Raw genomic sequence first — 67,386 nt, 5'->3', positions numbered from 1 at the left:
CCCCTTTCCCTCCTGCCCCTGGCCAGGCAGCGTGCGCGGTGGGTGCCCACGGCCGGCTCTGGGGAGAGGCCTGATGGTAGAGACCGCACCATGGCTGACCACAAGCCACCCCCTACCCTGTGACCGTCGGCTCTCACCGTAGAATTCGGCTTTGAAGTTCAGTTTGAAAGCTTTTACAGTGGCAAGCTGGAAGGAAAACCCGCCGTCTACAGAGATAATGTGTGTACCGTGGGCCCTCTGACCCCACGTTCCAGGACCCCAGCGCCAGGGCCCTGGGCAGTGTCTTCCCAGGTGCCCGGGGTTGGGGGCACAAGGGACCCTCATGTTCCAGATGACACCGGAGGCGGGTGCCAGCTGCCCCCACAGCACCCAGGCGGCACTGCGGCCCCAACCCGCCCTAGCCACGTCTCTCTGGCCGTCCCTGGCTGGGTCTGACTCAGCGGTCACTCAAAGGGCACCACCCAGACAGAGTAAGGCCAAAGACCTCTGCCTTGCCTGGGAGTGGGCTTTCCTGTCCACTGACTTGGGGAGACTCTGGCTGGCCCACACAGCCACCAGACACCCCCAGGTCCCCAGAGGCAGCAGGTACACCAGAGCACCCACGACGTGCAGCATGGATGGGAACAGACCCCAGCCCCCTTCCAGACGAGCAAGCCGAGACAGAGAGGCCACGCACGGCCCAGGTGCACAGCCAGGGTGCAGAGACGGCAGAGGAACCTGAGCTCATGACCCTGCTCCTTGTCACACACCCAGCCCTGCAGCCAAGGACAGGCAGGCGAGGGACAAAGCTCGGGTTTAGAGACTGGAAAGGGGGATCATCTCTCAGCCCTGCCTCGGGGTGACCACAGGGCCCAGGGGCCATGGGCGCCTTCCTGAGGTGCAGCTGCTCTACCCACACAGTGGGGCTGATGATGCCTCGACGTGCTGTGAGCCCAAGGGGGTGCGGGTGCACAAGGGCAGCTCCTGCTGCACCCTGAATCCTGCTCCTCACACGCGATGGCAGCTCAAGGCCTCCTCCCCGCCCCCCCGTCTGCTGTGGCGCTCAAGGACACCACCCCGTGGAAAATGTAAGGAGCCCACCAGGCCTCCTCAGGGCAAGTAGTCTTCAGTTCGACTAGCTGGGTGATGCATCCTCAGAGGCCCGGCGTTCTGCCTTCACCGCTGGTCTTGAGTTCGAACAATGCCCGTCTCAGCAGGTCTCCAGACCCGGAATCCCGTCCCCGGGGAGCTCAGGGCCCTGGGGGCCGGGCTGGGAGGTGGCGGGAGGGGTGCCCTCCAGGTGCCCGGGAGCACGGGCCGGGGTCAGCGGGCTGGCTTTGTGCTGCCCGGCAGACGTCTGCGAACTCTCGGGAGAGCTGAGGACAATGAGAACGTGGTTCACAAAGGCAGAGCTTCTTCTCTTCGCAAAGTGGGGTTCAAACCCTGAGCTGTGGTGCTGGCCTGGCCCCCGAGGTGGGCGCAGCCCTCCCAGGACGCTACCGCTCGATCTGTGAAACGGGAACAAGAACCCCTGCCGCCACCGTGCTGACCCCCGAGTGGAGTCCTGACTGCCCAGACCGCCAGGCCCTGTGCGGGTGCACGGTCCCTGCAGGCCTCCTGGCCCCGGTGCAGCAGCGTCTTGGCCCAGCCCCGGGCTCCCACCCACACTGCTGATGCTGGGGGTTGGCTAGTCTCTGTGGGGGACTGTCCGGGCATTGCAGCAAGCCCAGTAGCATCCCGGCCTCCACCCACTGCATGCTGGTGGTGCTCTGCTCACCGACTGTGACAACCACCTGCATCCAGGTGTGGCCAACTGTCTCCTTCTCCAGACAGGGCACCTCAAATGCAGCCCTGTCTAGGTCAGCTCTTTGTGTCTCCACACAGCACAGGCCCAACACCTGCTGAGAACTCAGCCAGCAGCATCTGCTGAGAACTCAGCCAGTGTTTCCTGATGGATGGATGATGGGTGGATGGATGGATGGATGGATGGATGATGGATGGATGGATGGATGGATGATAGATAGATGGATAGATGGATGAATGATGGATGGATGGATGATGGATAGATGGGTGGATGGATGAATGATGGATGGATGGATGATGGATAGATGGGTGGATGGATGGGTGGATAGATGGATGGATGATGGATGGATGGATGGATGGATGATGGATAGATGGATAGATGGATGAATGATGGATGGATGGATGATGGATAGATGGGTGGATGGATGAATGATGGATGGATGGATGATGGATAGATGGGTGGATGGATGGGTGGATAGATGGATGGATGATGGATGGATGGATGGATGATGGATAGATGGATAGATGGATGAATGATGATGGATGGATGATGGATAGATGGATAGATGGATGGATGGATGGATGGATGGATGATGGATAGATGGGTGGATGGATGGGTGGATAGATGGATGGATGATGGATGGATGGATGGATGGATGGATGGATGATGGATGGATGGATGGATGATGGATGATGGATGGATGGATGAATGGATGATGGATGGGTGGATAGATGGACGGATGATGGATGGATGGATGGATGGATGGGTGGATGATGGATAGATGGGTGGATGGGTGGATAGATGGATGGATGATGGATGGATGGATGGATGGATGGATGGTGGATAGATGGGTGGATGGATGGGTGGATAGATGGATGGATGATGGATGGATGGATGGATGGATGGATGGATGATGGATAGATGGGTGGATGGATGGGTGGATAGATGGATGGATAATGGATGGATGGATGGATGATGGATAGATGGGTGGATGGATGGGTAGATGGATGGATGGTGGATGGATGATGGATGATGGATGATGGATGATGGATGATGGATGATGGATGGATGGTGGATGGATAGATGATGGATGGATGGATGGATGGATGGATGATGGATAGATGGTGGATGGATGGATGGATGGATGGGTAGATGGATGGATGGATGGGTGGATAGATGGATGGATGGATAGATGATGGATGGATGGATGGATGGATGGATGATGGATAGATGGTGGATGGATGGATGGATGGATGGGTAGATGGATGGATGGATGGGTGGATAGATGGATGGATGGATGGATGGATGGGTGGATGGGTGGATAGATGGATGGATGAATGAATGAATGAACGGACTATGAGATGTGAACCCCAGCAGCACACTTCGTGGCTACAGGTAGGGTGTTCCACGTGTGGAAGGCCCACTGTGTGCCCAGTGCTGTGCAGCGCACTTTGGTGGCCACCTTCATGCAGGATTCTAGAAAATTCTGTCAGCCACCTGGCCCTGGGTGGGTCCCCGATGACCCAACGTCCTCCTGAGCTGGACAGTTACCACCAGATCCCAGGGCTCCTCCCCTCATCCCTCCACCCTAGGGCCGCAGGCAGGCACAGGGCAGGGGGCCTGGGGTGCACACAGCTGTCTCCTCGCTCTTCGGGAGCGAACAACAACGTACAGAAACGTCGTCGTGAAAGTGAGCGTGCGCTTCGAGTGGGGGACAGAAGACAAATCACACATTCTGACGGTCAAGTGAACCCCACAAACCTATCAGATGTGAAAAGCAGCATCACGTCTTCATTAATCCACCGCCCAGGCCATCCCCAGGACACTTGCGCCTGCTCGTGTCGGCTGCACACCTGCAGCACCTCGGTGTGACGAGGGGTGTACGTTTGTAGAGGGAATGGCGCAGCCTTTCCTCCTGCATAGCTGGTCGCATGTTTTCTTACCTACAGTGCGAATCCGCAGGCCGTGGCCCCGGCCCACGCGGGGACTGGCCGCAGCACGGAGGACATGTCTGGTGCCCTAGACACGGCTGCCCGTTTACATGGAGAAATGAGGCATGGGCACGTTCAGAAAGGTGTGCAGGGCACTGGGCAGGTCGCCTTTCTGATGGGCGTCGGTGAGCGCTGCGTCCTCAGCTCACGGCCACGATGGCCCTGGCCCGCGAGTTCACGTCCTGCCCATCCGCCACCCGCAGCTGGCAGGGCTGGGCACTGCAGGGCGTGCTCACCCCACCGCCATCGGCTCTGCTCCTTCGGGTCACGGTGCCAAAGGCGAGGCCGGTCGGGGGAGACCGCCAAGGGCAGGCTGGTTTGAATAATTCCAGCAGGCTCTGGGGCACAGGGCTGTCCCTCGTTGTCTGGCACCTGGCCCTGGGGGGACACTGGCTGGAGAAACATCGGTGTGGTGCGTGAGAGATGACAACAAGACGTGTGATCACGGCGACAGACGCAGAAGGAACATTCCGTCAAGCTCGGTTTCTGCTCCTCAGAAGACGGCCGAGCTGCTTAGGAAGAGAAGGGAACACCGTTGATCTGATAAGAGCCTCGACCAGAAACCTCGGACAGGAATCCGAGTTAATGGGGACGTGTTGAAAGAGCCCCCTCCAAGGTCGCCAGGACACAGGGCGCCCACTGGCAGCTCCTCTGTTCAAAGCCAGCCTGGCGGTGGCTGGGAGCCCGGCAGTAAAAAACAGTGTCTCATTCACAGACGGCACAGACGCGAGGGCCTGGGGCACCTCCAGGACGACTACGGGACGGACAGGGAGTCGAGCAAAGCTGTTGGGCTCAGAATCTATGCGCAACAGTCGACTTTAATTCTATATGTTAGCAACCATGTTGGAAAAATAAGCTTTCATACATAGACGTTATTGACAACATCTAAAGTCTCGAAATTGTGCGAGGTCACGGCAGGAAAAGTCAGAAAACTTTATCGGAGATGCCGAAGAGGCCTGAACAAGGGGGAGCCCCGTCCGTGGGTTGGAACGCTGCGGCGTCTCCCCACGTGTGTTCATTGCTTCCAGGCTGATTTACAGAATCAGAGAAACTTCTATCCAAATCCCAACCAAGTGAGTGCTAATTCCAAGATGTGGACGGGAACGCAGCTTCTACTCAGCCCCTGGAGGCTGCGCCCGGGGCTGGGGCGGATCAGAGAATAAAACCCGCCCCCGCGGCCTTGCACGGCGCTGCCTGGTCAGGCCGGGAGACACGCAGCGACGAGCAGAATGGGGATGTCCCTCCCAGCTAGCAGAAGGGGACAGATGCTGGCAGCGCAGGTGAGGGCGGGGTCCTGGGGGCAGCCGGAGGGCAGAGCACAGAATTAGCTCGTGGCCAGCATGGGCTGCATCGGAGGTGACATTTCAAGACAACAGAACAGCTGAGACACCGAGTGATGAAAGGTAGAGGACGTCCCGACCGGATGTCAGGGCACATGTGACCCTTCATAATTAAGACAGTTCAGGGGAAAGTAATTAACAAGTGGAACAGAACAGAGAGCCCAGACACTGACCCTCGTCTGCAAGGACTCTGGATTTGAGACAAAGGTGGCCTGGCCCGGCCGTGGGGAAGGAACAGACTTTTCAGTAAATGGTGCTGGACAGCAGGCCACTGTGAGAGGGGAATGTGACCTTGTGCTCCAGCCTCCAGGATCGGTTTCGGCGAGACCCGAGAGTCCAACGTGGAGCAGAGCCAGGCGTGCGAGGAGACAGCAAGGAGAGTATGTTCATCATCCGGAAGAGGGAAAGGGACAGAGACTGGCTGTTCCCCGCTGCGCGCGGCCCCACAGCTGCGCCAGCGCCCAGCGCGAGCTCGGTGGATGAACCAACCTCTGGCTTTTTGGCAAATACCATAGAAACCGACCTTAGAAATGGGCGGGGTGGGAGACGAGATGAAGAGATGAAGGACAACCATGGGGCAGCCCCATGTCTTGGGGAGGATCAGCCGACACGGGTTCAAGTCAGACTCTGCCAGGGTCTAGCTGTGTGACCTTGGACACAGGACCTCTGCTCTCTAAACCTTCACTTACTTCCTCCTGTGTCAGTGGGGACATCGCCCCGCCCTCCTGGGATGCTTGCAGCAGAAAGCCAGGCACCCACCCACCCCGGTAGCTCAGCAATTCTCAACCCCACCTGCCCGCTGTCCTGTTGCTAAGTCCTGGGAAGTGGCGAGGCCTTCCTGAGTCACGTATTTGTGCTCTTGTCATCAGAAACAGGGTCACTCAAGTCATCAGTGAGAAAGGGGCGTTTTCCCCAAGTCCAACAGCCTGTTGGGGCGGGGCCTCGGGAACTGGGCTCCTTCATTCATCGGTCTCAGATGGGGGTGCAGCGCCAGGGGGCGCCAAGCACGTGGTCCACACAGAGACCTGGCCCTGCAGGAGCTGGGCCCACCTCACTGCCCCTCTGCCTGCGTGTGCCCGGCCGTGCGGCTCAGTGGGCTGAGCATCGCCCTGTGGACTGAGAGGTCCCAGTTCGATTCCCGGTCAGGGCACGTGCCCGGTGGCGGCTGGATCCCCAGTGGGGGCCGTGCAGGGGGTGGCCGATCCATGTTTCTCTCTCACATCAATGTTTCTTACTCTCACTCCCTTCCACTCTCTCTCAAAAAAAAAAAAAAAAAAGTACGTAAGTGCAGGTCCCTCTGGAGGAGGCTGGAGCACGGAGGAGGATGAACTCGTATAAAACGTCAACTTTTTTTAAAGTGTGTTTTCAGTACGTGCTGTTCTGCGCCGAGTTTCAGCCTGGTGGAAGTGTCGTGTCGGCGCTGCTGAGGAGTTTATGACAGACACGTTCATCGTCCCGAGGTGCCGAGTGACGAGCACCTGAGTGAAGTGCTCTGGTCCGCCGGCGCGGGAGGCCCCAGGGAAAGCCGGAGCAGCGGAAGGCAGGGGAGGGGCCCCCACATTCACAACACAGCGGCACATCTGGGGGGAGAGGCTCTGAGTCAGCCCCCATCCTCTTGGGACCACGATGCCTGCGTCTGGAGCCAGGAAAGGTGGTGCAGAGCTGCCTGCTCTCCCCAGTTCCTCTCACTGGCCCGCAGGTCCCCCGACTCTCTCCTAGGCCTGTTCTAGATCTGAAGTGGGTGTGGACATGCACCACCCAATCCTTTGCCCCAGCGTCACCCAGGGCTCTGTGGCACCACAGTTTTGAGAAAAGGCAGCATATTCTAAAACCAGTCTGGAGACAAGGGAAGAATCATGCATCCATCCATCCATCCATCCATCATCCCTTCATCCATCCATCCACCTATCTATCCACCCACTCTTTGAACCATCCTTCCTTCCTTCCATCCATCATCAATCCATCCTTCATCCATCCATCCATCCGCCCACCCTTTTAACCATCCAGCCCTCCTTCCATCCATAGGCAACCAATGTTCTGATATCCAGTGTCACAGATTACGTTTGCTGACCTTGAACTTCAGAAAACGCAGTCATACGGGTGTTCTCTTTTGCTTCCGGTCAGCTTCTCGTAGTGATCAGACTTGTACGCGTTGTTGCATGTAGCAGGGGCTCATTGGTTTTGTTTTTTCTTTTTGCTGATCAGAGTTCCTTGAGCTGCACAGACTACAATTCGTTTATCCATTTTCCTGGTGATGGGCTTTCGGGTTGCTTCCGATCTTTATCTATTATGAACAAAGCTGCTAAAACCATTCTTGCACAGTCTTTTTCTAGATATATGTGTTAATTCCTCTTGGACAACTTGGGTTAAGTTGCTGGGTTTGTAGAGTTGAACCCATTGAATTGGGTCATGGAAGTTATTTGTTCAATTGTATAAGAAACCGACAAACAGTTTTGCAAAGTGGTTGACCACTTTCCAGTCCCAAAGGTATGAGGGTTTCAGTTGCTTCAGATTCTTCCGACATATGCCATCGCGGACCTATTTAATTTAGGCCATTGTCATGACCATGAAGTGGCGCTGAACACCCGGGATGACAGCGAGCATCCTTGCGTGCTTTGTCGTCTTAGGGCGAAGGTGCTCACCATCTCCACCGAGGACGATGTGAGCTGTGCATCTTGAGCGGATGCCTCTTATCAAACTGAGAAAGTGCTCTCTGTCGCGCCTTGGCTGAGTGACTGCTGCTGCCACACCCACGGAGACCGTGGTCGTCTTCTCCTTTATCCTCTTCATGGAATTACATTGATTCGTTTTCAAATGTGAAGCCTAAGTTATTTATATATTTACATCGTGCTGGATTCGATTTGCTCTTTTTTTTTTTTTTTTTTTTGGTACGTGCCTCTAGCGGAACTGAACCCGGGACTCTGGGCAGTAGGTGAGCGGAAGTAATAGGCATGGCTTTTCAGCCACCCCCTGGGAGCTCCTGCTCTGTCCCCTGGCCAGTGGGAGGCAAGCCTGGAAGATGGGCAGCCGGATCCCCAGGCATCTGGGGCATCTGCCTTTCAGGCTGGAACAAGGCTGAGAATAAACATCCGTCCTCCTGCCCTCGTGCATTTTGGAGTTTGCAATGGTGTCTAGCCTAACCAACTAGTAAACAGGATAAAGTGCATTCAGTACTGCCAGCCAAGCAGCTGGGAACTTGTCATCTGGCTAGAACGGAGTGACAGGGACTAAATTTACCTTTCCCCCGAAATAACTCAACAACTGGGCAAAACATATGAAACAATGGCTCTCAAGAGAGTGGATGTCAGACAGGAAGGGCGTGACAAAGACTAAGTGGAACTTGAAGCAAACGCAACCGATCAGGAGGGCCTGTGGAGGGCCTAGGGCTTATGGAAGTTCTTGTTCTCTATGTAATCGTGAGAACCCTACAGAGAGGACCCGACAGGAGGAACTCCATCTATAATCAAGCTCTGTGGGTCTAACTTCCTCTTCCCTTCTGTAAATTCCTCTCCACCTTGGCAGCAGGCCAGAGGAGTCTCTGCCAAGGCTGCGTGCACTGGGTTGCAACCTTTTCTTTTCCCCCTGAATAAATCTTTTTTGGTGACAAAACACTTAGTGTTATTTTTCAGTCAACAAACAGCAAATCAGTCCTTTTTTTTTAAATCCTCACCCAAGGATATTTTTGCATGTATCTTCAGATAGCACGGGACAGAGAGAGGGGGTGAGAGAGAGAAACAACGATATGAGAGAGACACATCGAGTGGGTGCCACCCACACGACCCCAACTGGGGTCAGGGACAAACTGCAACCGAGTTACATGCCCTTAGCAGGAACTGAGCCCAGGACTCTCTAGTCCACAGGCCAATGCTCTAACCGCTGAGCCAAACCGGCCAGGGCAGCAAGTCAGTCCTTGATCCCAGGCACCTTAAAGCCTTTCTGGAACAACACAGGGCACAATTTAAAAGTATCGCCCTGGCTGGTTTGGCTCGGCGGTCACAGCGTCAGCCCTTTGCCGCGGGTTTTATTCCCAGTCAAGGGCGCTACCTGGGTTGCGGGTTTGATCCCCTGGTCAGGGTTGTGCGTGAAGCAACCCATGAATATGTGTCTCTCTCACGTGGATGTTTCTCTCTCTCTCCCTTCCTTCCACTCTATCTAAAAAAATCAATGGGCCCTGGCCGGTTTGGCTCAGCGGTTAGAGCGTCCGCCTGCGGTCCCGAGAGACCCGGGTTCGGTTCCCGCTAAGGGCACGTACCTCGGTTGCAGTTTGTCCCCGGCCCTGGTTGGTCGTGCGGGTGGCAGCCACTCGATGTGTCCCTTTCACATCGATGTTTCCCTCTCTCTTCCTCTCTCTCCCTCCCACTCTGTGCAAAAAATGGAAAAATGTCCTCGGGTGAGGATAAAAAAATAAATAAATAAATAAAATTAAAAAATCAATGGAAAAAAATATCCTCGGGTGAGAATGAACAATTAAATAAACAAAACCTAATATTGATTCCTTCCGAGATGCCAGGGTTTTCCCCACCCCCTTCCTCTGTCCTCAGTGCCCCTCCACTTGGAAAGCCCCCTCCCGGGGACCACCCACCGCACTGGAGGCCTTTCCCTCAGCTGCACCCTGTCCCTCCCCGAAGCCCCCACTCAACCCTACGTCTCGGGCGCCTGTACCCCAAGCCACTGGAAGGCAGCCTCGGAGCCGCGCCCGCACCTGTGTCCCCCGCGCCAGGGCACGGCCAGCCCCGCACTGGGGGCTCCGTCGACTCCTGCCGACTCTCTGGAAGGCGCGGGTGGGAAGAAGTGACGCAGGCACAGGCCTCTAACCCAGAACAGGCGCGGGACAGTGTCGGTGTCGGGGCGCACGTGCTCCCCGGGGCACGGGGAAACTCCTGCGGGGACAGGCCTCCGCTTTCGTCCTCCGTCAAGTGAGGGGGCTCGGAGGCCCCGAGGCCCCTGCCAGCAGCGACGCGCACGCCCGAGTGCCAAGCAGGAGCCACCTTCCCGAACCCAAAAGGACACGATTCAACCTCAGACGACACCGGAACAGTCTCAGGGGAAGCCCCGGTCCCGTTTCTAGGGAGTGGAGAGGACAGGGGCCCGCGGGCCTCGGTTTCCGGGGTCTGGTGGCCCCGTCCTCTCCCCAGAAGCCGCGGGCAAGCCCTAGGCCGTCAGCTGCCCCGGGCGCCCGGCATCACGAGGCCGCGGCGTAGTTGCCTGGGAAACGCTCACGCGCCGCCGCACGTCTTCCTGGGCCTTGTAGTCCGCCGGCGGCTTCCGCCTGGGCCCGCCGCGCAGGAGGGACTACAACCCCCAGAAGGCAGCGCGGCAGGGCGGGGCGGGGCGGGGCCTTTGGCCGGCGCACAGCGGCTGCGCGGCCTGAGGAGGATGATGGCGTCGCGGAGGCGCGGACCCGGGTCGCGCGGGCTGCTGGCGCCGCCGCTGCTGCTGCTGCTGCTGCCGCCGCTGCTGCTCGGACCCTGGCCGGCGGCGGGCCACGGCGGCAAGTACTCGCGGGAGAAGAACGAGGCCGAGCGGCCGGCGAAGCGCGAGCCCGGGGCCGAGTTCCGCATGGAGAAGCTGAACCAGCTGTGGGAGAAGGCGCAGCGGGTGAGCGGCGGTCCCTCCGGGGCCGCTGGAGCTGCTCCGTCCGCCGGCGTCCAGCCCGCGTCCGGGCCTCAGCCCTCGGGGCCGGGCTCGCGGGCCGTCCGGTCCGCGCCGCCCTCCTGGCTCGGGGACGAGGCTGTGAGCGCCCAGTGCCTGCCCGGGGCGCTTGTCCCGCCGGGTCGGGGGCCCCTGTGCGCCGCCTGTGACCTCTCCCTTCTGTCGGGCACCGCACCCGTCTGCGCGCGGGGGTCTCACCTGCGCACCTGCAGGGGGCGGGGCCGGGGCGCGGGGAGGGGAGGGGAGGGGTGGGTGCCAGGAGGCCCCCGGGGCTCGCAGGTCCCCGCCCGGGCCGGCCACTCCGCCCGGGCTCCCTGAATTGTGCTTTGCACCCCGTCGCGGGGCCAGGGATCAGAGCTGCGGCTGGGTGAACACCGGGCCCCGGTGGGTTTTTCCATCGCTTGTCGAGATGTGACTGGCATGCAAAGGCCTGTGCATAGGTGACGGCACGTCTGGATGCATTTGAAATCGAGCGTCCCCTGTGGGGCCATCACCACCTCTGTGCCACTTGTTTCTGCCCAGCAGCCTCGCGCCGCGCATTGCCTGCCTCTCAGTCGTTAATGATTTATTCCAGTATTTAATGTTACACAGATTCTCCTTTGCGTTTGGCTTCTGTTAACTAGTTCTTTCCACAGGAACCGTTAACATTTAACTGTAATTTGAAGAGATACTAAAAGAATCCAGAGGGGGGGCAGGGGGGCAGCTGCTGGTCCCTCCTCAAGCCACAGAGGTCCTGCTGGGGCCCGGCTCCAGCTCAGACTCAGGCTGTCCTTAGCCACCCTCCACTCCAGGATTTGCCTGAGAATGCAGGTCCTCAGGGGAGGTGACTGGTCTGAGATCAGGTAGGTTTGGGAAACAGCTCAACAAAGCTGATAGGTTCCTTTGCTGCAGGACTTCTCAGAGCTTTTAATGTGCTGGCTGGTTTGGCTCAGCAGTTCGAGCGATGGCCCGTGGACTGAAGGGTCATAGGTTTGATTCCCAGTCAAGGGCATGTACTTGGGTTGCGGGTTCAATCCCCAGCCCTGTTCGTGCAGGAGGCCACCAATGGATGTGTCTCACATCGATGTTTCTAGGTCTCCCTCACTCCCCTACACTTTGTCTAAAAATCAATGGGAAAATATCCTTGGGGGAGAATTAACCAAATCTGTCTGTATGTGCTGATGTCACGGTGTGGTGTGCAGCCTTCCCCACCCACCTAGCTCCCCCGGAGCCCTGGCCTGACTGTCCGAGGCACATTCTGGGTCACACACATCTTGGCAGACCCACTTTACAAAGACAGTGCCACACTGGCCTGCAGCGCTGGGCGCCCGAGCCGCTGCGCACTGTCGGTTCTGACCAGCTGTTCTGTTGTGGGGACAGTAAACTTCAGAATCCCAGAGCAGGGTTCTTTTTCTGTGGGGTTTTTTTTTTTTTTTTTTGAGCATTTAGAATGCTTTCATCTTTCCAGTGAACATACCATTTGTATCAGTAGCTGCAACATTGTAACTAGCACTTCACTTAACTAGTTGGTAAGGATTTGAAGGGTGGGAGTAATAGGAGGGTGTTAGGTTTCACACTTCCTTAAAAACTCAAAAATCAACAGTACTTTCTTCTGTGCTCACAACTCCACAAACTTGAATGTAGTTTTAGCTTGAATCCCATGACTCAGCTGCTGGGCTGGGGGCTTGTGAAGAGGGAAAGCCCGCCTTCCGTGCAGTTCCTGGTGTTAGCACATTTCCTCCCATGACCCGCCCTGCTTGGGGGGAGGAGCCCTGGTCTGCTGCAGCCCATGAGGGGGAGTGGGTCATTCCTGCTGCAGAGGATGGGGTCCCTCTAAAAGCATCCCTGGTTTGGAGCTCACAATACACGTAAGCAGACAGTCCAAGTATCAGGTTATGTGTCAACGAGAGATGAAGTCAGGAAATCTGAGATGACAGATTTGTTTATAAAGGACCTTTAGGAGTCTAGGTTCTTTATCTGCTCACTCCCCAGACCACAAGCTCAAGTCCCATTCCCAGCAACCTGTGTCCCAGGGGGCCCGAGGGCTGAGGTGCCCAGCTTTGCCTTTCTTGGTGGTGAGGTCCTGTGTGAGACCGGCCCACAGCTTCCTTCCCTGACCTAAAACTTTCTTCAAAGGTTCTAGCGTGGGTAGTCTTCCCTCCCTCTTCCTGCAAACGGGTGCACATGTGTCCAGCCCAAGCAGACAGCCAGGCACTGGGGCGGCACCAGGCAATAAGGGAGCCCTGCACCCCCAGCCCTGGGTTTGTCAGTGGGGTCGTTAGCGAGTTCCTCAGGGGTGGGGCGTCTGCTGGCGTGTGATTGATTTTTACAGCCTCCAGGGTACTGGGACCAGTAAGAACTATTGGGTCATCACAGCAAGGAGGGATGGTGCTGGCCAGAAGCTGGGCGGGGGCTCCCGGGCTGAGCCAGGGAGCAGGGTCTCCAGGAACTAGAGGTCCCCCACTCAGCGCCTCAGTCAGCCAGTTCCCAGTTGGGTGCCCTGCTCACAAGGGAATTGGTTCCTGACCACTGTGCCAGGGGAAGCCATGGGGGGTACCTTTATTTTTTTGGAAGTTTTCCATAAGTTCAATCTTCTGTCCTAAGAGTTGCAGTTTCGTGATACAAGGACTGATTTCTTCACCAAGCCCCCTATTTGTGCCCCTGCCTCCTCCTACCCTGTTCACCCAGATGCCCCATGACTGTGCTCAGGGTCAGGTGGGAGGGTGGGCATAGTGTTCCAGGAGCTACCCTGTGCAGCCGGCTCTCCTGTGCCCACCGGCTAAGGCACAGATGGCAGGTGGCTCCCTGGGGACCTGGGGTGCCGGCATGCCATGCTGTAGACGGTTCAGGCAAGGCCAGTGGTCTTCACTCAGCAGGGCTGAGGTCCTGTGAAGTTCTGTGGGAACAGGTGTGGGATTCTGAAGGACTGGGACCCGCCTCCATCTCCTCAGGTCCCAGTGTCTCCCATCAGCCTTTTCTCAGGGGTCAGTTTCTCCTGAGCTCTGGTTCATCAGATGTGCTCCGTCCTGGTCCACAGCTGCAGCTTTCTCCCGTGGAACTGTCCGAGCTCCATGCTGATCTCAAGATACAGGAAAGGGGTGAGCTCGGCTGGAAGAAGCTGAAGGCCGAAGGCTTAGATGAAGACGGGGAGAAGGAAGCGAAGCTGATCCGCAGCCTCAATGGTGTGTTCCTCTCCGTGCAGGGGCGGCGTCCGGGCTCCTGTTCACGCGGTGCGCGGGCGGTGCGGGGGCCCTGAGGTGGGGAGCCGCCCCCACAGGTCTCCCTGGCAGCTTCAGGAGTGCCCAGGTGTAGGCGCTGTGTGCCTGTCGCCAGGCGACTGTCGGTGGCTCGGTGGAGGACCTTCTGCAGTTTAGGGAGAAGACGGAACAGGTGTCTGGCATCCAGGATGCGTGTTTCTCGCGGCTCGTCCCGGGCCTCAGTGGTCTGAGCCCAGGGGGAGCGGGTCCCTCGCGCAGGTGGTGTGGCTGAGGCAGGAAGTGAGGCCTCAGAACCGGGGGCAGTGGCACCCCAGGGCAGACAACGAGGCGCTGGTGTGGGCGGCCGGAGCGGCTGTGACCGGCCCCGCTCTCTCCTAGTCATCCTGGCCAAGTACCGTCTGGACGGGAGGAAGGACGCCCGGGCCATCAGCAGCAACTCCCTCAACGAGGGCACCGAGCAGGACAGCCTGGAGGACCCCAGGCTGGAGAAACTGTGGCACAAGGTACCCTGAAACGTGTGCCCTCATGTCGAGAATTGGGGCCCCTCTTTGCTACGTGGGGGTCTCTCGTGAGACCGCCGTGCTGTCTCTCGGGTCGCGTTTCCTGGGCCTCTGTCCCCTGTGCTGGCCCAGCGGGCACAGGAGCTGCGTCCGCTACAGAGGAAGGCCTCGGACGCGGAGAACCTGCCCGGCAGCCGGCGTGCTCAGGCTGGGCGGCCCGGGCTGGCTGCACCTTCACACGGCATCTGTGGAGGGCTTGGGTCCTGTGGGCGGCGTCTGATTCTGAGAGGTGCCCCCAACCGAGGGTGCAGACTCAAGAGGTCGCCGGGACCAGGCGGTAGTCGGAGTGCTCGCTTCGCTCCCCGCTGTCCACCGGTGCCTGTGCAGGACACTGTCTGGACCACACTGAGTGCGGCAGAGTTGGAGTCCTCACACCAGCCCATTGTCCTTGGTCCAGGGAGGACGCGGGGGGGGGGCTGTGGAGGGGGCTCTCTGTAGCCTGCAGGCTGAGCCTGGGGCCTCCGTTATCCACGTCACCCCACGGTTCCCGGCGGGGTGGGGGCCTGAGGTGTGGACGGAGGAGCACGACCCTCGCAGCTGTTCACTCGGCCACTTCCCCCAGGCGAAGACGTCCGGGAAGTTCTCCAGGGAGGAGCTGGACAAGCTGTGGCGGGAGCTCCAGCACCACAGGGAGAAAGTGCGAGAGTACAACGTCCTGCTGGAGACCCTGAGCCGGACGGAAGGTGTTGTCCCCCCCCCCTCCCTGAGCAGGACGGAAGGTGTTTGTCCCGACCCGACCCGTCCCGTCCCCCCCTCCCTGAGCCGGACGGAAGGTGTTTGTCCCGACCCGACCCGTCCCGTCCCCCCTCCCTGAGCAGGACGGAAGGTGTTTGTCCTGACCCGACCCATCCCGTCCCCCCCCCCAGCAGGACGGAAGGTGTTTCTTCTCCCCTCCCCCCCCCCAGCCCTCCCTGTGCAGCCCTGGCTCCGGAACGGAGCTGTGGGGAGGGACCCCACGCTGGTTCCTCACACCCCAAGTTTTCTGAGTGGGAATCTCGCTGTTTGGGAGCCCCTCCGGGTGCCTTGGACAGTTACAGGGAATGTCCATCAGACGAACACTCTAGTAGCTCGGGTCACTGCTCTCCACCTCGCTCCCACAGACACGCAGTTGACTGACCTCTGTGAGGGCACCGTTGTTGAGTGGGGGACCCAGGGGACCCACCCTCAGAAAGTCAGCACCCTGGAGGGCCGGCAGGGGGCCTCGGGGCTCCTGCAAAGTGCTGTCTTGGGACGTGGGTGCTCGTGTCTGCACATTTCAAAGGCAGGGGCCAGGATGGGAGCTGTCTGGGAGCACAGAGCCTGCAGGAGACACTCAGCTGGAATGTGAGCTCGGAGCCTCAGTGACGGGGCTGGCTCTGACTGGTGGCCCCAGCCCTCATCGGGCACCCCGCTTCTGCTTCCCACAGAGATGCAGGAGAACGTCATCAGCCCCTCGGACATGAGCCGTGTGCAGGAGGAAGCTGCGCTGCACAGCAGACACGCGGACCTGAAGGACCGGCTGCGGGGCATCAGCCAGGGCTACGACCGCCTGCGGAGAGTCAGCCACCAGGGCTACGGCGCGGAGGCCGGTGAGCTGGGCACAGGGCCGGCACCCCGCCGGTCTCCCCGCTGTCGGCAAGCGCACCCGGGCTTCTCTGTCCCTTTTCCTGGAAGGTGCACACTGTTCCCTTCACTTGCGTCCTGTTCCCATGGCTGGTTACGTGCCGGAACAGACCGCTTCACACCTAGGGGCTCGTTTGCAACAGCACTGCCTTCTCGAGCTCCAGGTCACTGCCCCCCCCAGGACCCGGTGCAGGAGCCTGGCGGGCGGGTGTTCAGGAAGTAGGCGTGGCTGGTGGGTCCTGGGTGCTGCGCATGCACACGTGCACACTGACCCCGTGCTCACATGCACCCACACCTCACGCACATGCTCCCACAGCGTGCTGGCGGCCAGGTGGGACACGCAGCCCCATGTGCGTCCCTGAGGTTGCCTTGCTCTGCAGAGTTCGAGGAGCCCCGGGTGATCGATCTGTGGGACCTGGCCAGGACGGCCAACTTCACCGAGAAGGAGCTGGAGGCCTTTCGGGTGAGCAGGGCGCAGGGCAGTGTTTTCGGCCGTCCAGGCAGGCTGCCTTTCACGGACCTTCCCCGTCTTCCCTCTGCGTCCCTCCCTCGTCGTCCGGTTGGCCTGTGGGGACCACTGCACACTCTGTCAGCTGAAGCTGCCTCCCGCAGTGCGGGGACTGCAGGCCCTGGCGGCGGGCCTGCGGCGCAGGGAGGGGACTTTGGACATGAAGAACGAGTTGGGGAAATTCATTGCTCAAAACATTGTTCTAGGAGGAGCTGAAGCACTTTGAGGTGAAGATTGAGAAGCATAACCACTACCAGAAGCAGCTGGAAATCTCGCATCAGAAGCTGAAGCACGTGGAGCGGTTTGGTGACCACGAGCACGTCAGCCGGAACAAGGAGCGCTACGCCATGCTGGAGGAGAAGACCAAGGAGCTGGGCTACAAGGTGCGTGCCCTCCGCAGGGGTCGGCCGGCCGCAGCCTCGCACCGGGCTCCAGCCTCCTGGAAGGGGCGGCCCTCCCGGCCCGGCCCTGTGTGTGCCGGCTTCCCCTCTGAGCCCCCCTTTCTCCTCTGCAGAGGGAGCTGCCCCCTCCTCACGGAGCTCCGGAGGCTTCAGACTCACAGCCTTGCTCCTGCAGGGCATCTGGGCTGCCCTGAGGGTCGGGTGGTGGGCAGGGGCCTCCAGCTCCTCCCGCCCGCTCTCGGGGCCTGTGGAGGGCTGGGACCTGTGTATTGTCACCGTTTTCCACCAGAATAGCTCTAGGGCTGTGGCCAGCCCTGCCTCGTGCTTGGTGACAGCCAGGTCGTGAGGTCCCTGGCCAGGTCACTTGTGCTGACCACCATCCAGGCGTTAAAACACGAGGGGCTTTATCCACGGGGTTTTACTGACGTGTGGTGACAGGCAGAAGGGGCCCTTTGGAGGTGACCTGCTGGGTGACAAACGGCACAGTCTGCCCTGGCTCCTGGTTTCTCGTGTTCTGGGGGTTTCCGGTTGATGTCCAGCAGCGCCCAGGTGGTGGAGAGCTTGTGAGGCGACAGCTGAGAGGGCTTCTCTCCGCCGCTCTCCCCAGGTGAAGAAGCACTTACAGGACCTGTCCGGGCGCATCTCCAGAGCGCGGCACAACGAGCTCTGACGGCCCGAGGCCCCGGCTCCGGGACCTTCCGAGGGGCCAGCTGCTCGGTGGCACCGTCTGGACGGGACTGGGGAAGTGTGACAGCGCCCAGTGGGCAGGATGGCCTCAGATGCCGTGTGCCTGGCGGGGGACCTGTGCACCGACTCCAGCTGCCCGCCGAGGGGCCGTCTGGGGCCGCAGCACCGGTCTGCAGACCTGGTGACTCAGCCGCAGAAACCCCAGGCGGGAGCCCTGTACAGGGACTGCCGCGTTCAACCCCCAGGGACCTGGCGCGCCACTCAGCCGTCTCTGCCTCTGTCTCACTGTGTCTTTGCCGCTTGGCCCTGGCCAGGCTGAGGTCCCCTCTTCCACCCACCCCACCTCGTCCTTCCCTGATGCAGGAGATGAAGGAAGGGCTGGTGGCGTCTTTCTGCCCCTGCAGGGAGGCCCCATGTCCCACAGAAGTGCCCAGTGCTCTGGAAGGGAGGGTGCTGCACAGTGGGAGGTCGGGGGTCTCCCACAGCTCCCAGGGGTGAACCTGGGAGACTGGTCCATCAAACATACGTTCACTCTGAGAAGCCAAGGCCACGGGCCACGGGCAGGACTTCAGTGAGGGGAGGTCGCCCGCAGCAGACCCCAGAGCAGCCCTGGGCCTCCATGTCGCGTCTGCCACTGACCAGGCCTCACAGGTGGGCGGTGACTGTCCACTGAGGCACGGCGTCCAGCGTGCAGAGCCCAGGCCACAAGCTTGGGTGCCAAGGGCCCCCATGTGCCAGCACACCCCAGCCCTCGTGGGGTCACATCAGTGTGGAGGTGAGGCCTGGCCATCAGACCGTGCTGGGGTGGACCAGTGCACCAGTCGCAAGTGGCAACCACCTCCACCAGCTGACCCCAGGGAGATGACCAGGGTCCAAGGACCCCCAACACTCATAGCTAACTAGGCTCGTGCCCCCCTCCAAGTTCATGGATTGAAGCCTAACCCCCCAGTGGGATGGTAGCTGTAGACGGGCCCTGCGGGAGGTGATGGGGTCATGAGGGTGGGGCCCATGAGGGACCGGTGCCCTTCTAAGAGACCCCGGGGAGGGCTCACCACACACTGGTCCCCCTGCCCCGTGGTCTTGGACCCCCTGCCTCCAGGACAGAAATAAATGCTTGAGCCACCCGTTTGTGGAGTCTGTTGAGGCAGCCCGGAGGACAGGCCACTCCTGGCTTCGGTGCGGTCGGATTCCCCGCTCACATCGCAGACGTGTGCCGGAGTGCGTGTCGGTGGGTGTGGGTGTGGTGGTCCGTCATGTGGCTGCCACGCTGCGTCCCTCCTGTGCGGGGGTATCCGAGCTTGGGATAGTAACGCTGGGTGGACATGCGTGTGTTCTGGCTCCCAGAGTGGGTGGGTTCTCCCCCATGCTCCTGCTGGCAGCCTGCCAGGACCAGGTGCTCACCCTCGGTTTCAGGAGGTCCACGTATCCGTGTGTGGAGTCTCGCGTTGCAGGGTGACTCGGAGAGAAACGGGAGGGAGTCCATCTGAAAGCACATCTTCAGATGCAGGTGATGAGGCCGACAATGGTCATTACCCAGAGGCCACTCTGGCCTGTTCCTGCACGTCACTGCAGGATAGACCGTCAGTGTGTCTGTCTCACCGGCTGCGGGACCCCGCGGCAGCTCCGTCCCGATGTACGGGTGTCCAGCTAGTTCCGAGGACTCGGTTTTTAGGCCACTTTCTCCTCGTGTTCCCATTTGTTACGTAGACCCCCTTCATCAGGGGTCAGCGGTCCGCCTCTGACCTCCTGGCCCTGATGACAGCCGCTGGGTGATGAGTCCTGGGAGTGGGGAGCAGGCGTTTCCGGTCCCCAGATTCATCAAAGCTCTGCTTTTCCACATGCACATTAGAGTCGGCTTCAGAAGCCTTACTGAACAGCTGTGAGACCTTTGACGGGTCTCCTTGGACACGGCGGGCACTGGGGACACGGCATCCTAGCCGCACCGGGTCTCCCGGCCGCCGACGCTGCTCGCGGGGAGTTCCCTCAGCGCCACGTCCCGGCTGCGGCCCACGGCCTCCCGCCCCACCGGCCCTACTCCTCAGTCTGAGACGGTGCTGTCGGGGTAGGTTTTTCATTTCTGAATCGTCCGTCCCCTCTGTTGGCGTCTGAGGTCCGTCCCTGCTCACGTCAACACAGCAGCCCTCCTTCCAGCCCCTCACCCCTCCTTCCAGCCCCTCACCGTCAACACAGCAGCCCTCCTTCCAGCCCCTCACCGTCCGCCCTGGCCAGGCGGCGTCCCCACGGGCCGTGGAGTGCGTCCCGGGGAGGTGCGGCGTTGGCCCTGGGCTCCCCCGGTGCCCTCGTGAGCGGGAGACAGTGGCTCCCGCTGTGTCTCCCGCTGAGCTGGGTGCTGTCAGCTGTGTGTCTGCTGGCATGACCTGGAGGTCAGCCTCTGGAGTGACCAGTGAGTCACACGGATTTTCAGTGCCAGAGCGTAAAATAACCCGGCCCTGAGGTCACCCCCGGGCAGGAGGCAGTGTGGGTCAGACATGCTGGTGGGCGGGGGCGGACCTCTGCTGTGTCCTCTGAGTGGCGCTGTCCTGCCTGGGTGTCCGTAGAAAGCCGGCCTACAGCCAGGGGGAGCACCCACCCCACGCTCTGCCGGCGGTGTCACTTCTCACGTGTGCTCAGGGTTGTGCGTGACGCTGTCTCCACCTGGGTTTCCTTGTGCTGAGTCTAGAACTCACGTTTCCCTGGACGCTCGGGCTCAGCGGTCAGAGCGTGGGCCCGCGGACCAGAGAGCCGCGGGTTCGATTCCGGCCGAGGTCGTGTGCCTCGGTGGCGGTCAGTCCCCTGCGGGCCGTGTCTCTCACATCCATGTTTCTCCCTCCACTCTGTCTGAAGATGAATGGAGTGGCCTTTGGTGAGGATTAAAAAAATTAAAAGCTCTCCCTGGCCGGTTTGGCTCAGCAGTTGGAGCATCGGCCTGCAGTAGAGAGACCCGGGTTCGGTTCCCGCTAAGGGCATGTACCTCGGTTGCAGTTTGTCCCTGGCCCTGGTTGGTCATGCGGGTGGCAGCCACTCGATGTGTCCCTTTCACGTCGATGTTTCTCTCTCTCCCTCCCTCCCACTCTTTCTGAACAAAAAATGGAAAAATGTCCTCGGGTGAGGATAAAAAAATTAAAATCTCAATTTTTAAAAATAGATATGAGGCTGTTTAGGTCCCCTAACTCGTGTGTCTGTAAGATGTTTGTCAAAGGGTTTCCTCTGAGCTGTCAGAACGGTCGACGTGACGCTGGGGGTCCTCGCATCCCCCTCACGTCACTCCAGCAAGGTGCCCAGCGGGACGCCCCTTTCCTGCCTGAAGTCGAAGGTGTGCTGTGGTGGACTAGCCCCTCAGAGGGCCCGACACCACTGAGCCCTGGACAGGGCCCCACCTGCGCATCAAAGGAGAGCCTGCTCCTCCAGCCCAGGCCAGGGCCCAGGGCCGAGCCCCCTCCGCGGAGAACCTGGCTGGTTTGCTGGAATAGCCCAGAGCTCTCCCGTCCCACCAGGCTCAGGGCTGAGCGTGTTCCCGCTGCCTGGACCCCAGCTCAGATGTCAGTTCAGCAGGGCAGGGGAGGCTGGTGTCCCGGAGACCACCAGCCCAAACACCGCTGGTGGGAGAACCCACAGAGTGTGAGCTCTGCGTTCCCCACGGGCTCCCACTCACTCACTGTGTCTCCAGTGGGCTGGGGAGTCGGTGGGAGGGAGAGCTGGTCGGAGGGATGGTGGACGGACGGATGGATGGATGATGGGTGTGATGGATGGATGGATGGGAGGGAGGGAGAAGGAGGTGGGTCTGACTAGGCTGTGGTTGGAGCCCCAGCCAGGCAGAGCAGGGCCCCAGCTCATCGTGGAGGCCGGGGGAGGGGCCCAGCGGGCAGAGCGGGGCCCCAGCTCATCGTGGAGGCCGGGGGAGGGGCCCAGCGGGCAGAGCGGGGCTCCAGCTCATCGCGGAGGCCGGGGAGGGGCCCAGCGGGCAGAGCGGGGCCCCAGCTCATCGCGGAGGCCGGGGAGGGGCCCAGCGGGCAGAGCGGGGCCCCAGCTCATCGCGGAGGCCGGGGAGGGGCCCAGCGGGCAGAGCGGGGCCCCAGCTCATCGCGGAGGCCGGGGAGGGGCCCAGCGGGCAGAGCGGGGCCCCAGCTCATCGCGGAGGCCGGGGAGGGGCCCAGCGGGCAGAGCGGGGCCCCAGCTCATCGTGGAGGCCGGGGCGGGGCCCAGCGGGCAGAGCGGGGTTCCAGCTCATCGTGGAGGCCGGGGCGGGGCCCAGCGGGCAGAGCGGGGTTCCAGCTCATCTCGGAGGCCGGGGAGGGGCCCAGCGGGCAGAGCGGGGCCCCAGCTCATCGTGGAGGCCGGGGGAGGGGCCCAGCGGGCAGAGCGGGGTTCCAGCTCATCGCGGAGGCCGGGGAGGGGCCCAGCGGGCAGAGCGGGGCCCCAGCTCATCGCGGAGGCCGGGGGAGGGGCCCAGCGGGCAGAGCGGGGCCCCAGCTCATCGCGGAGGCCGGGGAGGGGCCCAGCGGGCAGAGCGGGGCCCCAGCTCATCGCGGAGGCCGGGGCGGGGCCCAGCGGGCAGAGCGGGGCCCCAGCTCATCGCGGAGGCCGGGGAGGGGCCCAGCGGGCAGAGCGGGGCCCCAGCTCATCGCGGAGGCCGGGGAGGGGCCCAGCGGGCAGAGCGGGGCCCCAGCTCATCGTGGAGGCCGGGGCGGGGCCCAGCGGGCAGAGCGGGGCCCCAGCTCCTCGTGGAGGCCGGGGCGGGGCCCAGCGGGCAGAGCGGGGTTCCAGCTCCTCGTGGAGGCCGGGGCGGGGCCCAGCGGGCAGAGCGGGGCCCCAGCTCATCGTGGAGGCCGGGGCGGGGCCCAGCGGGCAGAGCGGGGCCCCAGCTCATCGTGGAGGCCGGGGCGGGGCCCAGGCTCCGGGAGGCGCGGCAGGGAGCACCACCTCGGGACCTCCCGGCATCCGGAGCCTGGGCCAGTGCAGCCACAGTCGTCCAGCCCCTGAGCCAGGACGGTGCTGCTGGACTCCCCAGACTGATGGGAGGGAACGTGAGGACCCCAACCCCGACCCACCGAAGTGGGGCTGAGCCTGGCCCTGAGCCCGGCCACGACACAATGACCACACTGCCCAGGGCCGCCAGGCGAAGCCGCAGCCGCCACAGACAGCACGAGAGCAGCTGTCCTTCGGGAAAGTCATCGCGTATTAAAAACAGTGTTAACGGTGCAGGACTAGTTACATCACTAACTGTAATGGGTCCCGAGTGATGCCGTCAGTAAATGCCTGTGGCGGCCCCGGCGGCCTGCTGGTCTGAGCCTGGAGCAGCCCTCCCGTGTCCAAGGCTCCGCAGTGGCACAGACCCCGAGCCCGGGGGAGGACGGCACTGGGGGTCCTCGGCCCAGGCTGCCCGGCCCGCCGGCGTGGCCACCACCTCAGGGAAGGGAGGGCAGTTTGCATGCAGGCCCTGCCTCAGGCCACCGTCAGAAGCGACCCTTCTCGTTTGAGGTCCAGAGGGACCTTGTTAACCAAAGGAAGGGGCAGCTCGGGGTACCAGGGACCAGCTATGCCCACGACCAGGAGGCTGTGACTACAGAACCAGACCTCTGGGTTGTGGCACAGGTGACCGACGGGCCTGACTTCGGGGCCACAGTCCAGCCGTGGGGGCGAGGGCCGCTCAGCGAGGGGCCCCCTTCCTCCGGGGCTGCAGCTCGGCCAGCCGCTCCTCGCGGGCCTGTGCGTGCCGGGCCCCCGCCCTGTGGGCTGCCGCCGTGGCCTCCGGGTCGATGTGTGCGTAGCAGGAGGTGCCGGCCCCTGAAAGCAGCGCCGTGAGCTGGGTGACCCCAGGAGCCGCCTCCTCCTGGGAGAGGCTCGGCCTGCATGGTGCCGGGTGGGGTCTGCCCACAACACCCACCCGAGGGAGGGGTCACAGCCCAGTGGGAGGGAGGACAGGGTGGCTGGGAGGAAGAGCCCCTGGCCAAGGGCTGAGGGGCCTGGGGTTAGGGGCCCCCAAGGTTCCCTGGGCTCCCATCGCCCGTGTGGGACCCACCTCGGACACGCGCGCCGGCCTCGGGGAGCTCCAGGCCGAGGTAGTGCAGCTGCTGGAGGGGGGCGCTGGTGGGGACACTCAGGTGGGTGGGCGTCCTGCTCTGCCTCTCGGGCCGCGGGGCTCCTGTGGGCGCAGGCGCTGTGAGTGCGGGGGCCAGAGTGAGCTGACTCCCAAGGCTGCTCCCCCCCATGTCCCAGTGCCCCCCCTCCAGGGCCTGGCTCCTTGAGGGTCCTGGCTGTCTGCACCCGAGACCTCGCCCCGCCCTCCCTGACCCTTCGCACCCAGCTTCCGGAAGGCCCCCAGTGCAGCCTCTGCCCGCCGTGGGGGGCTGGCCTCCAGGCCCGCAGAAGTCCAGGGAGCCCACCTTTCTGTCTTTGGTCCCCTGCGTGTCCCCCACCCTCTAGCCTTGCCCCCCTCCCAGCCCCCAGCTCCTCCCAGGCAAGACACCCCCACCCTGCCCACACTCCAGCCCTCCCCCTTGGCTGTCCGGGGTGACCTTGCCTACTCCAGGTTTCAGGGACCCCTTGCCTGAGCACGGCCCACACTTTCATCCACAGTGACCCCTCTTCCAGGATGGCCCCAGGCTCTTCAGGTCCCCTCCCCCATCCAAGAAACCGCCCAGTGAGGTTCAGGGCGGGGCCCCGGGAGCAGGCTGCAGACGCAGTCCCGGCCTCCAGGTGCCGGTCCTGCCCTGCCACCCGGCCGCCCGCACACACCAGAGAGGGTCCCGCGGCAGCGCTGCCCACTGCCCTCTCCGGCACAGGTGTCCCGCTGGGCTTCACTGCGGCCCTGGGACCGCACCTCCCTGTCCCACGGCTGCGCAGGAGCTGGTCTCAGAGCCGAGCCTACCTGAGTGCGTCGGGGGCCCAGGGGGCCAGGCAGCCGCTCCCTAGACCAGAGAGAGCTCGGGTCAGCCATCCCCCCGCTCCCACTGCCCCGCACCCGGCTGAGAGCCGGTCCGCGGCCCCCAGAGCGACAGGGCGGGGCCGGGCCACCCACAGGGAGACCAGCCTGGGCCCTCAGCATGTGCCCCAGGACTCTGCCCCCACAGGACCCATCTGGGGCGCGGAGTCAGGCCCCCAGGCCAAACCGGCCCGCCCTGCAGGGTGGCCGGGTCCGGGTGCCTCTTCCAGCTGGATAGAGCCAGAGGAGGGACTTTGGTGGCCTCAGAGCTGGGCACTGGCTGGGACTGAAGGAGGGACAGTGGCCCCTGGTTGGCACAGTCACTGGGCCTTGGTCTCCCAAACCCCGTAGGGGCCGGGCCCCCACAGCAGCAGGGCAGGTGACTGGAAAGGGTCCTGGGGAGGGCAGCCGGCAGTGGGGCCTCGCGACGGGTGGGGCTGGCACGGGGCTGTGCCCAGCCTGCCCTCCTGGAGGGGACGGTGCTGCCAGACTCAGGGCACAGCACGTCGCCCCGGTCCTGGGCAAGCTCCCCAACACCGGCTACTCTAGCCTGTCACCTGTGTGAAGAAGCCCCGTGTGCACTTGGGCCCGCGACCGCCAGCACCCAGGGCAAGAGGCCGACTGGCTCCGGACCTGAGTTCTCTGGGCTCCTCCACCCGGGAGCCCCATCTCGATGGCACCTGCTTTGGGGGCCGGTCCCGGAGGTGCCCTCAAACCCAACGCTGGCTGTGGGCCAGGCAGAGGCGGCCGGAGACAGGGCTCAGGACTCATGAGGAGCATCGGCCCCTCCGGGTGCCTCACACCCCCAGGAAGCTCCGGGGTACCTGAGAGGCCTCACTCTGCCCTCATCCCATGGGTGAGCCAGCAGTGAGGCCTGTGCGCACACTGAGAAGGGAATGAGGAGGGTGCCTGCCCCTGTGACATCTCAGGGTGCAAGGCTGTCCCCAACCCCACGCCACCCCAGGCCATCCTGGGATCCAGGGGGCGCCCAAGACATGCTTGTGAGGGGACCGGGCCTTCCTCTTCCTGAATCACGCCATACCATGGTCCCCAGAAGCTCCCAAAGGGCCGCGGTGGCCAGCGGTCACTCCCATGAAGGGTCCCTCCCTCCTCTCGGCGAGGACTTGAGGCCAGAGCCCAGCCCCTGCCCCCCGGTCCTCAGTGGATGCCTCCTCCAGCCAAGAACCGATGCAGAAGGCCCTGGCCCCCCGGCTCCAACCTCGCCCGAGGCCCCACCCGGGTGCCACAGTCCACACCTCCCACCTCACCCCCAGATGGCCCTCCCCCCAACCCCCAGCCATCTGCCTGGACGCCCACGGCGGGGAGGGGGGAGGCCAAGTCACTCAACCGCTGGACCAAAGTCTGCTCAGTTGGAGGGATGCCTGCACCCCTCTGCCACCTGTGGGTAAGGGGCCCCTGGGCAGGGCACCCGTGGAGCGTGGCAGGACAGCCCAGCCCCCAGGCCACCCCCCGCTCGGAGGTGGCAGCAGCTCACAGCCCTCTCTGTGAGGGACCCGATGCCGGCAGGTCCCTCTGGGCTGGCGGTGATGGTGCCATATGCAGAGACACCTGCTCTAACAGGCCTCTCCACGCACCCTGTCCACGCACCCTGTCCACGCACCCTCTCCGTACGCCCAGGGAGGTAGGGACTGTGGTCCCATCTATGGAGGAGGAAACAGGCTCAGACAGGTGGTCAGTGGCCAGTGGGCCCAGCTCAGCCCCCAAAGCGTGCCTTTGCCTCCCACAATGCCCCACTCTACAGGGCATAAACAAGGGTGAAAACTGGGGTGACGGGAAAGGGTGTGCCCCTAGGACGTGCAGAGAAGACCAATGGGATCCCTGGAGCCCCGCCGCCCACGTCGGGGAGACAGGAGTGAGGGGCCGCCAGGCTCCCCGCCAGCACGCTCACTGGTCCAGAAAGCGAGTATCCACCTCAGCTGGACGTGGCAGCCACCTGCCTGAGCCCCAGGACGACTCAGGACTTTGTGACCTCCAGTGACCACTCAGACCACATGTGCACATGCATCGCACAGACCACACACATACACACATGTGCGTACACACATGCACAAAACACACACATGCGTGCACATGGACACACCGCACACCACACGTGCACACACATTACAAAGCACACACCTGCACACATCACATACCACATGCTAATGAGCCACATGCATGCACACACAGCACATACATGCACACGTGCACACACGCCAGCCCCGTGGCTGTCTGCAGCCGCCACTCAGTGTCCACACCCCACACACGGAGGCTTCAGGCTGACTAGCCAGGCGGGATTTCAGACAGTCTGACCCCTGCAGGGAGGGCTGGTGCAGGGGGCGGGGGCGGGGAGCGCAGGCCAAACGGACGGGACAAGATGGTAAGAAAAGAACGTTTTATTTCCAGTCTAAGAATTTATTACAAACGCAGATTTTAAAAGTGTAAAAGAGCAACAAACACCATCAGCCAACAGTGAAGGTACAAGCGGAACAGTGACAGGTGAGCCGCTGCCCGACGGGGCTGATCCCAGCGCCCTGAGAAGCCAACCAGAGTCCAGGCTGCGGACACAGGCCACCCGCTCCCGGCGCCTCGAGACCGCAGAACCAGCGCACAGACCAGGCCACGCGGCTGCACTCCATGCAGCGAGCAGACGGGCGTGGGGGCGGGCAGGACCCGGGCCGGCCTGGAGCCGGCACCCCCTGCTTCTGACCACTGGCCTCCCAGCCCTTTGGCAGCTGGCCACGGGGAAGGCGGTGAGCCCCCGCTCCCTGCGCACCCCTCCCTGGGACCCTCCAGGTCCAGGACAAGGCTGGAGTGGGGTGAGCAGAAAGGGGGGTCTCAGAGTCACAAGACTCCCCACACACACACAAGTCCCGGACCTCCTGAGCCTCAGTTTCTCCCCAAAGGACAGGCCACCTGTGATTGTGGGTTCGAGGAGGGGAGGGACAAAAAGGTTAAGTTCGTCCTACACACGAGACACAGGGAGGCCAGTCCGGGGTCCAGTTCCCGGGACACGGCAGACGGACCCGCTGCGCAGGGATTTCATTTCTACAAGCAGCTGACTGCAACGGGGGAGGGGACCGGGACTGAGACGTCAGGCTCCCTGACCTGGAGGTAGGCAGTGGGTGGGGTGGGGAGGGCCTCTGGCCCCTGAGCACCCCAGGCTCTGGCAGGAGGCCTGATCCTGGCTGGGGCTCCGCTGATCGCCTGCCACCCAGAGCCCCCACTTCCCAGAAGGCACTTCCAGCTGCGGCCAGTCCTGAGGGTCCACTGTGGCTGCTGCACCCCCTCTGCAGGCTCCGCTCCCCAGGAGGGCTGGTCCTTGGGGGGGTGCCCCTCTCCCACCCTCCCCACTGAGCCACACAGTTGCTGGTGGTGTCACCAAGTGGCAAATGGACACCCCCCCACAGAGGCCGGCGCCCCTCCTCTCCTGTCCAGAGGGGCCATAGCAGCCCTCAGGGAGGGGGGTTTACCTTGAGGCCTCCACAGACGGGACACGCAGAAAAGAAGGCGGTAGGGGGCCCCGCGTGGGTGCCGCCTGCTTCCCAGGGCTCGCGGGGGGCCGGGCTGGGCAGTGCCATCTCGCTGCCCGGGGCCTCCGTCTCCTGTCCCCGGCGTCTCGCGCCCAGCCAGCCGGAGGGACACCCCGTGGGCATGTGGCCGCCCGGGTCCCCAGCGGCCTTGTCATCAGGGCCCCCCTGCGCCGCCGGGGTCTGGTCCCTGGGGGCCTGGCGCAGGCTGCGGGGCGTGTCGTAGTGGGGCCGCAGGGCGCTGGGCACTTGGTACTCCGCTGTCCCTGGCGGGCAGGCGCACAGGCTGGGCTCGGGCCCCCCGGCCGCCGGCGGCAGGCTGAGCAGCGAACCGAACTCGTCGCCGGCGCGCCACACGTCCAGGCTGCTCCCTGCGCAGGACGAGAAGCTGCCCGAGTAGGAGGAGTGGCTGCCCGTGGCGATGCCGCTGTCCGAGGAGCTCTGCCGGCCCACCTCCTGCAGCTGCCGCGGCCTCAGCGGCTTGGGGGGCGGCCTCGAGGCGCCCAGCGGGGCCTCCCCGGGGGCCTGGGCCGCCAGCCCCGGCCCCTCCTGCGACGTGCCGGCAGAGGATGACTGCTCTGGCCACGCCGTCAGCCGGCTGCTGGCGCTGACCTCTGAGTGGCTGGCTTCGGACGACGAGCTGGACAGGCTGCGGTCATCCCCTGAGACCGAGAGGGGGCGCTGAGGCTGCTGTGGGCTCCTGGGGACTTGGGGGGCTCAGAGAGTGCCGCCATCTAGGACATCTCCGAACCCCACCCCCCACCCCTGCCCCAAACCAGCACTCGGCCTGCACCCTGAGCCTTTCGGTCTGGGCCCAGCTGGGGAGCCCGGGGCCACAGCCGCGCCCGAGTGGTGGCTGCACCAGGTGTCCGGTCAGTGCCAGGCCAGCACCGGGTGTGGCATCGCGACCAGGAAACGAACAAGGAAACAGGATGGAGAGGACGGAGGGAAGGAATGGATGGAGGGAGAGGGCCCGAGGCTTGAACGCCCGCCGGAGCCCGCCCTCGGCCCTACCTCCGCTGCCCAGCCGGCCGCAGTGGGACAGGACGCTGAGCCGCTTCTCCAGCTGCAGGGCCTCCAGGGCCTCTTGGGCCGCTCGCTCCTCCGTGGTGGCAGGTCCCCCAGGGCTGGGGTCTGGAGCAGAGAGGAATCAAGAGGTGGCCCCAGCCCTGCCCCCGCAGGGCCCTCGGCCACAGCCCACGTGTTGCCCAGAACCTCCAGGAGAGCCCAGCGCTGTCCGGGCCACGTGCACCCTAGTGCAGCCCCAATGCCACAGCAGGGCCACAGGCGATCCTCCTGCAGACACTGTCCACACTCCTGCAGCCACCACACCGGGGCTGCAGTGCAGGACAGCGCCAGCAGAGGGCGCCACCGCACCACCCCGCGGAGCCCGGCTGTGAGGCTCCGGCCAGGATTCTGGAAGGGCAGCTGGGCCACACCCAGGGAAGGGGACACAGGAGGCCCCACCCGCCTCCAGCCCACAATCCCTGCGACCTCAGGCACACAACTGTCCCAACCGGAAGTGGGCCCGAGGGTCCCAATGGCTCAGAGCTGCAGAGGAAGGCGTGTGACCCAGGAGCCACGGTGCAGCCAAGGAGGCCGCCTTCCCAGCTGGGCACGGGGAGCAGGGCAGAGGCTGAGCGACCCTCCCGCCAGGCCACCCCCCACGCACCTGGGAGAACCGGCCGCAGCCCAAAGGGGCCCTTGGTCGGGGAGAGGCCTCGGACGATGCAGTCGAACAGGAAGCTGATTTGCTCGCCCTCGGCTGAAGACAGGAAGAAGACCCCGGCCCCTGCAGGGCACAGCCCGGTCAGCCCGGCCCAGCAGAGTGTGGCCCCCGCAGGGCAGGCTCAAGGGCGAGGGGTCTGGAGCTGAGGAAGCGGAGCAAGGCCAGGAGACCACCGGACAGGACTGTCCCCTCCCTGGAGCCCGGACGAGTCTCTTACAGCCCGGGACCCCGCCAGTCCTTCAGACACACCTGGGTGCTGCCGATCCACCACCAGCGGCCACCCTCCTCCTGCGGGGCAGGGACTCGTGGGGGAGGGGGTCCCTCCCTCCTGCCCCAGGCCCTCCCTGGGCACCTCCCACCTCTCACCCCAGGACGAGGAGCCGGGCTTCTGGAGGCTGGTGGCCGCCCAGGAGAGCCCAGCAGCCCTCACACCTCCAAGCTCATCTAGGGGTGGGAGCGGGGCGGCCCAGAGCAGGTCCACGTGCCGGAGGGTGGCCCTGAGACCTCAGCCAGGTCGGGGGCCCCACACCTGGTTTCCTCACCCGCGGCTCTCATGCGTGTTACATAGGGGTGCCGGGGAGCTGTGCTCCGGAACACCTGCTCCGCGAAGAGCCGGCACCCTGCTGGGCCGGTCAGCGGCCTGGCCCCTCACGGCGCCCCTCCCCGGCGTTTCCAGGTAAACGTGCAGGTCGGGGTCACTCCTGTGGGGCTCCCTCCTAGCAGAGGGAAGGCCTGGGGTGGACTACCAGCCCCAGGGGCTTGGGCAGAGGGGAGCCCAGTGGAAGTAGAAGCCTGGGCCAGAGGAGGAACCTGGGGTAGAGGGGGCACCTGGGGTAGAGGAGGAACCTGGGGTAGAGGGGGCACCTGGGGTAGAGGGGGCACCTGGGCCAGAGGAGGAACCTGGGGTAGGGGGGGCACCTGGGGTAGAGGGGGCACCTGGGCCAGAGGAGGAACCTGGGGTAGGGGGCACCAGGGGCGAAGGGAAGAACTTGGGTGGAGGTGGGGGTACCTGAAGCAGTGGGGGACACATATAGGGGAGCATCTGGGCAGAAGGGGGCACCTGGGGCAGAGGGAGCACCTGGGGCAGAGGGAGCACCTAGGATAGAGGGGGACACCCGGGGCAGGGGGGGCACCCGGGGCAGGGGGCGCACCCGGGGCAGGGGGCGCACCCGGGGCACGGGGGACACCCGGGGCACGGGGGCACCCGGGGTACGGGGGCACCCGGGCCAGGGGGACACCCGGGGCACGGGGACACCCGGGGCACGGGGGTACCCGGGGCAGGGGGGACACCCGGGGCAGAGGGGACACCCGGGGCAGGGGGGACACCCGGGGCAGGGGGACACCCGGGGCAGGGGGGCACCCGGGGCAGAGGGGACACCCGGGGCAGGGGGGCACCTGGGGCAGAGGGGACACCCGGGGCAGGGGGGACACCCGGGGCAGGGGGGCACCCAGGACCTGCTGCACCAGGGTGGTGTCAGAGCAGAGGGCAGGCAGGCTGGGTGAGTCAGCAGGACGTCCCACCCGCCCTCCCGCTGGGCCCGCAGCCCTGCCAGGGTGAATGAAATCCCTCACCGAGTGAATGGGGACGCCGGCCACGTGGTCTGGACGGTAAGACTGGCCTCACCGCCCAGGAATGCCCGGGGCTCCTGCCCTCTGCCCATGCCCAATGAAAGGCACGCTCTCAAGGGGAAGGTCCCGGGCCACACTGGGCGTTGGGCGGGACGGGTAAGCTCCGCACCAAAGCCTCTGCCGCCATGAGGCCTCCTCCACCCTCACAGGTCCAGGGACAAGGCCACGGCGCCCCGCAGTGGCACCCCGGCACCAGGGTGTACAGCACCCTCCAGTGTGGGAGCTTCAGCCATCAATGCCCCAAACCCGGTGACCTGCCTACTGTAGAGATGAGAAACAGGCCCAGAGGGGGCAGAGAGGAGAACTCAAGCTGGGACACGCTCGAGGCCCGCAGGCGCCCTCCTAGCCAGGGTGCTCTCGGAGCACCGTGCCCACCTTGGCCAGCCAGGCCGGCGGAGGCCCTCCAGTAGGCCGCCCCGCCCGCCGCCCGCACGCAGGGCCAGCTCTAATCCCGAGCTCCCGGGCAGCTGGCAGCGGCCAGGGCACAGTCAGTCCCCCGACTATAAAAAACAACATTACGAGGGGAGTCGAGCCGGCGGCATTCCACCGGGGCGTCTGCTCCTGAAGACGCGGCTGGTGCGCCTGGCACAGCTCAGCCCCCACGCTGGCTGCGGGGCCGCAGGGGCTCCGGGGGAGGACGCAGCTCCCCGAGGGCTGGACTGCCTGAGCCTCACAAAGCCCCCTGGACACGGCTCCCCGGCCCCTCCCCGGCCCTCTGAGGGCTTGTGCCCCGTGCTGCCCACAGGCTCCCGTGGGTGGGGTCACTCTCAACCCACAGAAGCTGCTGGGAGTGGGAGCAGTGTGGGGGCTGGGCGGGGGCTTGAGTGAGCCAGGGTGCAGGTCGGACTTACACCCGGGACGGGTCCTCCCGGCCCCACTGGGAGCAGAGGAGAGGCTGGGAGGGGGTGTGGGCGTGGCCGAGGTCTGAGGACCCGCAGGTAGCTAGTCCCCGAGGTCCCGGGCTGGACGGGGTCTATGGCCCAGCCCGAATTCCTCGAATCTGGGCGTGGGCTGAGGCTCCCGTGCAGGTCATGTCCCTGTGAGGCCACAGAGCAGGGGACACCACACCTGCCCCTCGGGCTGCCTCTGCCCCAAGGAGACAAGCAGATGCCACAGAGGACGGTAGGCTGCTGGGACCCGGGGCCAGTGGGCATCACCATGGCTCCTGCCCCCTTCACCCTGTGTGGCCAGGCCACGGGGCAGACCCCGGCTCCACCGCGCTCAGACCGGCAAGTCTGGGCAGCTGGCGGCTCGGTGTCCTCGTGTGCAGTGTGGGCCGGGCGAGGGCTGAGGAGCCAGCGCCCAGCGCCCCAGCGAGGTGGGACTTCTGCAGGGTGGGTGGCCTGTCCCGCCCCTGGCGGGTGTCCCTGTGCAGCCTCGGTCTCTGGGTCATCTCCCTGGACACTCGTGCCCAGAATCGCCCTGGATTCCAGCACTGCCGTGGCCACCGCTCCCAGCCCGAGTGGAGACACAGCTGACACCCACCGCGAACCTGTCAGAAACGTGGCAGGAGGTCTTCGACCCGGAGCGGTGAGCTCCTGGTGTGAGCCGGAAATGGTCCTAGGACCACAATTCATAAGTGCCCCTCCGTCTGCTGCCAAGTAGGAGGGGGAGGGCCGTGGCTCAGGCTGCCCAGGGCCGCAGCGCTGGATGGGCTGGCACTGGGGAGGGGCCCTCGGCCTGCACCCCCTGCACCCCCGCCGGGACCCTCGCCTTGCCTCTCCCCCCGCCCTCCCCGCACTGCCTCTCCCTCACCCCCCCTTCAGTTACCACCTTGTTTTGTTTTTTGTTTTTCAATCCTCACCCAAGGACACTTTTGGGAAGGAGGGAGGGAGAGAGAAACATCGACGTGAGAGAGACACGTGAACTGGTTGCCTCCTGCACGGCCTGGCTAGGGCCAGGGACTCGAACCCGCGACTCATTGGTCTCCGGGCCGACGCTCTAACCGCTGAGCCAAACCGACCAGGGCTCAATTACCACCTTGTTAACAGGCCTGGGATCCACAGGCCCGCCCCCCACAGCTGCTGGGAACTCAGCCCGCTCTCCTGGAACCTTCTGGAACCTCTCACAGCCCCTGCCTCAGTCCCATCTGCTCCCCGGGCCCGTCGTCATCCTAAACCCAGATCTGCTGGCCTGCTCCTGCTCAAGAGCCTTCACTGGCTCCCTCTGCTCTGGAAGCAGCCTGAGAGCCCATTACTGGGCTTTCATAACCTGCACTGTCCCCCCGCCTGGCCTCGCCACCCCCCAACAGGTCACCCTCCCAGCTTGACAGGTGCCTGGAGCACCCTTTATCCTCCTCGGCCCTCCATGACCCTCCGCGGGGGGCTGACTCCCGTTCACTGCAGAAGCCCGGCGCCCGAGACCCTCCCGACACCCGGCCGGAGTCGCGCCCTCCGAGGCCTGCATGTCTCATGACCCCACACCGGCCGGGCACAGAGACGCGCTGAGCACATCCCTCCCCGTCCCCCGGCTCCTGGGGCCAGAACCCGCCTGTGGACCAGAGCCCGGAAGTCTCAGCGGACAGATGTGTGGGCCCAGCGCACACGGCGAGCGAGGCTCACGGGCTGTGCCCGGCGCGTGAACTCTGACCTGAGCAGAGGACACGGGACAGACGGGACCAGCCCTGCCCCCACCCGGGATCCCTCAGACCAGGGACCCGTCGTGAGCGCGGTTGGCTCGTGCGGGTGTGCAGATGCCTGTGGCCCCCCGAAGGAGGACCCGCCCGTGTGAGGGTCGGTCCCGCCGTGGACTGGGGTGTCCAGCAGGTCTTCGGGGACAGCCCTGCCTGGGAGAGGCCAGTGGCCCTCAGGAAAGCACGGCAGGTCTCGGCCTCGGGGACCCGCTCCGAAGCCGGAGCTGTCTCCTCGCAAAGGCGCCGCCACACCAAGTCGGAACTGCAACCGGCCTCAGAGGAAACTTGCCCAGGGGGCCCGATGACTGTGTCTGGGCGAATAAAACGGGTCTCCAAGGACAGGGGGCCTCCTGCTCCACCCTCACCCCACCGCACCCCGGCAGGACACAGGCCAGCGCCACCCCCAGGAGTGCCAGGAGGGCCGGTACCAACGCCACGGTCCCGGGACGAGCAGAGGAGAGAGGCGAAGGGGCCGGCGCTGGGTGCTCAGAGCAGCCGATGGCAAGAGGGGGCACATGTGCCCGGGACACCGAGGCCTGCGGCCTCTGACCATCCAGGGTGGAGCCCCGTCCTGTCCCCTGTGCTGGACGCCCAGCGCTGAGACCTCTGACATGACAAAGATGAGGCGGCCCAAGCCATCCCCCACTCAAAGCCCCAGGGTGGGAGACCCACAGGCCTGGCCACGGTCACCCTGCTCGCTCCAGGGGCTACTGCCCAAACTGTCCACCCCACCCCCCTTTGCCCCTCCGAAGTCCCCACCCCCCAAGCCCAGGCCCCAGCGACATGGGAAGTCAGCTGGCTGTCAGTGTCTGTCTCCTCAGGGCAAGCCACCCCAGGCCGCCCCCCTCTGCAGGCCCACCGGGTCCGCTCCCTCCTCAGGGGAGCACGGGGCCCCTCGAGGACCAGGGGCCCCGCAGCCAGCAGTGGGCACAGCCCGGTCCTCACGCACTGCCACCAGGGAAACCGAGGCAGGCCCGAGGCCCTGGAGCCCACAGACCCCGCCCACCCTGAGCTGAGCCCCGACATCTCTGTCCTCTCGGAGGCTGTGATGGGATTCCAGCCGCTGGGTGGGCGGAGGGAGAAGTTACCGCAACTGAGCCCCATCTCCTCTGCACGACGGAGGGGGGATCCCCGACTGCCCTTGTCCCAGAGAACCGAGATGGGGGTGCACAGTGCGGGGTCCAGTGCATAGCTCCCACCCCGCCCCACCTCGGCCTCGGGCAGACAGGCGTGGGCTCCCCCGGACCGAGGACAGAAGGGGCTTCGGCCCCGCAGGGGCCGCGGGTCACACGTGGCCTGGGGCAGCCCCAACACCACAGCAGGGCCACGTCCCTGGGCCCGTTGCCCACACCCCGCCAGACCTGTGCCAGCCCAGACACGTGCGGCCTCGGGGGCCGTGAGGGACCCTGAAACAGCCCCGCTCCAGGTCGGCTCGTGCCAGCCGCTGGGCCTCACCCTCTCCCAGCTCACCTGCCAGACACCTGCCCTCACCTGGGACACAGGCAGCCCGCCCGCCCTGCCGTGGGTGTGGGGCTCAGGGCCAGGCTGGGGGTGCCCCAGGAGTCCTTGGTCCGCACACCGTCCAGGTACGCGGCTCTTCTTTCCGTTCACCCAGTCGGACCCGAGCAGCTCGGCTCTGTGGCCGCAGGCGCAGGGCCACGGACGGTACGCAAAGGCCTTGCTCCCGAGACCCCGGGGGCCTTCTGCGGGCGCGTGCCCGGGGCGCTCCCCACGGGGGAGCGAGGGGCTCACGCTGAGAAACACCGCCCACGCGCCTCGCCCCAGCCGCCAGCCCAGCGAGCAGGCGGGCGAAGGTCGGCTGGGGAAGCGGGAGCCCCGGTGCCCGGGTCCCACGGCCGCATACTCACAGTATCCACACCTGGTCCCGCCTTCGAAGATGAACCCGTTCGGCACGGCCCCGTAGCGCCGGAGGTCCGACAGCTTCCACTGGCCGGAGGCGGCGGGGGGCACGCCCCTGGCCACCACCAGGACGTCGTTGCAGAGGTGGAGGGTGGCGGGGCCGCTCTCCAGCTTGGTGCCCGGGGCCACCGTCACGTGGAACCTGTGCACTGAGGGCCGGGCAGGGGCAGGAGGGCATCACTGGGGGGAGGGGCCGGGGGGGCAGCACCCAGCCTGGCGGCCACACTGACCTCACCCATCCTTCAAGGCGGGCGAGTCCTCAGAGGGGCTACCCTGACCATTGCTGTCCCCCCACAGCGGACTTGGCCCAGCGAGCCTGGTGACAGTCCCTCCTGGGGGGCTGCTGGTGACACCTGCGTGGGGACCCGGCTCACAGAGCAGCTCTCACAGGAAACAGCCCACATGGCAGCCGGCGTGGCTCCGTTTCACAGACGGGGAAAACGAGGCCTGGGACGTTGGGAATGTCTGGGGTCCGCCTCACAGCCAGCCTGGCTACAGGGACACCGGGAGACTGCAGACCCCCCTCTCCAGCGAGGAACCCCCCGGTGCTGAGCACGACCAGCTTGCTCCCTGGGATCTCAGCCCCATCTCGGCTTGGCCCTTGGCCCCTGAAGCCCGATGCGGCGGTTCTCAACGTGTGGGGGTCGAACAACCCTGTCACAGGGGTGCCTAAGAGCATCGGAAAACATGTTTCCGATGGCGATTCATAACAGTAGCAAAATTACAGATATGAAGTAGCAAGAAAAATAATCTTATGGTTGGGGGTCACCACCACACGAGGAGCTGTATCAGAGGGTCGCGGCAGCAGGAAGGTTGAGGACCACTGCCCTAGGGGGAGGCGGATGTGAGCTGTGTCCCCAGATTGTCCCACTTTGGAAAGGGGTGCATACTTGGGGACCCGGTCCCCCGAGAGGAGGGCAGCCAGCCTGCCTCGGCCACCCTCACGTCCGACACACCCCCTCCCACAAGCCACACCGAGTCCCAGGGTCCCGGTCTCCTCTCTATCAAGGTGCCCGCCCCACCCCTAAGAGAAAGGGGAGCTGTGCTCCTGAGCCCGGAGCTGGCGGGACCCCATCTGCACACCCCCTCTGCCCTGTGCCAGTGGCTGAGCCCACAGGTGCCTGCAGGGGCCGGTCTGGGGCCCCTGGACGAGCCTCACCGGCTGGTGGCGAGGGGCTCTGGGGAAGGCGGCTGGCGCAGGCAGCCTGTGCTGGCGGTAATGCCTCCTCCTCACTGACCGGTCAGCTGGGCCCCGCCCACTCCCGGGCCCTAGGCGCAGACCCAGGAGGACGCCCAGCAGACCCCCGCTCCCCTCCCTGCGGCCGGTCGGGGTGGAGGCTGCCCCTGGACCCTGGTCCCCGCACCACTCACCCTCGCCGAGTGCGTAGCGGATCCGGGCGTCCCAGGCGCACATGGCCTCCCGGCTGTCGAAGCCCAGCATGACGGCCTGCGACAGGCAGACGATGGCCAGCGTGTGGGCCAGGCCCTCGTAGGGCAGGCCGGGCTCCAGGCCGCAGATGTGCTCCAGCGTCAGGCTGCTGCGCTCCGGGAGGCCCCTGGCTCGCTCCGACCGGTCCTTGTAGGCCAGCATCAGCAGGCAGTCTGCAGGGCGCACGGGACACGCAAGGCCCTCAGGCGCAGCCAGAGCAGCCGCCCCGAGTCCCAGCACCCACCCCAGAGAGCCCAGGGCTCGAGGGGTGACCCTGAGCAAGCCACGCAGCCACTCGGAGAAGGTCACCCCACCCTGCACGGCTCACACGGGCAGAGGACCAGACACCAAGGCCGGGTCCTGGCCCTCGGCCAGAGCATCACCAGCCTGCAGCCCCTGGGGTCACCGTCAGGGCAGCTTGGGGGACGAGCACGGAGCCTGCCGGGGCCTGGGCCTCCCTCAGCTCTGCATGTGCCCCTTCCTGCCACCCCCCCTCCCCTCCTGGACTCGGGTCTCCAGCCCTGGGGGAGGGCCAAGGCCAGGGGGCGGAGGGCCCACTGCAGGCCCCGCACAAGCGCCTGACACTGGCGCACCAGGCTCTTCCCCAGCCCAGGGGCGTGCCTGCATCGGGGCGTCCAGTCTGTCCCCAAGTCCAGCATCATGATCGCGTCCCTGTCGCCCCAACGGCAAAGCAAGCAGCTGATCGGTGGGGTGGGAGCAGGGGAGGCCCCAAATGCGGCTGCACCCCACAGGAGTGGCTCCCGGTGCCTCCAAGTGCACCCCCCACCCCACCCCAGGCCCAGGCTTCGGCAAGGGTGCAGCAGCAGGGGCCTGCGGTGACGCAGAAACACACGGAAGGGTGACGCCGGCTCCGGAGGGAGCTCCCGACCTCGGCCCCCTGGTGTGCAGGTCCCGGGCAGCAGAGCAGCGACGCCCCCTCTTGGAGCCCTGACCCTGGGCTGCGGCTCTGCACCGGCCGCCCCCCCCCCCGCCCAGACCCAGCTCAGAGCCAGGCGGCCTGAGCGACACTGGGTGCGGACAGTGCGGGGGCTTCACACCTGTCCATTGTGCTCGAAATGCTTATATCAGGAAAAAACAACACAAAGATGTTCCCATTTTGACAAAAAAAGGAAATCAGAATCCACGGAAACCCACCGGTCCATTTGAGGGCTCCAGCACATTCTCCCCAAGGGTGGCCCCGAAGAGGCAGCCTGGCCTGGCCCAGGGAGAAGCCAGTCACACGGGCAGCCTCAAGGCCATGTGTCACGTGAAAATGTCCCCCAAACGTGTCACCAAGGCCCAAGAAGTGAGGACTTGCGGCAAGCGGTGATCATAGAAAGACCAGCAGTAACAGACCCGAGGTGAAGACTCCTGGGATGAGAGAGGGAAGCCCCGGGGAGGGGGGCAGCTCCAGAGGGAGCAGCCACCCACACCCACGCACACCACCACCTCCTGCGCCCCTCCCACAGCAGGCTCCGGCGTCCCTCGGGGCCGCTGGTCTGTCTGCTGTCTCCCCCTCCCACCCAGAGGTGAGCCCTCGAAGGCAGGCTCCCTTCGCTCTGCACGGGGACAGCCCATAGCCTGGCACAATGAGGGTGGGGATGGTCCATCAAATGGAAGACACTGCTTTAGGCAGGACCTGACCAGCACGGCAGAGCGAGACTACCACCTCCTTTGTTCTAGGACTCATGCTCCCGGTAATACAGCCCAGAGCTAGGTCGACAGCCTTTCTGCAGAGTCACTCCCGCAATGCAAGCAGCCGACAGCCGTAGTGAGGGGCTGTGTTCCTGAAAAATGGCCACAGGAACAAGTGTGGGCGGAGGTGGCTCAGGCCACGGGCTGTGGACCCCAAGTGCAGACGTGAGCCCGACAATAACCACTGCGCCCGCCCAGAGCTCCTCGCGCCTCCCGCCACCTGCACTGGCGACCTGGCTGGGGGCTGGGGGCCTGTGTCCCTGAAACTCCGAGGTGGGTCCAGCTCACACCCAGTCCTTCAGGAGAAGCCACGCCCACCTGCGCCTGTCTGTAGCGGACTAAATAGGGACCCCCTACTTAGGGGCCATGTCCAAGGCACTAGGCTCGCTTTTAAATACGAACAAAACCGAGAGAGAGGCTGGCAGAGGCCAACTGAGGCCTCTGATGTCCACCCCACACAGCGTCCTCAGGTCCCCAAAGGGCGGCTCCCTCAAAGCAGGTGAGGGGAGGGGCTGGCTGGTCAGTCAGTGGGGGGCCCAGCGGGCCCTGTGTCCCACAGCTGCTCCGACCCCTGTCCTCTCCCCATCGCCTCGGGTGATAAATGGAGCCCATTTTGTGTGTGTGTGTGAGGTACGTGCCCTTAGCAGAAACCGAACCCAGGACTCTCTGGTCCGCAGGCCGACGCTCAACCGCTGAGCCAAACTGGCCAGGGCATATGGACCCTATTTTTAAAACCCATTCTGGGGGGGCTGTTTAGTGCAAAGCCACTCCAGTAACGGGCGGCAGATGACGGAAATCTCGTTGGGAGCCTGAGACCGAGCAGGGTCGGGGACACGTGGGCAGGGCCACTGGAGCTGCCCCAGCCGGCCAGCCCCTCTGGGACCCAGGCCAGGAGCACCCCGGAGCGGCACCCCTCGAAGGAAGCCCAGCTGCACTGGTCAGGGCTGAGGCCGCCCACCGGTCTTCCACCAGCACACCAGCCACCCCACTCAGATGGCCAGTGGGGCTCCTCTCCCAGCAGGGTGAGCCCGGGCCCGAGAGGGACCAGCTGGCCCTGCTCACAGCCGCAGCCCGTCCACGGACGCTCGGGCGGAGGGCACAGGCAGCCACCGCCGGCCAGCGCAGGGCTGTGGCGTCTGCGGGCCTGGAGGAGGTCTGGGCGCAGCGCGTGGCGAGGTGAGGGCACTGGGGTCGCCACGGAGAACGGAGACACGGATGACAGTGACGAGAGGCACTGAGGAACGCACCAGTCAGTGGGGACGACGGAGCACACACGCTCACAGGAGGTCCCAACCCCACGACCCTCAGCTCTGGGAGCCTCTGCTGCCCGTCTGGGAAACGGGCACCTCTCACCCGCCAAGCCGAGGTGCCACACCAGGGAACCTCGGCCCAGGACCGGGGACAGTCTCAGGTCACTAAACACAGGGAATGATGTGGTTTGACCACAAGTGCCCCCAAGCTCTGCCCACCATAGCCCCACAGGGAGAAGGGAGGAGGGAGGGCGGGCTCCCGGGTTAGGAAAGGCAAACATTGGCATAGGGTCCTGCCCCCCATAGGGTCCTACTCCCCATAGACTCCTGCCCCCCATAGGGTCCTACTCCCCATAGGGTCCTACTCCCCATAGACTCCTGCCCCCCATAGGGTCCTACTCCCCATAGACTCCTGCCCCCCATAGGGTCCTACTCCCCATAGGGTCCTACTCCCCATAGGCTCCTGCTCCCCATAGGATCCTGCTCCCCATAGGCTCCTGCCCCCCAGAGGGCCCTGCCCCCCATAGGCTCCTGCCCCCCAGAGGGTCCTACTCCCCAGAGGGTCCTGCCCCCCAGAGGGCCCTGCCCCCACGGGAGGACCATGAAGGAGCCTCGTGGGGTCACTCCCACCTCTGCTCTGCCCCCCAGCCTCCCCAGCCTCCACTCAGCCTGCATTCTGCTCAGGGCAGCCTGGGGACCCGGGGACACAGCGGGCGTCAGACACTGAGGCGGTACAACCGAGGAGAGCCCATGAGGAAGTGTGATTTGGGGTTGGGGACAGAGGACAGTGGGGGTGGGGGGTGTGCAACTGAGCTCAGGGTCAGAACAGACGTCGACTTCCGAATGATATGAGGAGCCAGCCCAGCAGCCCAGGGAACATCGTGCCCGGGGGACAGCAGCGTGACGGCCTGGAGGACCCGAGGGCTGGGCTGGCACAGGGGGAGGGGGGAGCGGCCCCACATCAGGAGTTTCGGCTGTGGGTCCAGAGAGCCAGGCTGAGAGCCTGACCTCGGCGCCGGGGGCTCGGGGGCTCTGGGCGGGGCGGCCCCACTGTGCGGAGAAGAGGCTGCGGCCTCCGCGGCTTCCGCAGTGAGCTGCGGCCTGGGCTGGCCTGCAGGCACCGTGTGACGGCTCTCAGGGATGAGGGAAGGGATGCTGGGGGAGTGGCCAGAGTTGGGGTGCTGTCCTGGACACATGAGCCCGAGGGGCCTGTAGGACACCAGGCAGTGTGCGCGCAGGCAGCTGGATGTAAAAATAACCGGGGAGTCATGAGCCCTCCAAGGCGTTCACAGCCGGCGCGGAGGGGTGTCAGGAAGAGGAGAACCTCCAGGCTCCGTGGGTGGGGGGACCCCGCAGCGAAGACCAGGCCGAGAGCCGGCTGGAGATGGAGGTCACCCCCATCAGACACAGCCCGAGCCCCGACAGGGGCCAGAGGAGCAGCAGCTGGATTTAGCCCTGAGAGGTCACAGTGACCTTGAGGCAGTGTCTTCAGGAGAGTGGCTGGCTGGAGCCCGCAGGGACCCTGCTGATGGTCTGGCGGCCGGAGGGTGGGGCAGCCAGGAGGCCCGCCTGACGCAGGGCCCGGGGCTCACAGGCATCGGGGGAGCACATGGGTGCCCGGCCTTCCACCCACCTCCCGCCCACCCCGGACAGGGGCCACCACGGGAACGCAGCGAGCACTGGGCTCAGTCACTCGGCTCGTGTGAAGGGGGCCGAGATCTGAGCCGAGGACTCCGATTCCCGGGCTCCTCGGTAAGGCTCCAGGGGGCAGGGGCTGCCGCCCACACTGTCCAGAGGCTGCCTGCCCAGCAGGAGCTCAGACATCATGCCCATCCCTACGCAGATCAACCAAGGCTCGGAGATGCGGCCCAGGAGGGGTCCCTCGCCATCACCACCACCCAGGATCCCTGCCCCTTAAGGACACCCACCTGGGGAGGGGTCACGTGCCCGGGCTCCCGTTCCTGCACCCTTTGTGCAGCCTGAGGTGTGGCCAAGGGCAGCTGGGGTTACCTTATCCAGTAATCCCAACCTCACCAAGATGCCCGCAAGGGGTGATACTGCTCTGGGGGAACCCCTCCCTGAGCACCATCCTGGGGCGGACGAGACAGATCCCACGTTAGCCAGGGAGCAGGGGCAGATCCGCCAGCCTCCGCCGGGCAGCCCTCTGCCTGTAATAACCCCAAAGCCCCACCAGCTCCAGGACTCGGGGTCCCCCTGGAGGCTTTTCTGGGCTGAGCAAAGCCCCCAGGGAACGGGCACAGGAGAGTAATGTGAGACCCCAGGTGTGGTGGGCCCAAGAACCACCCAATGCTCTGCTCTGAAGCGCCCCTGGACACCTCGTGCCCAGGCCACACCCTCCCCGAGGGCACCCCCCATCCTGAGCCTCAGCCCGAGGAACAGAGGCTGCCCGGGTCCCCAGACCTGGGCCCGGACCAGAGAGCCACCCAGACACGAATCCTTTGGTCAGGACAGAGGTTGAGACCGCGAGGAACACAAACCCGCAGACGTGTCACTACGTTCCGTAAAGATTGACTTCACTTCTCTTGTTAAAGGTGTTTTCCTTCCTCTCCGGACTAAACTCCACTCTAGGAAGTGCTCCTGGGAGGAGAGAGGGCGCACTGTGCCAAGGTGCCCTTCCCGCCGCCGCCGCACCCCTGCTGCCTCTTAACTGTCCCTGCAGGCCCTCCGGACAAACAACTTTAAAAATAAGAGTCCTGCCCTGGCCAGTTTGGCTCAGCGGTTAGAGCATCCATCGACCCGCGGACCAGAGACCCGAGTTCGGTTCCCGCCAGGGGCACGTACCCCGGTTGCAGTTTGTCCCCGGCCCCGGTTGGGGCGGTGTGGGTGGTGACCACTCGATGTGTCTCTCTCACATCGATGCTTCTCTTTCTCGCTCTCTTCCTCCCTCTCTCCTTCCAGCTCTATCTGAAGATAAATGCAAAACTGTCCTCGGGTGAGGATAAAAAATAAATAAAAATAAAAGTAAGAGTCCTGGACTTCCTATGAGGAGAAGGCAGGGCTGACCCCCCTCTCCCGGCCTCACCCCGAATCTGGAAGGTCCTCTCTGTGAGTCCTCAAGGACGAGGGTGTGCCCCCCACACCTCCATTCATCTGGGGGAGCTAGTCTTCAGGGTGGGGGCAGGGAGGAGGCATGAGGACAGGAGCACGGCTCCCTACCGGGCACAAGTTGGGGGCAGGGCATGAGGCAGGGAGCTCTGCCTTGAACCCCTGCCCGTGGTCTGTAAGATGCCCCCAGTCCTCATGCTCTGACAGTGGATGGGCTCAGTGGACGTCAACTCAGAGGGGACAGAGCACACCCCCATTTCTCGAATCCCTCTGCAAGGCCCTGCCTGAGTGTCCCGCCCTCTCCTCTTCGCCAGCTCCCCCAAACCCAGCCCCCCACCCTTGGCAAGCCCTTCCTTCTGGCTCTGGAGCGGTCCCCCACTGTAACCACTCTCTCCGCTGCTCTTGGGCAACCTGGACACTGGATGACTCTGCAGTGTTGGGGGCCCCAGCACACTCCCCGGTGCACCCCCAGGCCAGAGTGCCCCTCTCAGACAGCTCTCTGATACTGAGATGAGATCCCCCACTGGGCTGCAAATCACCCCCCACCCACACACGGGCACAAAGGCCACCCCCTGAGCTCCTCTTCCAGGGGACACTGCCCCTGAGTTCTGCACAGGCCCCAGCTCACCAGGGACCCACCAAGCAACACCCTGCCCGAGCAAGCCCCTCCGTCACCGCAGGCCTGTGCCCCCTGCCCCAGCCCTCAGCCTGCCCGGTGCCTCCCCATCCCTTGCCTCTGTTTCCCGCACCCACCCACCCCCACCTGGCATCCGTGGAGTTCCCCAGGGCAAGGCACCAGGCCCAGGGTTCGGGGCAGGAAGATGGTGGATGAACCAGGCCCCCAGCGGGAAGCTGAGGCCAGACAGGAAGTGAGTGTGTCGCCGGAGAGCAGGCCCTTGCGTTGCAACTGAGAGGTGCGGGGGGCGAGGTGCCTGGAGCAGGCTCAGCAGAAGGGACTGAGGAGGGGTCGCAGGAGGAGAACAGGGAGGGCACCCCGCACCCCGCTCCGGGACATGACAGCCACCAGGCTCCCGGAAGACTCTCTGGCAGACCCACACGTGTGGGGCAGCACACCCACACCCCAGCATCCCGCACAGACCCCTGGTGCCTGGGCCGGCTCCAGGGCACCTGTCTCCCCAGCAGCTGCAGCCGGCCTCCCAGCGCCAGCCTCCCAACTGCGCCGGAGCCACTCGCTGAGGAGGAAGGTGCCCAACCTCGGCTCCCTGCCGCCCTCCCACGGGTGCCGCAGGTCGGGGAGCAGGGGTGCCGCTGGTGGGGGGCCGCGGTGCCAGCAGGGAGGTGCCATTCTCTCCTCCAGGAGGCCTGTGCCCCCAGCAGGAGGGCCGCTGTCTTCAGGACAGAAGCAACCCTGCCCCTACCCACAGCCTCTGCTCTACCTGGGCAGGTGGCCGGCCCTGCCCGCAACGCCGCACCCATCTGGATTCGGTGGCACAGCTCAGCACCCCAGGGCCCGGGGAGCATTTTCCGGGTCCCTGCGCGGGAGGGGGAGGGGCAGCCAGGCTCCCTTCGGCCTCTCCAGCCCAGCCTGCCCTCTGGACAGGTTCTGGCCCGGACCGGGTCCGCGAGGCCGGCGCCCAGCCCCGCGCCCGGCCTGCGGGAGGGTCCCGGCGCCCGGCAGGCGCAGGCCGAGGCCCGAGCGCTCCGGTTACAGCCCCGGCGCCGCCGGCTATTTCGGGCGAGCTGGCCGCGCTCCGCCCGCCCGGCACAGGCGGCCGCCGAGCCCGCGCCCCGCACCCCGCGCCCGGCCCGGCCCGGCCCGCTCACCTGCCACGGGCGACGGCTTGCGCAGCACCAGCCACCTGGTCTTCCACTGCGGGGACAGGGGGGTGAGCGGCCGCCCGCGCCCCCCCCCCCGCGCCCGCCGCGCCCGCACCTTCTTGCCGTCCCGCAGCTTGACCTGGCCCTCCACCAGCGCCGCCTCGGTCATCTTCAGTCATGGTTCCCGCGCCCGCCGCGCAGCCCAGGGTCACTTTCAGAATAGCTCGGGGAGGGCCTGGGCTGGCGGGAGGGCGGGCCGCGGGCGGGGCGTCCCGCGAGGTGTGCGCGCCGCCCCCGCCCCCCGCCGCTCGGCTCCGACCCGGCCCGCGGCCGCCCGGTGCCGCTCCTCGGCCCCCGCACAGCGAACCGCCCGACCAAAAGGGGACACTCCTCTGCTCCTGTCCCCCACTTTTCAAGTTATCCTCAGCCAACCGGCTGCACCCTCTGGCACCTGCCCCTCCCCCGCTCCAGGTCTGTCACTGGTCACTCCTGACAACAGACTGACTTGTGGACGGCTGGGCCTTCGGCCCTTCAGCGCCCCCCCATGCCGCCCCGCTCCCCAGGCAGGGTGAGGCAGGGTGATGCCGGGGTCCACGGTCTGGCCCCCCGCTCCCCAGGCAGGGTGATGCAGGGTGATGCCGGGGTCCACGGTCTGGCCCCCCGCTCCCCAGGCAGGGTGATGCAGGGTGATGCCGGGGTCCATGGTCTGGCCCCCCCGCTCCCCAGGCAGGGTGATGCAGGGTGATGCCGGGGTCCACGTTCTGGCGCCCCCGCTCCCCAGGCAGGGTGATGCAGGGTGATGCCGGGGTCCACGGTCTGGCCCCCCGCTCCCCAGGCAGGGTGATGCAGGGTGATGCCGGGGTCCACGGTCTGGCCCCCCCGCTCCCCAGGCAGGGTGATGCTGGGTGATGCAGGGTAATGCCGGGGTCCACGGTCTGGCCCCCCGCTCCCCAGGCAGGGTGATGCAGGGTGATGCCGGGGTCCACGGTCTGGCCCCCCCGCTCCCCAGGCAGGGTGATGCAGGGTGATGCCGGGGTCCACGGTCTGGCCCCCCCGCTCCCCAGGCAGGGTGATGCAGGGTGATGCCGGGGTCCACGTTCTGGCGCCCCCGCTCCCCAGGCAGGGTGATGCAGGGTGATGCCGGGGTCCACGGTCTGGCCCCCCACTCCCCAGGCAGGGTGATGCAGGGTGATGCAGGGTGATGCCGGGGTCCACGGTCTGGCCCCCCCCCTCGCTCCCCAGGCAGGGTGATGCCGGGGTCCACGGTCTGGCCCCCCGCCCCCCAGGCAGGGTGATGCAGGGTGATGCCGGGGTCCATGGTCTGGCCTGCGGCTCGGACCCAGAGCTCCACCTCTGCTCCCCTCCAGCCCAGCGGAGCACACCCCTCCAGGCCGGAGCTGCGCTGTCCCTAAGGGCGCCAGGAGGCCCCTTGGCAGTGGGGGAGGGAGGGGCTCTGAGCCAGGGATTTCCCCTCCTCCACCCTGCAGCTCTAGTCCGGATGTTCAGGGGTCTCTAGGAACCCCGGAGGTTTGGGGACCTTGCAGGGCCACACCCTGGACGTCAGTCAGCTCCCATCTCTGATTCCAAAAGCATCCAAAATAAGTGGACAGTGCAGAGGTGGGGGGCAGCACCCCAGAACAGCCATGAAAAGCAGTGCGCCCTCCTCAAGGGGCTACATTCGGGCAGGGATAAGGGGGAAGAGATCAAGTGTCCTCCGAACCCGAAGCCGCAGGCAGGAGGGCTGCCGTTCCGGGGCCGTGTGTCTACCTTGTCCAGATGCTTAGGGCCGGTTCCCGCCACTCAGAGAGGGGACATGATGCTCAGCGCTAGGGTGCCAGGTCTCCCTCCCAGGCTGACCCACCGCGGCCAACCCCGGACAGGTTCGGAGCTGTGGGTTGGAGTCCCAGGAGCTGGATGCGGAGCTGTTTCTGGGGAGCTGAGAGGGAAGGTCCCTGGTGGACCACAAGCTGGATTCTGATGCTCTGGTTGTCTTGCCAGGGCCTAATGTAGAGCAGGGTCACCCCAGGCCTGGGAAGCGGCTCTGTGTCCCCTGAACACCCTCCCCCGACCCGTGTCACCTGTGTGGCTGCCAGCCGTCTTTCCCAGAGCAGTTGCCCAGCTACAGAGCCCCATTCATGCACCCCACACGTCCCAGGCCCCAGGGGCTGGCCTGGACAGCTGGCACGGGGCTGGGTGGCGGCAGGGGGCTGTGGCCACCGCCACATCCGCCACCCCAGGCGCCTGGCACTTGGTCATCCCTGAGGGGAGGGACAGTGCTGCATGCCTGAGGGCTGGCCCTGGCCCAGGCTGCTGCCACGCCTGGCAGCTGCACCTGCTCCTGCCCCAGGAGATTCGGCCTGCAGCCGGCAGACAGCTCCCCTCCCCCTCCCCGCCACCAGGGCCGCGGAAGGCAGGGAGCGCTTCCAGCCCGGCTCCAGATGCTGGGTTGGCTCTGGGCCTCTGCTCCTCGGTTCCTGCTGTGAGTTGTGTCCCCCCAATTCACGTGTTGAAGCCCAACCCTTCGTGTGATGGTGTTGGGGGTCAGGGCATTTGGGAGGTGATCAGGTCATGAGGGTGGAGCCCCTATGAAGGGGTGACTGTAGAGACAGAGGAGGACACAGCAAGAAGGCGGCCACCTGCTCACCTGGAAAGCTCTCCCCAGAACCCCATCTCTGATGTCCGGCCTCTGGAACTGTGGGAAACATGCCCACCGCGTGGCCACCCAGGCCTTGGTGCTCGCTGGGTCCAGCAGCCGGAGCTGAGTTTCCCGGCTGTACAGCCGGAAGTGAAGGCTGCGAGTAGCAGGAACTCACTCTGCCCGCCGGTGCAGGAGGATGTTGCTGGAAGAATATCAGCCTCTGGCAGAGCCCAGGGGAGGCCGGAGCACCAGCGGGAGCCCTGGGGGATGGGCAGCAGCCACGCTCCTGAGACTGGACGCCACCCAGCCGTGCAGCACCGCACGCTGGACTCCACAGCCCTGGGGCTGGCTGCCGTCCTCCAAGAAGCAGTGGGTCATGGCTGCACTGACCAAGGGGCTGCACAGCCCAGCCAAGGACACTGCCACCGCCAGACTCCATGGCCACAGGGCACTGTTGCCCATCAGTGACCTTGCAGCTACAGGACCTGGTGCCAGACACAGCACCTGCCACTCACCTCCCACATGAACTTAAAGCTCAGCTCCCTCTCCAGCCTGACGTCACCAGGATGGGCCCCAAAGGAGGGTCTTTCACAGTGCGCGTGGGTTGTACGCAGAGATGACTGGGCCCAGGGATGGGCTGCCTGGCCTCGCATTTCCAGGTCCTCTGTGTGCTGGAGAAAAGCACTTGCCACCTGACCGTGGCGAGGACTGTGCCCCGTGTCCACCCAAGCCCTGCACTCATTGCATCCTGGCGCCCTCGGTTAGGTTCTGCCAGTGGCACGTGGGTGGAAGTGATGACCCCGCCACACGCGTCTGGCACCTATGGACCGAATCCTATGTTGAAACATTAACCCCCACGTGGGGTCTTTAAATGAGGTCAGCCCGGCTGGTGTGGCTCCGGGGTTGAGCATCAACCCACGCACCAAGAGGTCGCCAGTTCGATTCCTGGTCAGGCCACATGCCCAGGTTGTGGGACCAATTCCTAGTGGGGGGCATGCGGGAGGCAGCCAATCGATGTTCTCTCTCATCGATGTCTCTCTCTCTCTCCCTCTCCCTTCCTCTCTCTAAAGTCAATAAAGAAGAAAAAGTGTAAAGCTAAACGAGGTCATAGGGCAGAGCCCTGATCCCATCCTCACTGGTATTAGTACAGGGAGACAAGGCAGAGAGAGACCGTGGAGGACACAGCAGGCAGGCACCTCTGCAAGCCAGGAGGAGCCTGTCACCTGAGCCAGCCGGAGGGGCCTCGAGCTCGGGCTTCAGCTCCAGCACGGTGAGGAAGAAGTTCTGCTGTTTCAGCCCCAGGCTGTGGCAGCTGAGCTGACTGGTAGACTGTGGTCGAGTCCTTGGGAAAACAGCTGCAAATATCTCCCTCCCCTCAGCACACCCCTTGGAATGAGAGAACACCTCCTCCCACTAAAAAGTGGAGTCTCTCTCGCTACCTGGAATCTGGCTTTGCCATGGAAATGCTCACATCCACTCTTTCTTTTAGAGTTCAGCCTCTACCACGTGCATAAGCCCAGGCCAGCTTGCTGGATGATGAAAGAGATGTGGCCTGCCCCCCCCCCCCCACCCAGGGCCCCAGCCAACAGCCCGTCAGCCCCCAGGAGCAGAAGGGCCCAAGACCCACTGACAACCCTGCTGTGTGAAGGAGCCAGCCCAGAACTGTGAGCTGAATACACAGCTGTTGTCCTACGTCACGGAGTTTTGGGGTCATTTGTGATACAAAGGGCTCTGATGTGGAATGTCTGGTGTAGGATGACCAGCCTCAGGGGACATGCAAGAAGTCCAACACACAGCCAGCGGGCTCGGAGGAAGGGGAGAAATCCATGGTGACACACAGCACAGCAGAGGCAAAGACATCATAGAAGTCGCCAGAGGAAAAAAGTTATTTACAAAAGAACAATTAGATTTGCAGCCGATTTCTCAGCCTTCGCAATGGAAGCCAGAAGACAGTGGAATGCCCTCCAAGTGCTGGCAGAAAATAAGCAGCTACGCCTGAGATTGAACGACGAGAGAACACCATGAACAACGTGAGGGCAGTATGGCACCTTAGATAAATTCCTAAACGTGTAACTTCCTATCATGGGCTCAAGAAGAAACAGAATTCTCAACCAATCCTGTAACTATTAAGATATTGATTGGTAGTTAAATATCGTCCTGTAAAGAAAACAGTGGGCCCAAGGAATTTTATAGATGCTTCCAGCGTTATACAGATGACAGGGGAGCCTCGTGAGCTCATGCTTTGCGGCTGGTATGGCCTCGACGACAGCCATTCACGTGCACAAGGAAGGGAAATTACAGGCAAATCTCACTCAGAAACCTCAACATCAGGTCCTCAACAAAATATAAATAAATCTGAAAAGGCGTATGAAAGGAAATACAGCATCTATCAATAGCCGGGCCCTCGCGGGCTGACAGGACCTTAGGATGACTCGAACGGGTTTACTCACAGAGGCAGCACTGCGGAGGGACCACCACGGGAAACTCTGCAGCCCTGGGCGAGTGGCCGGAACTGCCTGAGCAGAGCCATGTGGATGCCTGGGGAGGAGCAGTGGCCTTCAGCGATGGGATCGAGGTGTATGGTTTGCTTGGCCACCGTAACAGAGCGCCCCAGACTGAGGCCTGATGCGACGGAAACCGGGGGGCTCGCCATTCTGGAGGCCAGTGGACCCAGACCAAGCTGTCCACAGGGAGGGAGAAGCTGCAGGCCTGTCCTTGGCTTGTCGCCAGCTGTCTTCCCCGGGTGACATGTCATGCTGTCTTCCTTCTGTGTGTCTCGGTGCCCACATGTCCCTTTCTTATAAGGATACACTTGCACTGAATCAGGGCCCACCCTAGTGACCTCATGTTAACCTGATCACTGTTGTAAAGGCCCTCTCTCCAAATAAGGTCACATTCTGAGGGACTGGGCGTCAGAATGCCAACATATGTGCTTTAGGAGGACACCACCTGTACTGCTGACGTGACCCCGAAAGGAGGGAGCCAGGGACGTCAATACTCAACCTCAGTCTCCTCCTTCTCCCACCTCCTGCTGGGCTCCCTGCTGACCCAACAAGAACCAGCGGGCACAGTTCATTGATGCAGTCCGCAGATCAGCCCCGGGGGCCGGGCATACGTGGGGGCAGGGCCGCTCGGCAAATGGAAGATGCCGGGCCTGCACTCTCACCCAGGAATGCAAGGCTGGCTCGACTCCAGACGCTATAATGTGAGTCACCTCTTTCACACATCTGCACTCCACACTCAGGGGAGAAGGGTCACCTCACGTCAGGGGAGATGTCGTGGGCCCGGGCTGTGCCTGGGTCGAGGGTAGTGGGACAGGCAGGGTGGACTGTGCTCTTGGGAGCATTTTTATTGCCAGTGGGCAGGAAATGGCAAGGGGGCAGCATGCCCCTGGGGGCTCTCAGGAGGTATCCGAAGGCCGCTTAGGGGGCCGAATCCGGTCGTTGATCCAGTCCACATACTTGGCCACACGGGTGTAGACGCCAGGCTTGTTGAGCCGCCCGCAGCCGTCACCCCAGCTGATGATGCCGTACAGGTAGGCCACCCCGTTCTTCTCGCAGACCAGGGGCCCACCTGAGTCCCCCTGCAGCAGAGCTGCCGGTCAGGGCCAGGGCCGCGCGGGGACCCGTGGCTCAGCTCCTCGGGCCTGGAAACAGCCCCGCCAGCCCCTCCTGCCCCTGGCCTCCCTCACCCCAACCCACGAACTCCCCCAAGAACGCTCTGATGCTCCCTTGTGACACGGAGCTTCCAGGGCCTTTCGGAGGACTTTCTGACAGCTTGGGGACAGATGGCAAAGATATCTATTTCCAAGTAAGTGTGTTGTCCACCTTTCCCCGAGCCTCACAGACAGGACGTCCTCTCGCTTCAGGCTGGGGTGACAGGGCCTGGCCAGTCGTTCTGGGTCCTGAAGCCCCGCCCCGGCTCCCTCTCGCCTCCACGCCAGCAGTGCGCGCCTCTGTCTGGCTGCCCCACTGCCCACAGCAAGGCCCATGTGGACCAGGTGCCCCTGTGTTCTGGCATGTGCTGTCCTCCGACTCTCACCCTCACCCCCACTCAAAACACCCTCCTCACTTCCTGGCAAACTCCTAGTCACCCCTCAGGACAAGTGCAAATGCCCCCTCCTCCACGAAGCTACTCTTGACTTCCACCAAGGGTCCAGCGTCGAGCCCCCACCCCACCCTACCCTCTTGCCACATCTGAGTTATGTGACCTGGGAAGAGGGGTCGGCCCTCTCTGGGCCTGTTCCCGCAGATATAACATGGGGAGAAGTGGCTTCCCCAACCTCAGGGTTGCCTAAACAAGGTCCTCGCTGTGGAGCCCTGGAGAGGGGAGCTGCTGGCACTGGCTGAGGGACCAGCCCCCAGGGAGAACTCTGGATGAACAGGTGTGGTCCCTGAGGTCACGTGGCCAGCCCTGTGCTCGGTTTGGACAGCTGGGATGTGTCAGGCTTGGTGACCCGGCTCTTCCCTGGGCCTCGGTCTCCCGACCTGTGTGAGGGGGTGTCTCTCTGCCTCACCATGGGGCCTTCCCGCAGTGGGGGGGATGGGGTGGGGAGGGGGTGGGTGTGCTCTCTTCCTTGGCTCCCTGCTGGCCCTGTGGGTCAGGGTCCCTCTGCCCAGGGTGCAGGTCTGAGGCTGGGCTACCTGGCAGGCGTCAGACTTGCAGTCGAAGTAGCCAGCGCACAGCATGTTGGGGCTGATGTCCGCCCCGTACACCTCGGGGCTGCTGCACTTGTGGTCGGCCACCAGGGGCACCAGCGCCTCCTGCAGGGAGCTGGAGTAGCCACTCACGTCTGCAGACAGGGACACCGTGGTGGTGGGCAAGGCCCTCGGGCACTGCTCCCCTGGGAACCACACTGGCCAGCGGCCCCACCCCCACTCACTCTCGTCTTGGTGGCCCCAGCCCGCAATCTGGCACTTGTGCCCGGCAGGAAAGGGACTGCTGGGCTCAGGCAGGCAGAGGGGCTGGACGAACTGGGAGCGGACAGCACAGCGGTCCCCCTTCTTCTTCAGCCGGATCAGGACTGGGGGGAGAGAAGCCGGAGGTGAGGCTAGATGGGGGGCCATGATAGACACAGCATGGCCACTGGGTTACCCCAGGATGCAGCCTGCTGGGCAACCCAGAAGAGCAAGAAGGCCAGCCCAGGCTCCCCTTGAGGCCACCCCAGATACCCTTGCTGCCCTGCCCTGGACCCCGTAACCCATCCCACTCCGTCCCTCTCCTCTCTGTCCCTCCCACTCACCCCTCCTCACTCACGGCAACTGAGGACTCTCCCAGGAATCTCCGGGTGCCCACCCCCAGCCCCTCTCCTGGCTCTGGTCCTGCTGCACCCCAACATGTCCTGAGCCTCACCAAGGTCATGGTCACTGGGGTTGAACACCGAGTACAGGGGGTACGGGATGTACTTCTCAATGCGAAACGTCTGTGTCACGTCCGTGGTGCGGTTGAAGAAGTGTTGACCCAGGACCACCGAGACACTCTCCCTGCGGGGGCTGTGGGGGGCCGCTGGCAGCATGACTCAAGCCTTCCCCCCTGCCCTCCCTGAGGTCGGCTCTGCCTCCGCCCATGGGGGCCAAGATCCCAGAGGCAGCCCCCGGAGGGCGGCACTGAGCAGGGCTTCTGTGGGGTGCAGGTCCAGGTCCCTTCATCAGGATCCCAGAGACAAGATCCCAGAGGAAAGATCCCAGAGACAAGATCCCAGAGGCAAGATCCCAGAGGCAAGATCCCAGAGGCAAGATCCCAGAGACAACCCCCAGAGGGCGGCACTGAGCAGGACGTCTGCGGGGCGCAGGTCCAGGCCCCTCCGTCAGCCCTCTGTCCCCATCGGAGCCTTCGTTTCCCCCACTCTGGCTCGGCCCTCCTGCCTTGGCCTCCACCTCCAGGCCACTGCGGAACCTTGGCCACTCGGCCCAACCAGGCCTCGGGCCTGCGGGAATGGCTCCCACGCTGAGGTAGCTGATGCCCAGCACACAGAGGGGCTTGGTGCCCTTGGCCCCGCCAGGCTGGAGACCAGTCAAGGACCAGAGCTGGGCTCCCGGGTTCCGCTTAGGCGGCCTCTCAGGGTGGTGGGCCAGTGAGCTCGGGGCTGGGAACACCCAGGCCTTGAGGGGTTAGGGGATCCCAATTCTGCCTGTGTCCCCTCTAAGGAGCAGGTCCCTTCTGTGACCCACCTGGGGGTCCAGGAGTCTGAGCCACCCCCTCAACCTCCTTCCTTCCTGTCCACATCTGTCCTGTCCTGCCCACCAGTTCTGCTTGGCCCAGACCTGTGACCAGCTGTGCTGGGGTCCCCGTGTGCCCCCACCAAGCTTGGCCCCTCTCAGCGCCTCCTTGAAAGTGGGACTGGATGCCTGCTCCCCTCCCTCAGCTTCTTAACCCCCCAAGTCCATACTGGGGAGGCCTCAGTGGTCCCATTTCACAGGCCCAGCAAAGAGCTTGCTGAGGTAACAGAGGTCAACGCAGGACTGTGCCGGCTGCGCACCCCACACGCTGCAGTCCCTGGGGTGACCGTGAGGGTTCACTGCCAACCTCCTAGCCTTCCCTGAGTCGCCACTGTCAGGCCCGCCCGTTCCCACCAGAACCCCCAGATCTCAGCGCCCCCAGGCACACCTTGGCCCCATCACAGCGGTGAGGGCGGGGGGTCTGCACCCCAGAGCCTCCCATCCCTAGCAACAAGCCCAGCTGGCCTCCCTGCTCAGGCCTGCAGACTGGCGGGGCCTCGGAGTCCAGGAGGGGGGCGGGGCCCGGGTGGGGTCTACACAAGGGATGGCTCCGCCCACCACCCTACTGCGCAGGCGTGGGCTGTTTCTGCCTCCCCCCCCTCTCCCCCAGCATCTGACAGCGGAGCGCCTGCGGCGGCGGGACGGGGCGGGGACGGGGCGGGACGGGGCGGGGACCGGGCGGGGACGGGGCGGGGACAGCCATCCCGGCAGGGACCAGACCAGTCTCCGCAGCCTGAGTCCAGCACCTGGCTGAGCTCCCAGCCTCTCCAGAGGCAGAGGGGCGACGCCAGAGAGCAGGGGGGCCAAAATAAGGAGGTTACCGGTAGGTGGGGCAAACGGGCACCTGGGTGATGGTTGGGCAGAAGTGCGTGGACCGGCAGATGGGTGGGGGGTGGGGGGATGGGGATGGGGTGGAAAGATGCGGATGGTGGGGGGATGGCTGGGTGGGGGTAGACATGGACGTGGGGGGTAGACCCGGGTCAGGGACCCTGGGGCCAGCGGCACTGACCTGTTGGAGAAGCAGTGGGCGGCAGACACCACCCAGCAGGTGTGGACGAGGCTCCCAGCACAGAAGCTGTCCCCGATGTAGATGGCGGCCAGCCAGGGGTGGGAGCCGGGCAGCGAGGACGAGCCCCCGATGATGCGAGGCCGGAGGAAGTTCCTCTTCTTGTGCCGCCTGCCACAGGTGTGGCGTCCAGCCGGGGCGTGCCCAGACAGGGTCAGCAGGGCCTGGGTGGGTGGCTGCTCGATTCTGGCGAGGGATTCTAGGGGCGCAGGTCACTAGTCACATGTTCCCAGGCTGCACCCACCTTCCCCACCCTCAGGCTCCCTGGTGGTTCCCCCGCCGCCTACCCCGCCCTGGGCAGCCCCTCTGGACAAGGGTCCAGGGCTCTGGCCCAGCTCTGCCCTCCTGGGCACAGGACTTACTCGGAGCCTCACTTCCTCCTCTGTAGGGAGACAACCCAATCACAGGCTTTGGGGGACCAGAGTGGCCTGGCAGGAGCCTGGGACCCCCGTGCCAAGCCCAGGATGGCCGGAGAGCACAGGGGCAGGGGCCAGAGGGGGAGCTGGCCTCATGGAGTCACTCCCCAGCGTCTGACCCTAGAGGTGCCTGCTGGGCCTCCTACCCATGGTGTTCACGTGGTCTCTGGGGGCACGTGGTCTCTGGGGGCCCTCCCTGATGGTTCGGGTGGGGAAGAGCCTCCCAGAGGACCTGGTGACCAGCCTGCCTGCTCTGACCCTCATTCCAACCCTCTCGTGGCCTTGGGCCAGCCCTACCCGGGAGCCTCAGTTTCTCCATCTCGCGGATGGGCAGTGGCCCTCCAGAGAGGAGGCCAGGTGAGGGCGCGGGGCCAGCCTCGCCCCCCCAGGAGCAGTGCAGTACCGCAGGCCGCCAGGCGGCAGTATTCCCAGGAGAGAGCCTGGTCCTTCACCACGTAGCACCAGGGCTGCTCGTCCTTGTCGGGGTTCCTGGAGAGGTGGGGCGGTGTCACACTGCTTCTCCGAGAGGGAGGCAGGGAGAGGGATGGGGGGTACCCAGCAGGGCATCCCTTCCACCCCACCCGGAGCAGCCTTCTGCGTGCTCTGCCCAGGGACACAGTGGCCTTGGGGCCGTGGGCCTGACGCCGGGCCTGGCTCCTGTCGCTGGGGCAGCCTCCCAGTCAGAAGGGTCCTGGAGCCCCCAGGACAGACCCTGCCCACCCTGGATGTGGTGGCCTCAGGCGGCCAGGCCAGCGCTGACCGGCAGTAGGCATGGGGGCCGAGGCCGAGCAGGGCCGCGGCGCCCACGGAGTCCACGTGTAGCTCTTGGTACAGCAGGTCGGAGTTCCAGGCCAGGCAGCTGAGGCCCGAGGCTGCTGTGCTGGCCACGCCCCGGTACTCGGTGCCGTTTCCCACGAAGCAGGTCTGGGCAGGCACTGTGGGCAGCAGTGGGCAGCAGTGGGCGGTGAGCCAGGATGAGCAGCCGCCCGACACAGCGGGGCGGCCAACCCACGCAGCTCTGAGCCGGGGGACTCACCGATGTTGCAGAGCCTCCCGGCGTGGCCTGGAGGACAGGCGCACACAGTGGTCCCGGTGGCCACAACCAGGTGGCAGGTGCCCCCGTTCAGACACGGGCTGCTCTGGCAAGCTGCGGGGAGGGCTCGAAGCTCAGCCTTGGGCCTCAGGGCTGGGCGCAGTGTGGGGTCCCGTGCTCGTGGCTGGGTGACCCTCGCTGAGCCCCTTCCCCTGGGTGCGTACAGGGAGGGGCACCCTGTGGGCAGGCTCCTGCCATGCCCCTGCCCGCGCGGTGTACCTGTGTGGGGCGTGTCCTCACACTGCGCCCGGCCGCCCACGCACTCGCACTGCTGCGCTCGGCCCTGGTGCACGCGGGCCCAGCTTTCTCCCGCCTCCAGGTGCTGGTAGCGGGTCTCGTCGAAGCATTTCTCTGGGGACCACACCATGAGTCTCCTGCTCTGCACACCACTGCCCCCAGGCAGGGGCCCCTCCCGGGACACGACCTGGCCCCTCGGCCCCAGGCCCGCTCACCCATGCCGCAGTCCTTGCCAGCGAAGGCCACGGGGCATGTGCAGTGGTAGGACCCAGGGTCCTGGGTGCTGGTGCAGGAACCCCCATTGAGGCAGGGGCTGGAGGCACAGGGATCCAGAGCGGCTGGGGATATGCGGGGGACAGGGGTCTGAGAGCCCGGCCAGCCTGCCCCCCATGTGACCCTCGATGCTTGCCTCCATCGGGCCTGCCTCATTAAATATGCCCCTTCCGGGGTTCCTGGGAGGGTGCGGTGGAGGGAAGGCAGGCCTCCCCGTCCTGCTACAGCCCCACTGGGCGCTCGGACCCTGGCAGGTCGGCCTCTGGTTCTGCGCCCGGCACCCTGGAAGCCTGCGCACCCCTCAGCAGCACAGCCTCTCCTCTGTGACCCGACACTCTGGTAGGCAGGGCTGCCAGCTCCCTGCACACCCCACGGGCCCTCGCCCATCCAGGACTTGGTCAGTGTGGCTGCAGGACCTGGCCTGACCATCAGGGGGAGTTCTGCTCCCAGCAATGGCCAAAGCAACCATGTGGCCCCCAGGAAGGGCGGGGTCCTGCCTGGGAGGGCCTCCCGAGTTGGCTCTCTACTCCTGTGGTCAGGTCCCAGGCTCATGGTCCTCTGCCCCAACCTGGCCCCCAGGCCTACAGTGTGATCAAGCCGGAGGCCCCCTCCTGCTCTGCAGGCAGGAAGCCTGGCCCCAGTCAGCTCTGTCCCCTTGGCCCCACCCCATCAATATGTTGACCTGCTGCCCCAGGCTCACCCGTCCTGGCCCAGCCCCTCCTAGCCTGGACTCAGGCTCCCTCCGCCCCCAGGCACCCACCTGAGCCCTCCCGGGGCTCGGAGGGCTGCGCGCAGTAGCCCCAGGCCCGGTCACGGTCGTAGTTGTGAGTCGTGGCGCACCTGGGGGTAAGGTGTGCGGTGACGGGGCCACCAGGGCCTGCCCACCCGCCGAGGGTGCGGAGCTCTGGGTTCACTGGGTTCACGCACACTCAGCCGCATTCACTCTGGCTCACTCACTCCACCTGCTGGGTGGCAGCTCCCTCTGGAGCAGGAGGGAAGGGGCTGGGGGACCAGAGGCCTTGCCCCAGCCGAGACCCACCACTTCCTGCGGGCACGTCCCTCCAAGGTGCAGGCGTGAAGCAGGCGGCCGCCATAGCGGAAGGGGAACCGGCAGGGCTGCCCGTCCTCGGTGAGCACTGCGGGGCGCCAGAATCAGGGGCTCCCATGCCGGCCCCGGCCCCCCATCGCTCATCCCACTCCCAACCCACCCGTCCAGGTGCAGCCCATCACCTCCTCCAGGAAGCCCCCCTGACCTGACCGACCTGGGCTGCTGGGGGGGGCCGCCCCGAGAGGGGAGGTGAGCCCCTCCCCACGGGGATCCTCTGCCTCTGGGGTGCTCGCGGGTGAGGTCATGGGAGTCACGGAGGTTCCAGGAATAGTGGGGGCCCCAGAGGGCACTGTGGCGTTAGGTCCCTGGGGCTCCGTGTGGTTCTAGGGGGAGCCGAGAGGGTGGTGGCAGCCAGTGTGGGACCGGCTCCCTCACCCCAGACCCTGCCGAGTGGGCTGGTCACAGCCCCAGGCCTCAGATTCCATACTCGGGTCCTCGGATCTTGGAATAGGGACCTGAGGACCCTGGACACCTGAGGGCTCCGCTGGGCCCGAGCCGTCCCCCTCCCGCCAAGCCCAGCAGGTCGGACTGAATTCAGGGCCTGGCGCCATGGCCCCATCCCCCCCCCCCACCTCCAGTCTCAGACCCACGGCCTGTGTCCCTGGGTAGGGGTTCAGGAAGATGGGTCCCCAGGCCCACCCCACCCCCGCCAGCCCAGCACACCCACCTCACCCCGGTGTCCAGCTTCCGCCATGTGGGGCCCCTCCCCCACCCACACCTCCCCCGGCCTCGGCCCCAGGACCCAGAGCGGGCACAGTGCGGTGGGGCAGTGCTCACCCTGCCAGCCTGGGGTTGGGCCCCAAGGGGCGCCAGCAGCAGGAGCAGGAGCGGGAGCAGTGCAGGCGGGGGGCAGGGGCTGGGGACCCAGCACCCCATGGCTCCTGCATGTGCGAGGGCGGCAGGAGTCAGGAGAGCCACAGGGCGGGTGGGTCAAGGCCTCCTGGAAATGATTAACCCTGCTGCACCCCATGCCAGGCGTGTGTCCCCCATATCTGCTGCCCAGCTCACCCCGCCAGGCCCAAAGGGTCCAGCTGGCCCCTCTGGTCTCAGCCAAACTCGTGCTGGACCTGACCACGCCCTTGGGTCTTAGCTTAGAAGCCACCTCCACGAAGTCCCCAGGAAGGCCCGGCAGGCTTGGGCTCCTGCCCCCCCCCCCCCCAGGGCGGGCCCCGCCTGTGTGTGGCTGTCCCTAACCCAGCAGTGGCTGCTATAGGCTCTCTCCAGGACCTGGCCTGCAGGGAGGCTGCTGGGCCACGACCCGCCACAGGCCAGGCACAGAGGAGGCTGGTGTTGCAAACTGTGACCCAGGGTGGGGACCTCTGCTCCCCTCCCAGGATGAGCCTGGGGCAGGGGCCCCCAGGAAGTACAACATGGGGGGTCAGACGGGAGCCACCCTCGGTTTGCCTGACTCAGAGATGCCTCAAAGTGCCCCCCTCTCCTGACCTCCCTCTCTGGTCCCCAGCAGAGCCCTGGCCAGGTCCCAGGGGCCACCAAGGTACTGTCTGAACTGGGCTGGGCAGTGCCCCAAACAGCCGTCCTCCCCACCCACAATGCAGGCTGCCCACACGGGTGCAGTGGAGGCTGGCGCTGCACCCCAACCGTTCCCCCAGTGCAGAGGGAGGGGTGGGTGCTGGGCACAGTGGGTGCTGGTCCTCTTCATTCTGACACCTCCCCTGGGGCTGCTCCCCGGAAGCATCCAGAACCCACAGCCTTGTTGTGCTCTCTGGCCTCTGACAAGCACCCCCTTCCCCACCAACTCAGGAGGAAGGGGTGTGGAGCCCCTCAGCATTGAGCTGTCAATATTGGGGTTCCACCGAGGCAATCTGGGATGATGGTGCCATGTCTGTCTGCTTCAACCCAACGGGCCTGCCACCTGTCCCCTCCTGACTCGGCTCACTGTGGCCTCAGGGCCTTTGCACGGCCCGACACTCTTTCGCAGGCCTTCCACTCAGATAATCCCTCCACAGACAGGCCCTGCCAGACCACCCCTCCAAGGGAGCCGAGAGCGGGCCACGGGCACGCAGCCGAAGGGCCCCGGCGTGCCCGCACAGGCCTGCAGGGACGGTGTGAAGTAGACGCGACCAGGCCTGGCTGCGGGCTCACTTCAAGCCCCGAGAGCTGATTCTTCTCAGTCCTTCCCGACATGGTCATGGAGCCCACAGAACAAGGCCTCCCTGAGGACAGGGCTGGGACCCCACACCCAGCAGGAGGCCAACACTCAGGGTCCTTGAAGACACTTTATTGAGGGAAGGCTGGGTGCCCTGGGGGGCGGGGGCAGGGCCCTGGAGCCCTCTCCTGGTTTGGCTTCCAAGGGCGCGGTGGCCAAGACGGCCCCCCCAAGGCCCTCAGGGTGGGCAGGGCTGCTCCCCAAGCACCGGCCTCCCGAGTGGCAGGCAGCTGGGACGTGCAGTCGGAGGCGGAGGCGGGAGGCCCGCGGCGGGCGGGGCGCGGCGGCCTCAGACGAATGTGGCGTGGTGCGGGCTGGCTCTGGGCTTGGCAGGCCCACCTGGGGCAGGGCTCAGGCTGGGGAGGTCTGATGCTGGGGACCTGCTGGCCTGCGACCTCCGGGGTCCCGTCCGCACCCCTGAAACCCTGCAGCCCAGCCTGGGTGCGGAGCCGGCAACGAGGTCCACGTCGATGATTGTGCTGACCGGGAGGCCTCGGCTGCTGTGGGCCCCACCTCCTGTCACAGGGAGAAAGAGACTGTCACCTGTCTGCCCCACAGCCCTGCAGACACCCAGGGCAGGGGACAGTCCCCACCCACCTGCCTTGCACAGACACCGGCCGTGGGAGACGTTCCCCAGATCCTAAACACATCCGGAGGGCCAGCGGCCCTGGCCTTAGCCTCTGGGCATGTCAGGAGTTGGCGACCGGCCAACCTCAACCTCCGCTAAACAAGCCCCGGCCCCTCAGGCCCCTGCCTCAGGCCCCTGCACGCCCACCGGACAGGCAGAGCCCCTGGCAGACGCCGCACAGTGTGGGCAGGTCCCCAGGCTGGGGTACAGGGCCCAGGTTCTGTGCTGTGGGACCCAGGGGAGCTCCCACTAGTCACAGGGACACCCCGAGCCCCCTGCGCCCAGTCTGTTCCAGGCCAGCCTGGGCCCTCAAAAGCTGTTCAGCACCTGGGCTCCAGCAACTGCCCCCAGCGTGCCACCGTCATCCCCCCCCCCCCGGCCCCCCGCCCATGACACCGAGCTGTGCCCTGCCGGGGCTGTAGTACAAGGTGTGCGGTGTGCTGCGGGAGTGAGGATCGATGTGCCCTGCAGAGGGGCAGGGAGGGCAGGGGGACTGGAGAGGGCGGGGACCGGGCCCCACAGGGCTGCAGGCCCGCTCGGAGGTCCAGCCAGCAGAGCTGTGAGGGAGAACTGTCCCCGGCCTCATCTTGCCCTGACCCCCACCCCAGGCTAGTGTGGCCCCTAACGCCTCCTGGGGGGCTGACTGCAGGGCTTACCCTTAGGCCGAGGGGCTGCTGGAGAGGCGGTAAGTGGGTCCCAAGTGACAGGCCCCTGGCCCGGGCTGGGGGAGGACCAAGCACTGGTGGGTGTTCAGGATGGGACCCGCCCTCGGGGCAAGGCCCCCACAGACACCGGCCTCCCCCGCAGACCTCACGGCCAGCTTCTCCACAGGACGCAAGACCAAGCTCCTGGGCCCCACAACCTCCCAGCCCGGCACCAGGCTGCCCGCCTGCTGGTTGCTTCAGGCCCATGTCTTCGCCTTCACAGACTCGAGTCCTGCCCAGCACCAGCCCTGGGCCTTGCGCGGTGCCTACCCAGAGGCAGCCTGCCCCTCCTCCTGGCTGCGCAGTGCCCAGGCTGCCCCTCCTCACCCCCGGGAGTTCTCGGAAACTCCCTCGTAAGCTTCTAGACCCTGGGTGGGCAGCCCCAACACTGCACATGACCTCTGGCTTGCCTGCGCCGGGGGCCCTGCACAGAGCCCTGCCCCAGGTGCAGCCCCAGGCACCAGCCCGGGGGCACTCGCAGACCCCTCAGCCAGCTGCTCTGCTCACCCCGAGGGTGGGGTGTGGGGGTGCGGGGGCGGTCCCTGGCATATCCACAGGGATGTCGGTGAGCCTAGGGCCAAGGACTCTAGTGCCCGTCGGGACGGGGGAGCCCCGGCCTATGACCCGCAGCGAACAGGCTGCAGGAGGGCCAGCCTGCCTGACGACCTCCCTGGCCGTGGTGCCCCTGGCCTGGCCGGGGAGGTGAGCCTCTCCCTCTGTGGGTCCGAGGCTCGGCACGAGAGTGGACAGCCGCACGGTCAGCCTGTCCTTCCCCGCTGCTCCGTGGCCCCTACATCTCCAGACCCCACTGCACCCCAGGTCTCCACAAGCGCCCCCACAGGCCTGCCAGGCAGTGTCCTCTCAACGACGAGTCCACGAGAGCACAGGGACCGCTCTGCGGCACATCGGTGCCAGGGCACCGGCTGCGGATGCCCCCCCGGGGCTGCTCTGGCCAGAGGTGTCGCACTCAAATCAGGGGAAGCTGCTCATCCTGAGGTCCAGGGGCCTGTCCTTGGTCCTTCAGCAAATGCTCGGCTGGGGCCTGCCCCAGGGCCACCGCGTCCCAGCGTGTCACTGGGTCCCAGCGGCTCAGGGTGGGCGATGGAGTGGGGTCATCCCGCACTCTCAGGCCCCCTTGGGGCCCTGTCTGCTGCTGCGGGACCTGGGACCCCACACACGTTCAGGAGCCTGCCGGGGGACAGGATCAGACACAGGCCCCGAGCAGGACAGCTCAGTTGACTCAGGACAGGGAGGGACTCCTGTCTCTGGAACAGGGCAGCGGGTGCGCGGGCCGAGGACGTGCACGTCACAGGCAGGGCGGCCGAGGTGCAGGCCCGGCCCGGCCTTCTGAGGGAATGTCGGCCCCAGGCCTGTGACTCGGGACAGGGAGGGACTCCTGTCTCTGGAACAGGGCAGCCGGCGCGCGGGCCGAGGACGTGCACGTCACAGGCAGGGCGGCCGAGGTGAGGCCCGGCCCTGCCTTCTGAGGGAATGTCGGCCCCAGGCCTGTGACTCGGTGGCAGGGACCCAGCCCTGGAGCAGCCGCCAGCCCGCTCCGGGAGCGACAGCGACACAGACGACCCCAGGGCTCCGGGGTTGCCGTTTCCAAAGGGAGCCTGGTTCCGCTTGCGTCTGTGTCCCCACCCCTCGGACACAGAGGCACCGTGGGAGCCGGGCCTCGTCTCCTGACCCTCTGGTCGCCTGCTGACCCCCTCCCCGAGGCTCCCAAATTCGGCTGACCCAATTCTGTGGTTGCCACTCTGCAGGCAGCCCCCCAAGGGCCCAGCTGGGACACCCACTGCAGTGCGGGGCCTGGGGAGCCCCTCCCTCTGCCCGATGGGCAGCCCACCCACCCACTGCTCTGTGTCCCCCAGGCCACCCCTCTGTCCACTAGTGTTCTCTGCACCGGCAGCCACATCTGCTCTCGTCCCCAAGACCTCACGTCAGGGAAAGGTGGTGGTGGAGTCAAGACCCTCCTCTTGGGTACAGTGGGGTACAGGGCCGCACTGCTGGGCCAGGGCGGGGCACAGCCTGACCCCGGCCACCTCTAGGTCCCCTGGGGATCTAGCCCCAGGTGCCTGTCCCAGGCCTCTTCCGCTCCCAGAGGGACCCTCCTTGTCTCTTCTGCTCTGAATCATCTCTAGCCGGGTCCTTTATGTCTTTCAAGGCCATCTTGCCACTTCCTCCGTGAAGTCTCCCAGGATGCCCCTCAGATGCTCTCACATCCCAAGGAAACATGGGCACAGCTGAACTGGAAAATACGGGGAGGGGAGGGGCCAGGGCAGGGACTCCACGGTCCACCCTCAGTTGCCAGCCCTCTGGGCCCCCATCCCATTCCGCTTGCTTCCTCGGAGGCTGACGGGATCCCCGTGGGAAGAGCTGGACCGCCCCGCCCAAAGCCCTGGTTCTCCTTGGGACCTCCACTCGCCCGCAGCCAGTGGTGACTGACAGGGTGGGGCGGGGTGAGAGCTCACTCAGCAAGTGTGCGCTGAGCCCGGGAGCCAGATGCAATGCTGGGCCAGGGCCGTCCGCGGGAGGGCGGCCACACCGGGCAGGCAGTGGACCCCGAGGGCTCTGGCACTCGCCAGCCCCACCTGGCCGGGCCAGCACCCTGTGCTGTGCTGGGGGGCATGGGTCATGCTGGAGCCACTGGGGGCCTGTGCCTTCCACTCTGAGGTCCAGTATAGCAGACCAGCTGAGCCCACGGAGGAGGGAGAGGGGGACCCAGGGCAGGAGACCAGCTGAGCCCACGGAGGAGGGGGAGGGGGACCCAGGGCAGGAGACCAGCTGAGCCCACAGAGGAGGGGGAGGGGAGCCCAGGGCAGGAGACCAGCGAGCCCACGGGAGGGCACACGGGGGGGGGGGGACCCAGGGCAGGAGACCACCGAGCCCACGGGAGGGCACACGGGGGGGGGGGACCCAGGGCAGGAGACCACCGAGCCCACGGGAGGGCACACGGGGGGGGGGGGGACCCAGGGCAGGAGACCACCGAGCCCACGGGCGGGCACCCGGGGGGGGGGGGACCCAGGGCAGGAGACCACCGAGCCCACGGGAGGGCACACGGGGGGGGGGGGACCCAGGGCAGGAGACCAGCGAGCCCACAGAGGAGGGGGATGGGGACCCAGGGCAGGAGACCAGCGAGCCCACGGGAGGGTGCACGGAGGAGGGGGAGGGGAGCCCAGGGCAGAAGACCAAGGCCACAGCTGAGCAGCCTGGAGGCTGGAGCTACCATAACCTGTGCTGGGGGCCGGGCGGCTTGGGCAGCCCTGGGCAGCCTGTGGCGTGGGCTGGGCCCGCACAGGACACCTAGCAGAAGGTCGGCTCAGGCCCATCCCAGCCAGGGCCACGCAGAGCACCAGAACGTGTGTGCGGGCAAGGGGACCAGAGGCCCTCGGCAGGCCCTGCGCCGGGGGTGCCCAGACACCCACAGCCACTCTCATCCACACTGGTCTGCGCTGGAGGCTGGGCCGGCCTGAAGGCAGGTGGGCACATCAGGGGCACCCCTTGGCCTCCAGACAGAAGGGCCAGGCCTCTGCTGGACAGGGGCTGCAGGAACAAGAGGCAGGCTGGGCCCTGGGCTGAGGAGACCTGCCTGTCTGTCATCTGTCCCGGGAGTCCCCGGCACCCAGGGGACGGACAGCTGGACCAAAGCCACCAAGGAGGCCTCCTGGGCCGTCGTCCCGGACACAGCAGTGAGGCAAGGCTTCCCCAGCCCGGGCTGCCACCTAAGCTGGGCTGACCCAGGTGACACCGAAACTGCGGCTGACCAGGAGCAGCCGGTGTAGACGGGCTCCCAGGACCCCCACACCAAGGGCGTGAGGTCTGGCCCCTCAACAAGGAGTGAAGGGCACGGCCCCTCGCTTGGGCACCTGGCCTCTGTTCCCATGGAAACCATGTCACCAGGCACAGCCACCCTGGCTGGAGGGCCCAGGAGAACAGTCCCCCTCTGCTGGGGAGTGAGCTGAGGGACCTGAACCCTGTCCCGCCCAGAGCACAGCAGCTCCCTGCACCCGTGCCCCTGGGGACGTGGGCCCGCAGGCGGAGTGAGCACTCCTGCGAGGGACACGCAGCCCGGCCTGCAGCTCTGCTCCCGCGTGATCACGAAGGGCTGCGTGGCTCCGTGGACAGCTGCAGGCCAGCCAGGGCGGGAGAGGGGAGTCCCCAGGACTGGCCCCCAGAGCGGCTGGGAGGGGCTGAGCCAGGACCCTGACCCTGGCCTCTGGGAGGCAGGCAGTGGAGGCGGGGCCCTGCTTCCTGGGTGGGCTGGGCGGGAGGGCGGGGGCTGTGGGGGCGGGGGCAGGGGCTGACGGGGGGGGGGGGGGGGGGGGGAGGCCCTGTGGCCCATCCGGCAGGCAGAGGGAGGGGCCATACAGAGATTTCTCCGAGCCCCGCCCAGGGAAGGGCTGCAGATGCCCCTGGCAAAGCCTTCCCAAATGCCCCAGGGTCACACCTGCACCCTGGGGTTCCCTGCCCACTGACACTTCACTGAGTTTTGGCTGAAAGCTCACCCTGGGAGCCAAACCGAGGACCTGGCTTTGGACCAACCCAGCACCGAAGTGGGGGAGGCTGGGCCATGGGTCACTGGGCTGCCAGTCAGCACTGAAGGCAGCGCCAGGCCAGCTCTGGACACCACCCCCAAAAAGCAGTTCAATGGGTGTTCTGAGCAGGAAGAAGGTGCCCTTTAGGGAAAACTTCTGCACCATGTCCGAGAGTGTGGGCACGCCCGATACCAGCACTGGCCTGTGTACAGCCCCCCAGAGCTGACAATCAGTGTACTACCCTCTGCCAGGGCCTAAGGGCATCACCACCGCCCTGTCTGGTCCCGCCCAGGGTGGGGAGGCCAGAGGACACCCACCAACTTCCAGGGTTTTTCTTGGGAATTCGGATCCCAACAACCACAGGCCACATCTTACAGCCACGTTTGTGGAAGGAGCACCCACACCCACATTCCCTTCAATGACACAGTCCCTCCGAGAACCTGCATCTTTCTGGAACCTCCTTCCTTCCTACTGAGAGCCTGCTTGTTTCCGAGAATCTCTGTTCTGAGTGCTTCTGAAACCTTCCACCCTTGACTAAGTGGCAGGGGGTGCACTGGGCCGTTAGCATCTGGGCTCTGGGTACCATGGGCCAGGCTGGGCAAGTGGTGTGGCTCTCACTGCTGCTGGGCCCCAGGGCTGTGGCGTGGGGACCCCAGGGCCCAGCTGCACCACCACACCTGTTATCCCGACAGAGGATCCACTGTGGCCACCAGGTCGCTAAGAAACATTTCACACTGTTGGACGCAGTGAGTGGCTCTTAAAGACCCCTGCCCGACCGAGGAACGCGCCGGCTTGGAGAGCTGCTCCCGGCCCGAGGAGGTAAAAGACGCCCTTCACACACACATGGTCTCCTGGGGTGCGGCCCCTTCATCGCGACGCGGCGGCGACTGACACAGTCTACACGGACGAGTAACTCTCCGTAGAGGCCTCCACACGGCCGGCTAGTCAGTCCCGAGGCCCCTCCCTGCAGCCAGGCTCAGCTCCAGGAGACACTGGAT

The 67,386-nt window shown here is 65.1% G+C and overlaps 3 protein-coding genes across 4 annotated transcripts; 1 reads left to right on the top strand and 2 right to left on the bottom strand.

The window, feature by feature from the left end:
- Positions 1-10,493: 10,493 nt before the first annotated feature.
- LRPAP1 (LDL receptor related protein associated protein 1) lies at positions 10,494-19,086 on the top strand. The gene is made up of 8 exons (XM_036276239.1): positions 10,494-10,712; positions 13,783-13,927; positions 14,342-14,466; positions 15,086-15,206; positions 15,930-16,091; positions 16,506-16,588; positions 16,840-17,016; positions 17,642-19,086. The coding sequence occupies exons 1-8, from the start codon at positions 10,494-10,496 to the stop codon at positions 17,702-17,704; spliced, it is 1,095 nt and encodes a 364-aa protein (XP_036132132.1). The 3' UTR covers positions 17,705-19,086.
- A 4,282-nt stretch (positions 19,087-23,368) lies between these two features.
- Positions 23,369-45,471, bottom strand: DOK7 (docking protein 7). Of its 2 annotated transcripts, XM_036276218.1 has the most exons (10): positions 45,418-45,471; positions 45,309-45,354; positions 37,455-37,685; positions 36,032-36,232; positions 29,846-29,965; positions 29,188-29,307; positions 28,117-28,835; positions 24,581-24,629; positions 23,741-23,878; positions 23,369-23,505 (listed from the first exon to the last, which is right to left on the bottom strand). In XM_036276218.1, exons 1-10 carry the CDS (start codon positions 45,469-45,471, stop codon positions 23,369-23,371), a joined length of 1,815 nt encoding a protein of 604 aa, XP_036132111.1. The 2 variants fall into 2 exon arrangements, with proteins under 2 accessions (XP_036132111.1, XP_036132122.1); XM_036276229.1 differs by lacking the exons at positions 36,032-36,232; positions 37,455-37,685.
- Positions 45,472-51,340: 5,869 nt separating this feature from the next.
- HGFAC (HGF activator) lies at positions 51,341-59,227 on the bottom strand. Its single transcript, XM_036243682.1, has 14 exons — positions 59,129-59,227; positions 58,497-58,674; positions 58,283-58,379; positions 58,004-58,083; positions 57,186-57,308; positions 56,953-57,084; positions 56,677-56,787; positions 56,401-56,575; positions 56,044-56,129; positions 55,168-55,423; positions 53,293-53,432; positions 52,823-52,963; positions 52,584-52,732; positions 51,341-51,523 (listed from the first exon to the last, which is right to left on the bottom strand). The coding sequence occupies exons 1-14, from the start codon at positions 59,225-59,227 to the stop codon at positions 51,341-51,343; spliced, it is 1,950 nt and encodes a 649-aa protein (XP_036099575.1).
- Positions 59,228-67,386: the final 8,159 nt, after the last annotated feature.

Source organism: Molossus molossus, unplaced genomic scaffold (assembly GCF_014108415.1).
Source record: "Molossus molossus isolate mMolMol1 unplaced genomic scaffold, mMolMol1.p scaffold_m16_p_1, whole genome shotgun sequence".
In the NCBI taxonomy this organism is placed as follows: domain Eukaryota; kingdom Metazoa; phylum Chordata; class Mammalia; order Chiroptera; family Molossidae; genus Molossus; species Molossus molossus.
The sequence above is the reverse complement of the archived record's forward strand: the minus strand, read 5'-3'. Positions and strand labels throughout refer to the sequence as shown.

What these genes read in the sequence shown, in the direction of transcription:
- HGFAC (XM_036243682.1), bottom strand. Translation starts at nt 59,227, where the DNA reads ATGGGGTGCTGGGTCCCCAGCCCCTGCCCCCCGCCTGCACTGCTCCCG. An exon ending in TGGCAAGGACTGCGGCATGG is followed by an intron (nt 57,085 to 57,185) that starts GTGAGCGGGCCT and finishes TGTGGTCCCCAG; the next exon opens with AGAAATGCTTCGACGAGACC. An exon ending in TGAGGACACGCCCCACACAG is followed by an intron (nt 56,788 to 56,952) that starts GTACACCGCGCG and finishes CCCTCCCCGCAG; the next exon opens with CTTGCCAGAGCAGCCCGTGT.
- DOK7 (XM_036276218.1), bottom strand. Translation starts at nt 45,471, where the DNA reads ATGACCGAGGCGGCGCTGGTGGAGGGCCAGGTCAAGCTGCGGGACGGC. An exon ending in AGCTGCGGGACGGCAAGAAG is followed by an intron (nt 45,355 to 45,417) that starts GTGCGGGCGCGG and finishes CTGTCCCCGCAG; the next exon opens with TGGAAGACCAGGTGGCTGGT. An exon ending in GCTGCGGCCGGTTCTCCCAG is followed by an intron (nt 29,308 to 29,845) that starts GTGCGTGGGGGG and finishes TCTCTGCTCCAG; the next exon opens with ACCCCAGCCCTGGGGGACCT.
- LRPAP1 (XM_036276239.1), top strand. Translation starts at nt 10,494, where the DNA reads ATGGCGTCGCGGAGGCGCGGACCCGGGTCGCGCGGGCTGCTGGCGCCG. An exon ending in GCTGATCCGCAGCCTCAATG is followed by an intron (nt 13,928 to 14,341) that starts GTGTGTTCCTCT and finishes GCTCTCTCCTAG; the next exon opens with TCATCCTGGCCAAGTACCGT. An exon ending in GACCCTGAGCCGGACGGAAG is followed by an intron (nt 15,207 to 15,929) that starts GTGTTGTCCCCC and finishes TGCTTCCCACAG; the next exon opens with AGATGCAGGAGAACGTCATC.